Raw genomic sequence first — 67,052 nt, 5'->3', positions numbered from 1 at the left:
CTGCTGCTAGGCTATGATATCAGCCACACTTGGAACCTTCTTCCTGGGTCTGAAAAGCTGAGAGCTCCAGGGGCAAAGGATGCCTCTTTAATACTTTATCTGGACAGCCCAAGGTGTCAGCCACCTTCTCTAGGCAACTTCTTTCCATTAAAGATTTGGTCTTCTTATATTCACACAGTTTGTTTAAAATTTAAAAATTGTTGTTTTAAAATATTGGAAACGCAAGTTTGATAATTTTAGCTGTTTCACTAGTAGAGTGCAGTGGTATTAGGCAGACCCACAACATCCTTGTACAGCTACCAGTAACATTCTTCCTAGACATTTTTCATCTCTCTGTATGGAAACACTGAACCTGTATGAACATGCTGTCCTGTCGCTTCCCTGTCTGCCTCTATTTGTGTCCCTGCTGATCTGTGAGGGCCTGTTGTACAAACACCAGCATCCTGAGCATGATGCTGCCTCATGCTTCATACATGGTCGTTACTTTATTTACCAACCAGACCCTATTAGATAAGTCAGGACTATACTGAAGCCTAGAAGATGGAGACAGTGTACAAACTAGAGTGAGAGCTTGGGAGGTGGTGAGGTGATGACAGAAAAACCTACCTGATCTGGGTCACTATGAGGAATCTTCCAGGAGGGAGTTTGAGTGTATATTCTCCTCAGTACCTTATGGCAGACCACAGGGGTCTGGGTTACCACAGTTTTTAATGTTTTGGAAGAAAACCATGAGAAGCTAATTTGTTTTGTAGTGGAAATAGATGTTTTCATATTCATCTGAAAAAATTCTGTAGTCTTGCACAGCTAAGGTGATGTTCCTGCGCTGCTTGGGTTTTTCTTTTGCCTCTTGTGTATGGAAGCCACTACTGCAAACAAAATGTACATGCAGTTGAGATATTTGTTGCTGTCCTTCCAGAAACCACACTCAAAGCCTTGAGTGTCTACTGAGCTGATCACTGTGTCTGAGGCCTGTCTTCTTCCTCACTGGTTTACTTTTCTTTTTACTTGACCACCTAACTCAGCTGGAGGCTGCAATAAGAGGTCCCAACTTAAGGTAAACACCGACAAGAGAGGGTTCTGGGGAATGGACAGACTTCCAAGCACGTGAAGATGGCAGATGAAGAACTGGAGAGTGAGAGTTTGTTGTGGGGCAAGAGCTGAGTGGCCCTTAAAGGATGGTGATGTGTGCCACTAATGCCGGCTGAGGCCCATAATCTTTGTATATGCGTATTTTGAAGAAAACATCATATATATTTTGCATATGAAGATAACAAATGATGTGCAACAAAACATAAATTTATAATAAACATGAGAAAGATAATAAATTTCTGTATCATTTTGGAAAGAACTCTAAATTATATTTTTCACATGTCAACAATTCAATTTGTTCTACAATTAATGTCACAGAAAATTACTGATTATTTTTAATAATTGAATTCACTTATATATAAAATAAAAGGAATTGATATACAAAATATAAACTTTCAAATAAATTCCTATCTGAAACTCTTACAAGTAGCAATATGTACATGCATACTTATTAATTGCACATTCCATTACTGTGTTTGACTATTTGTCTGTTTTGGTCGGGTTGAATGTTAAGTGTCTGTTTATGTGATATCTGCAATATTAGAAACATGCTGCACTTCGTTTTGGCTGTTGAAGCCTGGTCAGTTGTTCAGCCTGCAGTTGTATCCCACGATTGCCTCATTAGGAATGGGCACAGAGCATGTGGTCTTGGATGGGCGGGGGAGCAGGTGTGAGGTGCCAGCCTGTGATGCTGACATCTGCAGTCCTTTCTCTTTCTTTGTCTTGACACTCTGCTTGGTCCAGGTGTGAGAATGAGCCAAATTTCAATTTGTTTTAGGCCTGGTGTGGCCAGGCCCTTGGCAGTGTAGTTCAGCTCCTCCTGAGGAAACACTGTCATGCCTCCCTACCACAGTGTGTTTGATGGGGTTACACTTTCAAGCACCACAGTATTTCAGCACACAAGTAGATCAAGGAGAGCTAACCGAAAATTTGGTAGTTACAGTCTAAGCTGCAATTCAATAGTACGGACAGTAGGGGGCTCACCAAAGAAGAGAAAAACAGGCCATGGAAATAGGATAAAGACACATTAATAGATCCAGAAACATATGGCCAATGAATCGTGGGGATACAGTCCCAGCGGATACACAGAAGAGGGGCTGAAAAGACTGTTCTAGCCAGAGCTCCAGGAAGTCTGCTGTGAAATAGTCTCTCCTAGTGACTTGGGAGCCCATTCCACATTGAGGGATACTCTCTCAGCCTAGACACACGGGCGATAGCCTAGGCCCTGTTCCAAAGGATATGACAGACTTTGAAGATCCTTCATGGAAGGCCTCACCCTCCCTGGGAAGCAGAAAGGGGATGGGAAAGGAGTCAGTGGGGGCAGGGGAGGAGGGGAGGGAGAGGGAACTGGGATTGACAAGCTTGATTCTAATTTATATTAAAAAAAGAGAAAGGAAGAAAAAAACAGTCTCTCGTAGAAATGGCTGCATAAACAAGACAGGAGCAACAATAACAAAGGTCATGTTAATAAAGGGGGGGTTGTGGGGGGCCTGACCCCTAACAAAGAACTACAAGCAGCTACTGACTACTGGGAGAAGGAGAATTAGCATCTCCCAAGGATGAGCCCCCCCCCCCCCATCAGGGATATTCGATGCTATAAGGAAAACAATATATTTATTTACCAGAGAGAGAGTCGCACAAACCAGGAGTTAGAAGTGTGGCTGGCTTCCAGGAGAAAAAGGGAGGTTCCTTTTCCTTTCACTTCCTTTTATATCTGTGTTAGTTTACATGTCCCCGCCCTCATGGGCAGATAGCTTTGTGGGGTTCACTCCTACAATTCCCCTTTTAGTCTAAATAGAAGATTGAAATTTGATACAAACTCAAACATATACAACATATATACATAGAGGGTGATAATTAAGTTATAATCTACTTATCCTAAGCTAAACATATCCATTCCACCTAAATTCTAAACTTATCTGAAAAGGATGCCTAAGTCTGAACACCTCCTTCTAACCCAACCCTAAAACAATTGTAAATTAACACTAACAGGTGTAAACTATCCTCTAATATCAATAGTAGGGAGAAGGGACTTGGAATTCTCAAATTTACTTCCTGCTGAAGTGGGACGATGACAATCATATGGATGATGTGGAAGTCCTGTGTCAATAAAGCACTGCTGGCCAATAGGAATCTAGATAGGTGGGACTAGGAGTCCAGGAGGACTCTGGGAAGGAGAAACACAGAGAATCAAGATATAACGCCATGGGGGTAGGAAGCCCGGAACTATTCTCCGAAAATGAAAAGCTGAGGATTCCTTCCAGGCTTCTGTGGTTTGATAAACCAAGACCCCCGGAAGCAGTGGACCAAGTGTTCTAACAACTGAAACAGCTAAGATGATGCAGTCTTACAGACCCTGAAACTAAGGACTTATACAGGTTTCTGAGTTTTGTCATGATCCCCATTGTATGAACAGCACCCCCTTCCAGCATGAAGCAGTTTGGAATGAGCGACGTCCTAATTCCATCTTGTTTATAAATCTTTGTTTTCATTTAAATGGGATTGTTTATAATTGGTTAATGATCACAACCAATCTCTTTTGAAAGGAAAAAGGGGATTATGTATGGAAATGAATACTTTGTATTGGTATGGTTTTCATTTATTGAGACAAATTCAAGGTCAATTTTGTGATGTGTATATTTCTCCTCTTGATTGAGTATTGTGCTTATACTGATCTTTTAAAACATAATGCATGATTAAATACAGATTATAGATAGTTACTTATAATAGTCAGAACTTATAGTTGGTAAGTTAGGTTTTCTAGATATATAGATATATATTTGAGATAGATAGGCAGTCTTCAAACCTTTCAAAGACCTTCAGAAAATGACATTTAAAATGGTTTAGGGTTTTTCTTGACAATGAGAAATGTCTGCTCCTGGCACATCAATTACGTCTGAGAGGAAGATGGGCATCGAAGAAACTCGTTATGGAGTTTGCTTTCAACATGGCAAGATTAGCCATTTGGGCAAGAAACTGCTCTTGCCTGTACTGCTTGACTGTTGTTGTATAATCTGGACATGCAGGACCCATAGGAAAGTGACTGCTGAACTCAGTCTTACAGGGTTCCTGCTTCATTGGAAGAGTCTACGAGACTTTCTGCAGGACACAGAGAAATGACTGACAGACTGCCAATGCAGATGACAGTTTGAAATTTCCTGCTTTGCTGAGAAATGTTCCAGACACATTGTGGCCTATGGGCTGAAGATGGATGCCCCTATGTTACAGAGGAACTTTGGGTGACTGTCCAGGCAGTAAGATGTCTCTGTCAATCCTAGTGTTTATATATTATCCTTCTGTGGTCTTTGATAGAGTTGAAGACAGATAGTTATAATTATAGTTTTCCTTAGTTATGATAAGAGATAAGCTACATATAGGACTTTGGACTCACAAGGATGGGATGGATGATATTTTCTTTAAATCTTGCTAAATGTTGATAGACAAAATGTTGTAACTGTGCTCTTACTTGTTAACTTCTGTTGTATATAATTTGACTATGTTATAGTTAAGACCTTTCTTTTTGTTTAGACAGAAAAGAGGAGATGATGTGGAAGTCCTGTGTCAATAAAGCACTGCTGGCCAATATGAATCTAGATAGGTGTTACTAGGAGTCCAGGAGGACTCTGGGAAGGAGAAACACAGAGAGTCGAGATGTAACACCATGGGGTAGGAAGCCCGGAACTATTCTCCGGTAAGAGAGATACTTAGATTAACAATTATGGGGTAATTACTTAACTCAGAGCTAGCCAGTAAGAAACAAGCAAGGCCAACAGCTTCATAATTAATATAGCCTCCTGTGTGTTTATTTGGGACTGATATGGCTCTAGAACCAGGCTGGCAGGAAGGCTTCTTTCAAGAAAAAAGGCTTCCCTTTACACCCCCCCTTATTGGTTGTCCAATTCAGAGTTGTCATCCTTGACAAAAATAAACAACAAAAACAGACCCAGAAGGATGTATTTATAACAATAACAGATGGTGTAGTGTGCTGGTTAATTTTACTCCAACTTGACATAAGCTAGAGTCATTTGGGAAGAGGGACTACCGTTTGAGAAAATACCTCCATAAAACCTAACAGTAGGTAAGTCTGTAAGGCATTTTCTTAGTTTTTGGTGTGCAAGGGCCCAGCCCATTGCGGGTGGTGCCACCTCTGGGCTGGTGGTCCTGGGTTCTATAAGAAAGCAGGTTGAGCAAGCCATATAAATCAAGCCAGTAAGCAGCTCTCCTTCCTGTCTGCTTCAGTTCCTGCCTCCAGGTTTCTGCTGTGAGTTCCTGTCCTGACTTCCTTCAGTGATGGAGTGGGACCTAAGAATTGTAAGATGGGCTCTCTTGGATCCCAGCAGAATTTGGAGACCACAGAATGCTGACCCAGTTCTTAGCTTTTCATGACTGTAAAGCAGAATCCCTGTAATTCCCTATGGTTGGAATTGCCTCCAAGGACCGTGATGGGGCTGTAGACACAGCCAGCAGCAGCTGGTCAACTCGGCTCTTGTGCTATTAAGAGCCATAAAGTTAAAGAGTAAGTCTAGAGTCCCCTCCGGCACCTGGCCTGTGCTTGAGGTGAGTGGGGGCTCTGCTCTGGGCCCCAACTCCCGACATTCCCCTGCTTCTATCTTCCTGGGCCTGCTCCACACCTAGAGTGGACCTGCCCTGCCAGATAGGACCACCCCGAGTCTGGCCACACCTCAGTCTTCAGTCCCCTCCAGCCTCTGCCCTGTGCTTGAGTCTTCAGTCCCCTCTGGTCTCTGCCCTGTGCTTGAGAGTGTCTTAGACTCACTTGCACCCATTGTGAAAACCCAAAGGAGTATTGGACCTATTTGAATACACTGGAAGAGATCCTTAGATCCAAACTCACCAGGAGAGGAAGAGACCCCACGAGCTCCTACTGAAAGAAGGGATGGGAAGGCAGCAATATAAAAACACAGTAAACCAAAGAAGCTAAAACTGTACAATGGAATAAAGAAAGCATCTTCAACAAATGGTGCTGGCATAACTGGGTACTGGTATGCAGAAGACTGCAGATAGATCCATGTTTATCGCCTTGTACAAAACTTAAGTCCAAATGGATCAAAGATCTCAACATAAATCCAACCACACTGAAACTTTTAGAAGAGAAAGTGGGAGATACTCTTCAACGAGTTGGTACAGGAGACCACTTCCTAAACATAACACCACTGGCACAGACACTGAGATTGACAATTAACAAATGGGACCTTCTGAAACTAAAAAGCTTCTGTAAGGCAAAGGACACAGTCAAAAAGACAAAAAGGCAGGCCACAGAATGGGAAAAGATATTCACTAACCCTACATCTGACAGAGGGCTAATCTCCAAAATTTACAAAGAACTCAAGAAACAAGTCTCCAAAACACCAAAGGATCCAATTAAAAGTTGGGGTACAGAACTAAATAGAGAATTCTCAATAGAGGAGGCTAAAATGGCCAAGAGACACTTAAGAAAGTGCTCAACATCCTTAGCCATCAGGGAAATGCAAATCAAAACAACTCTGAGATACCATCTTACTCCTGTCAGAATGGCTAAAATGAAAAACATGGAAGACAATTTATGCTGGAGAGGATGTGGAGACAGAGGAACACTCCTCCACTGCTGGTGGGAGTGCCAACTCATACAGCCTCTTTGGAAATCAGTATGGAGATTCCTCAGGAAAATGGGAATTAATCTACCACAAGACCCAGCAATTCCACTCTTAGGCATATATCCAAATGAGGCAAGTTCATACAACAAGGGCATCTGCTCCATTATGTTCATAGCAGCATATTTGTAATAGCCAGAACCTGGAAGCAACCTAGATGCCCCTCAACTGAAGAGTGGATAGAGAAAATGTGGTACATTTACACAATGGAGTATTACTCAGCAGAAAAAAAAACATTGGAATCTTGAAATTCGCAGGTAAATGGATAGCACTGGAAGAAACCATCCTGAGTGAGGTTACACAGTTGCAAAAAGACAAACATGGTATGTACTCACTAATATATGGATTTTAGACATGGATCAGGATAGTGCCAGCCTGCACTTCCACTGATAGAGAGTCTGGGAAACAGGAAAGAACCTAAAAGATATGCATATATGCATGTACCCAAGAGAAGAGGATTGAGACAAGATCCTCTGAATGGATGGGGAACACGGCGAGGGGTGGGGGGGGAGTGGGAGCTGGGAAGAAGAAAGGGGGAGAAGAGGAAGAGAGAGTAGGTCTTGGGGGAACAGGAAGTTGAGTAAGTGGGGGTAGAATAGGGGGAAGAGGGAATCATAGGTTAGACGACAGATCAGGCACCAGAGTGACCTCGAGTGATCTAAAGAGATAACACCAATTGGCAAGCTAAGCAATAGTGGAGAGATCATCTCGAATGCCCATTCCTGATAAGGAACTTGATGTCTACAACCATCCTGGAGCCTTCATCCAGTGACTGATGGAAGCAGAGGCAAACACCCACAGTTAAATACTGAACAGAACCCAAGGAACCCAGTGACAGAGAGAGGAGCGATGAGCAAATTGGCAAAGAATGGGCTGGCAAAACCAGCAGAGACAGCTGATCTGAACAGGGGAGAGCTCTTGGACCCCAGAGCGACAGCGGGAAGGCCAGCATGGGACTGATCTGGACCCCCCAAATGTGAATGACAGCGAGAAGGCCTGAGCCTTCTGCACAGCTCAGCACTGAGTGGGTGGGCGTCGGGGAGAGAGAGAGCCTGCCCTGAGGAGCGAAGTGGATTCAGAGAGTGAGATGGGGGAGAAAGGCGGGCTATGGCTTAAGGAAGGGAGGAGGCTCACCCAGGCTGTGGGTAGATGATAGGGTTTGTTTGTCATGGGGAAGAAAACTCGTTTTCTGGAGGAACTTCCCTCTATCCAGGCATATGTGGTTGGGTACTCACTGGAGAACAAGTGTTTATGCTCCTCCAACACTGACATATGGAACCCTAATCCCCATTTGAAAGGGGTTAGATGCCAGGAGATGGGTTACAAGAGGAGACCCCTTGCGAGTAGCCACCCTATGGAAGAGGCCCCATGGAATTCCCGTACTTTCTACCTTGTGAGGACGCCAGAGAAGACAGCTGTGATCTTGTAAGCAGCCCGTCACCAGACACCAAATGGTTGGTGCCCTGACTTTGGACTTCTCAGCCTCTCAAATGTGACAAAATTTTGATGTAGGAGTTCAAGCGAATTAAGACACCACTAAGTGATATTTAATAAACAAAATTTACATTATCCATATGACATTAATCAAGGCTGTGGAAATCCCCCAGAGCCGGTCTGTGCCCCAGACAGGGGGTCAGTAGGTCCCTGATGCCACGGTGAGAGCCGTCTCATTGTTCTCTTTATCCAGGGAATGAAGCTCTGGATCTTGGTGAATACAGCTGGAGGAGTGCCATCCCTGTCTCCATAGGAGACGATGCCCTGGGCCACATTGTTGCATACCAGAGGGCCACCAGAATCACCCTGTGGGCAGAGGAGAGAGAGGACATGATGCCCTATGATTCAGGCTCCCAGAGAAGACAAGGGAGGGTCCTTCAGCTGCCTGTGGGGGGGCTGGGCATTTGAAGGGCTTGCAGAAGTGAAGCCCTTGGGTCTTTCAGCTGTTGGGCTTCAGGCCTGGCTAAAGTTACTGCCTCGAGCTCACTCAATCAAGGCACTTCCGCCTTTCCCATTAAAGTAAGTTGTAGGCTTTCCTGTTATTCCCGAAGAGGAAAACCCCTTTCTACTCTGGGCTAGTCCCCCAGGCCTGAGGGCATGGAGACTGGGCCTGCTGTCCTGTCAGCCCTGAGCCCCTTGTCCCAAGAAATGCTAGTGGGCATTGATCCTCTTACCCTGAAGGCGGACTTCCTTTCTCTTGGGTTTCCCACACAGATCTGAGTCTGGCTGTTGTAGGTGCCGAAGCGATTGCTGCACTTTTGGTCCCTCTGCACTCTTAGCTGCACCTCCTGGAGTACATTGGTTCGCCTGCTCCGGCTCACCAGGCCCCAGCCAGCCACTGTGCACAAATCCCCGGGACGCAGTCGGTTAGTGGCCTCAGGCAGTTTCACAGGCCTCACGGCTTGACTCCTCCGGATTCTCCTCCTCAGCTATCGAGAGGAATGTAGGTACTTCAGCTCAGCTGTCACCCACACACAGGGCAGGAGGGGTCGGGGGGCACGACACTCTGTTCTCAACACCACCCTGGAACCCCACTTCCTTCTCAACAGTCCCCGAACACAGAAAAGCCACACAGCCAAGAGGGAGCCGGCAAGCCCGGAGAGCCAGAGGTCAGGTACCTGAAGCAGCATGATGTCATTGCTGATGGTCTCCGGGTCGTAATCAGGATGGCGGATGGCTCTGAGCACAGTGACGTGCTGCTGGCTCCTTTCTGGCCTCTGGATGTTGTGGGCCCCCAGGGTGACATTTATAGAGCTGCAAAAGAAAAGTTGAACTAGAGGTGGATATGAGATCCCGCATCTCAGTGGGGCAGTTGATGGCCCGGGGACAGGAAAACTGCAGCTAGAGAGAGTAGGGAGGGGCGTGGGAGGGCCCTGGGCTTGACCCCCGACTGCTGTTTCCCAGAAACCCTGAACTGGGGACAGCAGTTGAATAGAAATAGTTGAATAGGAGTGCCTTCTGCCTCCTCCTCCTCCTTCTGTACCTCCTGGTCACACCCTCCTTTTCTCCGTATCCACCCTGGCTCCCCCCTCCCAGTTCTGTCTTGTCTCTAGAACTAAAGCAGAACTTTTCATTATAACAAACGTAACTGTAATTGCATACATTCAGGTGGGTCTGAGGAGGAAGTTTCAGGGACTTTGGTTTCCTGGGAAGCTCCAGGGTCCTCACCTTCCCCAGCAGTGAGCTGCTGTCATGACAAAGTCTTCTCGAACCAGAAACCCTCCACAAGCAGCCATCCCTTCTGGAGTCCCAATCAGAAGGAAGGCCATGTAAGGGCGGGAGTGGGGCCTGGCTTCTCGGCCTCCAATGATCTTTCCTGCAAGGAAGCAGCGGGTGGGCTGCTTAAAAAGGCTGCAAGTGGGCATGGGGAGGAGTCGGGGTGACAGAGTAGAGCTTTGTGGACATCAGGTACAGGGAGAAGATGCCAAGCTCTGCAGGAATTACTCCTGGTGTGAAGGGAGATTCATCCCCTCCCCAGACCTTTGAGTGTTCCTTCTCCAGATGGAGAACCATGTTGGTTCCACACAAGGCTGGCCCTGGCCTCAGGCGTTGAAGAAAGAGGCTTTCCCAAGGTGTAAGTGTTCTTTGCTCCCTGGTATCTTTCTCAGAGAGCATCTCACGTCTCAGAGTCCACCTCCTGGCATCGTGGGACTAGATATGAGTCTAGACGTAAGCTGAGGGGACTTTTACAGCTGTCTTCTTGTCTCTGGCTTTGGTATATGGGCTACTGAATAAATTTATGTAGAAAATATTTATACAGCACTTCTTATATGTGCGGGCCAATGACAAGAATCTCTCATACATTAACCAATTTAACTGCCATAGCAACACTAGGAGGCAGTATTAATATTATCCACATTTTTTATACATAAGGAAATGGAGGAGATGTTGTTCAAATAACTCACTCAATGATACAGAGTTAGGATCACCGCAACAGTGCAGCTCTAATACATAGGATGAGATAGGATCTCTGAGGTGTGGTGGTCACTCACCTGCCTCATCTCCTCGGAGCAGGACAAAGATCAACACGAGTGGGAGCCACGTCATCTTTCCAGAACCACTCGCTGTTAGGCAGTTGCTGCTTGTACTTCTCTCTGCCAGACTTTTATCCCCCATGGAGAGGAAGGAAGGGGGCGCTGGGAAGTCCCACTTTCCTGCTCGTGTGACAGGTTTCATCACCCAAGGCTTCCTAGGAGGTTTGCACACCAACTGCCAGTGATCTAGGAGAAGAGGGACTCGACCAAGCCAGTGTGGTGTCCCACATAGTAACTGTGTCAGTGCTGACAGCCAAGTAGAAACCAAGAGTGGGTCTTGGAACAATGTGTCCCAAGTCCACCATAAGCTCAGTAATTCAGGGAAACCCCTTCTCTGTCTCTCCTTACGGGGCTAGAGCTTCAATTGACATTCAAGGAATGTCTATCTATCTATCTATCTATCTATCTATCTGTCTATCTATCTACACAAATACACACAACACACAAATACACACAACACACACACACACAGACAGAGAGAGACTCAGAGAGAGAGAGAGACTCAGAGAGAGTCAGAGTTGTACATAGCACAGGATGGCTTCAACATGGCTATCTGGTTGAGGCTGACCTTGAACTTCTGATGTTCCTGCCTCCACTCCCAAGTCCTGGGACTGCTGGAGTACACCACCATGTCGTGTTTATGAGGTGCTGGGGACCAAACCTAGGGTCTCAAGCGTGGTAGGCAATCACTCTACCAACTCTGGATTCTTTATTCCCATGTAGTTAGTAATGTCCAAGGACAAAGATGAATAAATGGTGGGAGGTGTGGGTGAAGACAACAGGAAAGGTCAAAGAGGGAGAAAGAGGAACGAAGCCGCCCACCCTCACTCTTTAAGACCCTTACTGCTCCCGTGTCCTTCCAGAAGTTGCCAAGGTGGAGAGAATGGCCATTCTCCTGAGGTCATGGAGGGCGCTGGAGAAGAAGGGGCAGGTCAAGCCTCTCATACTAACTTTCTTGGCTCTCCTGAGTCCTAACACACTCTTGGTGGAATCATGACTCAGTCGAAGACTTTTTGCCAATTCTGGCAAAGGTCTTTGTTCTCCAGGATCCCCTGTGTGCTGTGGAGGCCCAGCAGCTTGACTTGTGGAGAGCTGTTTGACCTTTGCCAGGAAACATTTAGGATCTCATATTATAGACAGTGGAAGAGACCAGTCAGCTAGTGTGCATTCTTAGCCTCTTGGGTAATAATTTAAAAAGGAGGCATGTTTAAGGTTGTGCTACATGTACATCTAGAAGAGCTGGGGTCAAATAATGAACGGGGTGGGGATGCACAGGAGATCACGACAGAGTCACACAATGGGCTATTAAACGCACTGAAAAATATCTAGCTGACTCACTGTACACAGCAGATGGTTTTAATCCTGCATCCCTTCTGCGAAACAACTGCTGACTGGCACACTTCCTAATCTAAGGAGCACGATAGGCTAACTCTGAAAAGGATTGGAAGTTCAGCATTCTCTCTCATCTCACACACAGTTTTCCACTTATTTTCAGAGCTGCACAGAGCTGAATCCCGTGTTAATCCATGTTCGCTGTGTGTATCGGAGAAGTAATGCGAAGGAAGAGAGAACATCCCAGCAAGGTTACCTTTGCGTCCGGGATACTTTCATTCCAGTAAGGGCTCAACATTTTGCTTTGTTTCATTAATGTTATCTGGATTAAAAAAAAAAGGACAGAAGTCTGAATACACAGAAAAAAGAGGTATGAAAGACACACACCCAGTTATGTAAGCAATGGTGTGCACCAGGCGTTTTATACCAGTGACCAAAGATTTCACATCCTCTTTCCTACTAAAAACAATGAGACACGTGGCTGTTAACAATGGAAAAGTCTGAGAAGTGCCTGTGCAGGAGTTATCTTCAGGACCAAATTGAAGGGATAGTGAGAGTCTAGACAGTAAAATACTGACATCTGATAAATCAGCATCATCACCCATCCATGGATATAAACCCAAAGGAAGCTCACCTCCAAGGAGGGCACTCTCTGCATCTGTCTGAGCAGGAGTTTGCGATAGCCTCAGTCAGGAGCACTTGGAAAGGGTGACTTGAGGGATATTCTATAATAGGACACCTACAAATATAAGTGGACATTAGTCTCCTCCACACATGTAGAAAACATTAGAAAGGACTGAAGAAAACACTCAGTGAAATCATGTTTATATAAAACTCCAAATTAGGTAAAGCATGACTTTGTGTAGAAGTTCTCATGAGATAAGTATATAAAGGAAACACACAAAAGAAAAGCATATAAAAATCCAGAAGGCTGCATCAAGCCAGAATGTCCGTACATCTAGGGCTGGAGGGAAGAATCATAGAGGGTTTCTGGAAAATGACTCCACCTACCGACCTAAAACACAACAGTTGCCTCATAAGCGTTCTTTTGATGGTATGCATAGACTCTGTGGGCTTTCCAAATAAATATATTTTGCATTATATATGTAAATACACATATATTAAAGTCTCTTTGCTACAGAGGGTGTTGGAGAGAACATTTGAGTGGAAAGGGCACTATCATAATAGATCAGAGTAGATATCTTTAAAACATTTTTATTTGAATAAAATTGTGGTTTGAACAAGAAAGACTGTTAATTTATTTCACAATGTCCATAACTGGTTGCATCTGTCAGTTACATTTTTTTCCTCTGGGGTGTTGGGACATTAATAGTGGGTATTTCCCATCTCCTTCCTGGGCTGCAGAAGCCCCACATATCTACCCTCTGGGCAGGCAGTGACCAGCTGCAGCTAGGTCAGAGATACCCCCACCCCCAATTGAGAAACCAATTTAGTTGTTCTTGACTGTGTAGGAGACAAGGGCCATATTGACCTCACCTCCTCAGGGCTCTTAGGGTGTTTTGGAAGCAGCTCAGATGTCTCCTCTGAGTGTAGATATTTTGTCAGTGTTATGCTAGGAGGAGGCAATATCACAGCCGGTCCTTTTGACAAAGTGTCTGCAAGCAGCCAGATCCCTTAACCAAGACCTGGACTGTGTGTTGCTTTCCCTGTAAGAGCAGCAGGTGATGAAGGAGAGGCTGAAGCTCCAGAGGGTCCCCAAGCACAGGACTGCAAATAGTAGGTTTGCTGGCATCTGCACAAAACCTTCCAGACTGAGAATTTAGAAAGACACACTTGGGAGTCACAGGTCCTGAGCATGTCTGCCAGAAAAGCGCATTCCCAATGCTAGGCAGGGGCCAATATGACATCCTCTTGGTAAACCTCCCAGACCATCTGAACCTTCAACAATATAGATCATGATATAGGCATGGGATGATGTGTCTAGCCAGTAAGACAGATCACCCAAATCTTCAACATATAGATCATAATATAGGCATGTCTAGCCAGTTAGAAAAGTTTATTTTAAAGTTCTACTTAGTGGCGTGTAGAAGCTTGTATTCTTTTACACTGAGTGGAGAAATTATAATAATTATATTATTATTAATGCAATTTAATTCTAATTTTGTGAGGGATAAAAGGGCAATAACCAGAAAGAAAGGCAATTTTATGTAACCCTTCCTTGCTTCTTTATATTACTTGTTTTTCTATAATAGAAATGCATATTTACCTTTTTGGGGACAGGATCTCAGGTAGCTCATGGTGGACTCTAACTCTCTCTGTTGCTAAGGATGACCTTGGATTCTTAACCATCTTCTCCATTTCTAGTTCTGGGATTGCAGACATGTGCCACCATTCGAGGCTGAGCTGAAATGTACTGGTTTTATAAGAAGAGAAAATTATGTTGTTTATAGGAAAGTGGATGGAAGTGGGGATCATAGGGAGAAATGAAATAAACCAGACTCAGAAAGACAAACGCCACATACTTTCTTCCAAGTGTGGATTTTGGACACAGGGAGACGTGGCAGTAGAGGGGACTGTCAGAACTATGGAAGGAGACATGTTTGGGGGGGTGTAGGAGGGAGAGGGTAAGAAGAGGGAGTGTATGCTCAACATGTGCTATATGTTGGTGGGGACTCCCGTGAGCTGGCCCTGGTGGAATGAATGAGGGTAGGCTGAACCCCAGGGTGGGAGAGCAGGAGAGCTGGCCCTGTCCCCTGATGCCTGCCACACTGGGTGAGCTAGCCAGGACAATGCTGGAGGCTCACCTGGGTGGTGACAATGAGGGAAAGAAGCAACTGGCCAACCCAGCTACCACCCAGGCCCAGAGCCAGGACTGTGAGTTGGCCCACCCTAACACCCACCTCATCTGTGAACTCCTGGAGCACCGGTGTAGCAGAAGCCAGAGGCCTCAGATCAGACCAATGACTCATTGCAACGAACACTTACAAGTAAAGATGTGTGGACTAACGTGTTTACTGTGTAACTTATCGGATTACACTACAGCTTCCACGCCAAGGATTTTTTGTTCATTTTGTTGTTGTTGGTTTTGTTGTTTGGTTTTACTTCTAAATTTTGTTTTTTGGGGAGGCTATAAGGGCAGAGGGCAGAAGCAAGGGCATGGGAGATGAGTGGGTTCTGGATGCATGATGTGAAATCTACAAGAAATCAATAAAAAGTTAAAAAAAAGTGTCTCTGCCTGTGCTGCCAAGTCAGAACATCTCATATATAGTATTTCTGCTGATATAATGAGTAGGACTGAACTGTCAGACACTGCTACAAGATGCCTCCCTACTTTTGATGGCAGAAGCCTTGTTTTCTGTGCCATGGGCTCTGGCTTGCACTCTGGGACTCTGGGGGGGGGGACTGGCTTTCTGGGATCTCTGTATTTCTGTTGAGTGATTGCCCCTGGTGCATCACCTACCCACCTCTGTGTAGGCACCTAACTCCTTCTCAGTGTGTTGCTGCTGCTAGTGTTCTAACCCTGGGTGACTCCGCACACAAACGTTGACACAGTTAGGTGTGAAACCTACCTAGCTCTATATGTTTTCTCCCTTTTGTTTCAATGTGCTGAATTTTGTTTGTGCACAGTCATGTGCTTGGCTAGTTATTATTTTTTCTTTTTAAAAAGTTCACTGGCAGGCCATACCATCCGGGGATGCAAGTAGGGGCCACAGCTCTTCCCTCAGTCCCTCCAAAGCCAACCCACAGGTTCATCCCCAGTGCAGACCATTCCTGTGACCTCCCTGCCCCCTCTGCCTCCATCACTAGTGGACCACACAGTCTTCCTCTTCTCATTCCACCCCCCATGCACTGCTTTATCCCAGTCCCTAAACCCATCGGGCACTCCCTGGGAGCCCACAGGACACTCCCACCAGCCAGCCCAGATCGTCCCCTCTCCCTCCACCCTCCAAGTCCAATGCCCCAGTCTCAGCTGTAGCTCTGTAGCAGGCTTGATGCAGCCTCTCCTCACTCTCTGTCCCCATGCCCAGGGGACTAAGCAGATCCTGATGGGACACCCTGCTTTCCTCCCTCCTGTGGACCCTCAGCACCCCTTTCCCAGTCAATCCCCATTCCTACATGTTAGCTCCCAATACCTAGAAACACATTTTGTCTGGAAACCCAGTCTCCACACCTATCAGGATCCTAACAGGAAACGCACAGCAACCATACACTCCTAACAACTAGAGAGGGCATCAGAAACCAAGGAACAAGACATTCACCCAACAAAGACAAGATCAAACATCAACCCCTAGAATTTCAATCTTCCCAACATTGTAACCAGTAACAACCCAAGACAATATGTTTCTACTAGAGTCCAGCAACACTACCACAGCAGACCCTCAGCATTGGAGCATGGCTGAAGCACAAGGACCTTAAAGCAGCCTTTATGAATGTGTTAGAGGTCCTGGAAAAGAAAAGGAATACATCCCTTAAATAAAATTTTGAAAACTCAAACATACAATGACTAAAACAATTCCCCTGGAAAAATCTGGAAATGAAAAATTTAGAAACTTGAACAGAAATCTCATAGATAAACCTCACCTGCAGAGTACAGGAGATGGAAGGAGAATCACAGGCATTGAAGACATGTTAGAAGAACAGACACATCAGTCAAGGAAAACGATAAATCTAAAAAGTTCACGGAACAAAACATTCAGAAAATCAGGAACACCACTAAAAGACCAAATCTAAGAATAATAGGAATAAAGGAAGGAGAAGAAACCCAAGTCAAAGGCACAGAAAATATTCTGGACAAAATAATAGAATAAAATTTCCCTAATTAAAGAAGGAGATGCCTATTAAAGTACAAGAAGCTTACAGAATACCAAATAGACTGAACCAGAAAAGAAAGTCCCCTTGATACATAATAATCAAAATACTAAGCATACAGAACAAAGAAAGAACATAAAAAGATGCAAGAGGAAAAGACCAACTAACATATAAAGGCAGACCTATTAGAATACACATGACTTCTCAATGGAGACTCTAAAATCCAGAAGGGCCTGGAAAGATGTTCTATACCCAGTAAAATGTCCAATCACAATAGATGGAGAAAACAAGATATTCCATGATAAAACTAAACTACAGAAGTCACAAGAAGGAAAACTCCAACCTAACGAGGTTAATTGCATACAAGAAAACACAGGAAATAAATAATCTTAGACAGGGGATCAAAACATGGGACACACAAAAACAAAACAAAACAAAACATGGGACACACAAACACCCACAAAATACCATTACCACCATCACCACCACCACCACAACAACAACAAAATAATAGGAATCAACAAACACTGCTCATTGATTTCTCTTAAGATCAATGGTCTCCATTTCCCAATACAAAGATGCAGACTAACAGAATGGATGTGAAAACAGAATCCATCCTTCAGCTGCATTCAAGAAACACACCTTACACATCAAGGATAGACCTCTCATCTCAGGGCAAAAGTATGAAAAAAGATATTCCAAACAAATAAATATAAGAATCAAGCTGGTGTAGCCATTTAAGTATCTGGCAAAATAGACTTCAATTCAAAACTAATAATAAAAGATAGGGAAGGACACTCTATACTCATCAAAGGAAAAAATCACCAAGAGGACATTGCAGTTCCTAACATCTATGCACCAAACACAAGAACATCCAAGATTGTAAAAGAAACACTACTATAGCTTAAATCACATATTGATATTCACATGATGGTAGTGGGAGACTTCAATACTCCACTCTCACCAATAGGTAGGTCATCCAGACAAAAACTAAACAGAGAAATGCTACAGCTAACTGGAGTTATAAACCAAATGGACCTAAAAGATATTTGCAGAACATTTCCTCCAAACACAAAAGAATATATGTTTTTCTTCACCTCATAGAACTTTCTTCAAAATTGACTACATACTTGGACACAATGTAAGTCTCAATAGAATAGGAAAGGATGACATCAACGTATCCATATTTGCATACAATATAAGGAAACTCCTTCAGCTAATAAAAACTTTCATCAAAGTAGCTGTCTACAAAACTAAAAAATAAACCAGGGAAACAATACCTTTCACAATAGCCTCAAATAACATACAATATCTTGGGGTAACTCTAACTTAGCAAGCAAAAGATTTGTAGGATAAGAACTTCAAGTCTTTGAAGGAAGAAACTGAAGAAGACATCAGAAGATGGAAAGATTCCCCCATGCTCATGGATTGGTAGGGTTAATATACTAAAAATGGCCATCCTACCAAAAGTAATCTACAGATCCAATGCAATCCCATTGAATTCCCAATACAATTCTTCACATGTCTTGAAAGGACTATTTTCAACTTCATATGGGAACAAACAAGATTAAAACAATCCCAAATAGCAAAAGAAATGTGGGAAGTATCACTATCCCAGACATCACATTGTGCTATGGAGATGTCTTAGTTGTCATGGCAGGGAAAATGGCTGCACACAGGCAGACATGGTGTTGGACAAGTTGAGAGTTCTACATCTGGATCTGCAAGAAGCAGGAAGAGGGTGACACATGGCTTGATTTAAGTCCTTGGAACCTCTAGGCACACCCTGGATAACATACTTCCTCCAACAAGACCACACCTACTCCAACAAGGCCACACCTCCTAATCTCTCCCAAGTCATACCAACCCCTGATGACTAAGCATCAAACATATCAGCCTATGGGAGCCATTCTTATTCAAACCACCACATTCCTCTCCCTGGCTCCCACAAGCTTGTAGCCACATCAGAATGCAAACATGTGTTCACACAGTTTTTCACAGTTTCAACACTTTAAAAGTCCAAAATTCAAAGTCTCTTCTGAGACTCAGGGCAATCTCTTAACTGTAACTCCTTGTAAAATCAGAACCAAAATGCAGATACTTCCAACATATAGTGGCACAAGAAATATATTACCATTCCAAAATCTAGGGAAGCAATATAGTGAGGAAATATTGGACCAAAGCAAGACCTAAAACCAGCTGGACAAACTCCTAACCCTGCATTTCCATGTCTGATATCAAAGCACTCTTCAGATCTCCAACTCCTTTTAGTTTTGTTAAAAGCAATATGCTTCTGTCTCTTGGTCTGGTTCCACAACACTCTATTAGCAGCTTTCCTCAGCAGGTAACCCACAACTCTGGCATCTCCATCTGGGGTTTCCAAGGCAATACAGTTTTCACCTTCACACAATGGCCTCTTTGGACCTCCTTACAGGGTTGCCCTGACACATGCTTGGCCTCAGTGGCTTCCCTTAGTCATGGAGGAAAATTCCATAACCTCTTTCGTGTGTCCTTAACTCTAAAGCCAGAACCATATGGCCCAAGCTCCCAAGTTCTGCTGCTTGCTGGGATTGGAACATTGCCCCTTGTTCAATTACATCTGCATCAGCTTTCTGTCATTGATCATTTTCTTCACTGCTTAAGCTTTCCTTTAATTTCTTTTCACAACTTGGAAGTTTAGTGGGATGGGGGTCTTGCCATGAAGTCACCACTCCCTTTATTCCTTTAGCATTAGGATTTTCTTTTTTTCCTTTAAAAAAATTTTAGAAACACTTTTATTTACATATCCATCCCCCCCATTCTCTCATCCTCCCATCCTCCCATGTTTCCCACCAATCCCTCAACCCACCCACCATCACTCCCCAGGGATAGTGAGACCCTCCACAGGGGATCATCAAAGTCCATCACATCATTTGGGGGAGGGCCCTCCTTTCCATATCTGGGCAACAATAGTATCCTTCCATAGGGAATGGGCTCCCAAAGTCCATTTGTGACCTAGGAATAAACACTGGCTCCACTGTTAGAGGTTCCATAGACTGCCTTGGCCTCCTAGCTGGTACCCATATTAAAAGGGCTTGGTTTGGCCAATGCTGGTTCCCTGCTTTACAATAGTTGGGTCTGCGTGCTCTCATTAGGTCAGGTCAGCTGTTTCTGCAGGTATTGCCAGTTCTGTCTTGGTTCATTTGATCATCTCCTCCCTCTCCACAACTGAATTCTGGGAGTATGGCTCAGTGCTCATCTGTGGGTGCCTGTTTCTGCTTCGCTCAGCTACTGGGTCAAGGCTCTAGCAATGGTAACCAAGGTAGTTATCAATTTCATTATAGGGGAAGGGCATCAAAGGCAGCTTCCCCAACACTGCCTAGATTCTTAGTTGGGATCATCCCTGTGGGTCCCCAAACATTTCTCTGGTGCCAGACATCTCTCCAAACCTGTACTGGCTCCCTTTATCAAGGCATCTCCTTTCTTGCCCTCTTCCATTCCTCCCCTGTCTCAGTCCTCTGATCTCCTCCCCCTTCTCCCCTTTCCATCTCCCTTCTCTCTCCCCCCATACTCCCAATTTGTTCAGGGGTTCTTGTCCCTCTCCCCTTCTTCAAGGGACCATGAGTTTTTCTCTTGGGGTCCTCCTTGTTTCCTAGCCTCTCTGGCAGTGGGGATTGTGGGCTGGTAATCCTTTTCTCTATGCCTAAAAACCATATATGAGTGAGTACATACCATGTTTGTCTTTTTGTGACTGGGTTACCTCACTCAGGATGCTTTCTTCTAGTGCCATCCATTTGACTATAAATTTCAAGATTCCATTTTTCCCCCGCTGAGTAGTACTCCATTGTGTAAATGTACCACATTTTCTCTATCCATTCTTCAGTTGAAGGGCATCTAGGTTGCTTCCAGGTTCTGGTTATTACAAACAACACTGCTATGAACATAGTTGAACATATGTCCTTGTTGTATGAATGCACATTCTTTGGGTATATGCCCAGGAGAGGAATTGCTAGATCTTGAGGTAGACACATTTGCATTTTTCTGAGAAACCACTGTACTGATTTCCAAAGTGGTCATACAAGTTTGCATTCCCACCAGCAATGGAGGAGTGTTCCTCTTTCTCCACATCCTTTCCAGGATAGACTGTCATTGGTGTTTTTGATTTTAGCCATTCTGGCCAGTATAAGATGGTATCTCAGAGTTGTTTTGATTTGCATTTCCCTGATGACTAAGGATGTTGAGCACTTTCTTCAGTCTTTTAACCATTTTAGATTCCTCTATTGAGAATTCTCTACTTAGTTCTGCACCCCACATTTTAATTGGATTGTTTGGTGTTTTGGTGGCTAGCTTCTTGAGTTCATTATCTATTTTGGAAATCAGCCCTCTGTCAGAAGTGGGGTTGGTAAAGATCTTTTCCCATTCTGTGGATGCCATTTTGTCTTACTGATTAAGTCCTTTGCCTTACAGAAGCTTCTCAGTTTCAAGAGGACCCATGTATTAATTGTCCATCTCAATGTCTATGCTACTGGTGTTATGTTCAGGAAGCATTCACCTGTACCTATTCGTTCAAGGATACCTCCCACTTTCTCTTCTAGGAGGTTCAGTGTGGCTGGATTTATGTTGAGGTACTTGATCCATTTGGATTTAAGTTTTGTGCATGATGATAGATACAGCTCTATCTGCAATCTTCTACATGTCCGCATCCAGTTATGCCAGCACCATTTGTTGAAGATGCTTTCTTTTTTCCATTGCATAAATTTAGATTCTTTGTCAAAAATCAGGTGTTCTTAGGTGTGTGGATTAATATCATGGTTTTCAATTTGATTCCGTTGGTCCACCTGTTTATTTTTGTGCCAATACCAAGCTGTTTTCAGGATTATAGCTCTATAATAGAGCTTGAAGTCAGGGATGGTGATGCCTCCGGAAGTTCTTTATTGTACAGGATTGTTGTGGCTATCCTACACTTTTTTTGTTTTTCAATATAGTTGAGTATAGAATTGTGTTGGGATTTTGATGGGGATTGCATTGAATCGATAGATTTGGCAAGATTGCCATTTTACTATTCAACAGCATGGAAGATTTTTCCATTTTCTGGTATCTTCTTTAATTTATTTCTTTAAGGACTCAAAGTTATTACTGTACAGGTCTTTCACTTGTTTGGTTAGCATTACTCCAAGATACTTTATGCTCTTTGTGGCTATTGTAAAGGGTGATGTTTCTCTGATTTCTTTCTCAGCCCATTTATCATCTGATTTTTTGGAGTTCATTTTGTATCCTACCAGTTTGCTGAAGGTATTTATCAGCTGTAGGAATTCTCTGGTAGAGTTTTTTTTTGGGGTCACTTATGTAAACTATCATATCATCTGCAAATAGTGAAAGTTTGACTTCTTCCTTTCCAACTCGTACCCCTTTAATTTCCTTTTGTTTTCTTATTTCTCTAGCTAGAACTTCAAGTACAATGTTGAAGAGATATAGAGAGAGCAGCTTTGTCTTGTTCCAGATTGTAGAGGAATCGCATTGAGTTTCTCTCCATTTAGTTTGATGTTGGCCGTTGGTTTGCTGTATATTGCTTTTATCATGTTTAAGTATGATCCTGTTAGTCCTGATCTCTCCAAGACTTTTATCATGAAGGGGTGTTGGATTTTGTCACAGGCTTTTTCAGCATCTAGTGAGATGATCATGTGGTTTTTCTTTCTCAGTTTGTTTATATGGTGGATTACATTGATGGATTTTTGTATGTTGAACCACCTCTGCATCACTGGGATGAAGCCTACTTGATCATGGTGGATGATTTTCTAATGTGTTCCTGAATTTGGTTTGCCAATATTTTGTTGAGTATTTTTGCATCGATGTTCATGAGGGATATTGGTCTGTAGTTTACTTTCTTAGTTGTGTTTTTGGTTTGGGTACCAACATAATTGTAGCCTCATAAAAAGAGTTTGGCAATGTCCCTTCTGTGTCTATTGTGTAGAACAGGTTGAAGAGAATTGGTATAAGTTGTTCTTTGAATTTCTGGTAGAATTCTACACTAAAACCATCTGGCCCTGGGATTTTTTTTTGGTTGGGAGACTTTTGATGAATGCTTCTATTTCATTAGGGATTATATATCTGTTTAAATTGCTTATCTGTTCTTGATTTAATTTTGGTAAGTGATATCTACCCAAAAAACTGTCCATTTCCTTTAGATTTTCGAATTTTGTGGAGTACAGATTTTCAAAGTATGACCCGATGATTCTTTGGATTTCCCAAGTGTCCGTTGTTATGTCCCCCTTTTCATTTCTGATTTTTGTTAATTAGTATGCTCTCTCTCTCTGCCTTTTGGTTAGGTTGGATAAAGGTTTGTCTATCTTGTTGATTTTCTCAAAGAGTCAATGTCGCACCTGCTGTGCAGCCTGCATCCGAGAATGTAGTGAGGTGGTTGGGATAGATGACACAGAGACCGGTCGGTTGCTTTAAGAAAACTTTATGCTTCCCCAGTCAGCTTAGGAGGAGACCCCAAATCTGCTTAGGAGGAGACTCCCCAAGTCCGCTTAGGAGAGAGAATTCTCTCCAAGAAAAAAACGCTTTCCTTTTTAAGGACTTCTGCCATCCATCTACATACAATTCTCCAACAACTTTCCCAGACTTCTCACCCTCCTGGCTGGTGGTTTAATCTCCAGCCCCAGAATCGGGGAGAAACAGCAGGGGGGGGCAGGAAGAAGCATCTAGCCGTAGGGGGTGTCAAAGTCATGGTGTTTCAGTGAGCGAGCCCTTATCTGAGCCTTATCAAGAGCTTTATAGCACTGAATTGTTTTAAGTAAACATTATCTCACAGCTGCCTGCTCCCAGGCCGAAGGGGAAGTGGGTTTCTGCTCAAGGTCTGGTGTCCCCACAAGTCAACTCATCGTTATGTTGATTCTTTGTATTGTTTTCCTAGTTTCAACTTTATTGATTTCAGCTCCCAATTTGATTATTTCCTGGTGTCTACTCCTCCTGGGTGAGTTTGCTTCTATTTGTTATAGAGCTTTCAGTTGTGCTGTTAACTCTCTAGTGTTACTATTTTCCAGTTTCTTCATGTGGGCACCTAGTGCTATGACCTTTCTTCTTAGCACTGCTTTCAAAGTGTCCCAAAAGTTTGGGTATGATGTGTCTTCATTCTCATTGAATTCCAGGAAGTCTTTAATTTCTTTTTTTATTTCTTCCTTGACCCAGGAATGGTGCGATTGGGCATTGTTCAATTTCCATGAGTTTGTAGGGTTTCTGTGATTTATGTTGTTGCTGAATTCTAACTTTAAAGCATGGTGATCTGATAAGATACAGGGGTTATTCCAATTTTTTTGTACCTGTGGACGTTTGCTATGTTGCTGAGTGTGTGGTTGATTTCAGAGAAGATTACATGTGCAGCTGAGAAGAAGGTATATTCTTTTGTGTTTGGATGGAATGTTTTATAAATGTCTGTTAAACCCAATTGTTCATAACTTCTGTTAGTTCTATTATTTTCTTTCTTAAGTTTCTGTCTGGAGGTCCTGTCTAGTAGTGAGAACAGAGTGTTGAAGTCTCCTACTATCAGTATGTGATTTGAGCTTTAGTAATGTTTCTTTTATGAATGTGGCTGCCTTGGCATTTGGGTCATAGATGTTCAGGATTGAGACTTAATCTTGATGGATTTTTCCTGTGATGAATATGAAATGCCATTCTTCATCTCTTTTGATTGATTTTAATTTAAAGTTCAATTTGTTAGATATTAGGATTGCTACAACAGCTTGTTTCGTGGGTCCATTTGATTGGAAAATCTTTTCCTAACCCTTTACTAGAGGTAATGTCTGTCTTTGACATTGAGATGTGTTTCTTGTATGCAGCAGAAGGATGGATTCTGTCTTTGTATCCATTCTGTTAGCCTGTGTCTTTTTATAGGTAAGTTGAGACCATTGATATTGAGAGATATTAATGACCACTGATTGTTGATTCTTGTTTGTTTTGGATTTATTGTTGGTGGTGTTATTGTGGTTGGATTCTCTCCCCTTTTTTCTTTTGGTCTTTGTTAAAGTGGGATTATGTATTGCCTGTGTTTTTGTGATTGTAACTATCTTCATTGGGTTGTAGTTTTCCTTCCAGTACTTTCTGTAGGGCTGCATTATTTAAATCTGGTTCTGTCATGGAATATATTGCTTTCTCCGTACATAGTAATTGAAAGCTTTGCTGGGTATAGTAGTATGGGCTGGCATCCTTGTTCTCTTAGCATTTACAGGACATCTATCCAGGACCTTCTGACCTTCATAGTTTCCATTGAGAAGTCGGGTGTAATTCAGATAGGTCTGCCTTTATATGTTACTTGGCCTTTTTCTTTTGCTGCTTTTAATATTTTCCCTTCATTCTGTAGGTTTGGTGTTTTGATTATTATGTAGCAAGGGACTTCTTTTTTGTGATCCAGTCTATTTGATGTTCTGTAAGCTTCTTGTACTTTCATAGGCATATCCTTCTTTAGGTTGAGGAAGTTTTCTTCTATGGTTTGTTGAATATGTTTTCTGTACTTTTGAATTGTATTTCTTCACTGTCTTCTATACCTATTATTCTTAGGTTTGGCATCTTCACAGTGTCCCATATTTCCTGGATATTTTGTGTTAGGGATTTGTTGGACTTGATATTTTCTTTGGCTGATAACTGTATATCCTTTAATGAGTCTTCAATACCTGAGATTTTTTTCTTCCATCTCTTGTATTCTATTGGTTATACTTATATCTGTTTACCCAGCTTTTCTATTTCCAGCATCCCCTCATTCTGTGATTTCTTTACTGTTTCTATTTCATCTTTCAAGCCTTGAACTGTTTGAGTTGTTTCCTTCACTTGTTTGTTTGTTTGTTTTGACTCTCTTTAGATTCTTTAAGAGATTTGTTTATTCCTTCATTTTTTTGGTTTATTTTTTCTTCTATTTCTTTAAGGGATTTTCTCATTTCCTCTTTGATTGTCTCTATTATCTTCATAAAAAATTTTAAGGTCTGTCTCTTCTGCTTCATCTGCATTGTGCTTTTCAGGTCTTGTTGATGTGGATTCTCTATATTCTGGTGGAATCATATTGGTCTTTCTATTGCTGAGTGTGTTCTTATACTGCCGTCTTCCCATCCCTTCTTCAAGTGGGTGCAGGTTGGGTCTCTCTGTCTCCACTGGTCTCTTGGTGGCATATGTGGGCCAAGATTTCAGTGTCTGCAACTCTAGTTGGTCTGGCTTCTCCTGGTATTTTTCATACTTGAGCAGAGCTCAGTGGCGAGAGGGGGAGCCAAGAGTGGGGTGTAGCAGGAATCTCATCCGTCCTGAAGTGGAGTACAGAAATATACCCTGGAAAAAAGACAGTATCTTCAACAAGTGTTGCTAATCAAACTGGTCAGTTGCTTGTAGAAAAATCCGAATAGATCCATATTTGTCTACCTGCACAAAACTCAACCCCAAGTGGATCAAAGACCTCCACATGAAACCAGATACACTGAATCCGATAGAACAGAAAGTACCTTGACCTCACTGGCACAGTAAAAGATTTTCTGAAGAGAACACCATTAGTACAGGCACTAAGATCAACAATAAATTGGAACTCATGAAACTGCAATGCTTCTTTATGGCAAATGACACTGTTGTTTGGACAAAGTGGCAGCCTACAGAATGGGAAAAGGTTTTTCCAACTTCGTATCTGATAGAGGGTTGATATCCAAAATATATAAAGAACTAATTTTTTTCAAAAGAGGAGCCAAATGGTTGAGAAACACTTAAAGAAATGTTTAACATCCTTAGTCCTGAGAGAAATGCAAATCCAAACTACTCTGAGATTTCATCTTGCACCCATCAGAATGGTTAAGATCAGTAAACAAATGACAGCTCATGCTGGAGAGAATGCAGATTTAGGGGAACACTCATCCACTGTTTGTGGGAGTGCAAACATGTATAGCCACTATGAAAACCAGTGTGGTGGTTCCTTGGGAAGATGGGAATAAATCTATGCTCAAGATCCAGCTATATCACTCCTGGGCATATACCAAAAAGATGCTCCACCCTACCACAGTGACACTGGCTCAACCAAGTTTGCTGCTGCTCTACTCCTGATATCTGGAAACCACCTAGATATAGGATCTTCCCTGCTTCCTTGCTTCTCCAGAGTTGTGAATTGTAGGCTGGTTATCCTATGCTCTATGTCTAATAACCACTTATGAGTGAGTGCATACCATGTTTTTCTTTCTGTGTCTGGGTTACCTCACTCAGTATGATTTCTTCTAGTTCTAACCATTTGTCTGAGAATTTCAAGATTTCACTGTTTTTTTTCTACCAAGTAGTCTGCCATTGTATAAATATACCACATTTTCTTTATCCATTCTTTGGTTTAGGGACATCTAGGTTGCTTTCAGATTCTGACTATTACAAACAATGCTGCTATAAACATAGTTGAACAAATGTCTTTATGGTATGAATGTGCATTTTTTAGGAATATGCCTAAGAATGGAATTGCTGGATCTTGAGGTAGACTGATACCCATTTTTCTGAGAAGCCACCATACTGATTTCCAAAGTGGCTGTGAAAGTTTTCACTCCCACCAGCAATGGAAGAGTGTTCCCCTTTCTCCACATCCTCTTTAGCATGAACTATCATTGGTGTTTTTTATTTTTGTCATTTTAATGGGTATAAGATGGTGTCTCAGAGTTGTTTTGATTTGCATTTCCTTGATGACTAAGGATATTGAAGAATTTAAGTTCCTTTCAGCCATTTTAGATTCCCTCTATTGTGAATTCCCTATTTAGTTCTGTACTCCACTTTTTATTAGATTGTTTGGTGTTTTGGTGACTAGCTTCTTAAGTTCTTTGTTAAATTTGGAGATAACCCTCTGTTAGATGTGGAGTTGGTGAATATTTTTTCCCACTCTGTGCACTGCCTTTTTGTCTTGTTGACTGTGTCCTTTGCCTTACAGAAGCCTCTCAGTTTCAGGAGGTCCCATTTATTAACTGTTGATCTCAGTGTCTGTGCTACTGGTGTTACATTCAGGAAGTGTCCCCATAGATTGCCTAGGTCTCCTCACTGACACCCACATTCAGGGGGTCTTGATCAGTCTCATCCTGGATTCCCAGCCATCAGTCTGTGATTCAAGAGCTAACCCTTGTCACGTCAGCTGTTTCTGGGGGTTAAACAAACTCAGTCTTAACCCCTTTGGTAATCAGTCCTCCCTCTCTGTCACTGGGCTCCTTGAGTTCAGCTCAGTGTTTAGCTGTGGGTGTCTGCCTCTGCTTCCATCATTCATTGGATGAAGGCTCTGTTTCCCAGACTCTCTGGCTGTGGGATTGTAGGCTGGCACTCCCCAGATCCATGTCTAAAATGCATATACGAGAGAGTACATGCCATGTTTCTCTTTTTGTGACTGGGTTACCTCACTCAGGATGGATTCTTCTAGTGCCGTCCTCATATCATCTATTTTTATCATATTCTTCCCTCTGTCAACTCTTCCCCCTCTCTCTGCCCACTAAACATCTCTCTCTCTTTCTCTCTCCCTCTCCCTTTCCCTCTCCCCCTCTCTCTTTTCCCTCTCAAAAACCAAAACCTAAACCAAAAAACTCCAGAGCACACCTCAAAATAACCTTCAGAAAATGAAAATCAAAACTGAAGAAAATTGGTCCTTCTAAAAGCACCACAGGAGAGTGATATGTGTCAGAACACTGCAATGAACACAGAGTAGCTGCATATGCAGAGTCAAGCAAAATCAACACCCAACAGTGCAGGAACTTTAAGAGTATAATTCAATAGTGGTGCTGATTGAGGGGCTGAAATAGGGTCGCAGGGGTCCTAATGAGCTGTCTTATACTCCAGCTGGAGTGGCGGCTCTGTGGTTAGAATCTGAAGTAAGGCACAGCCCCCTACTTGTCCTCCTCCTGACCATCTCTTTCAGTGAGGGCTCCACATGAGGTACAGTGGAAACCACAGTCTTGGAGGCTTTCCAACCTTCTTCCTATTCCACACACTGCTTTTCTGAACCAATGAAGACTGCACATGTCACTATTAGAATAAAGAGAATTTAATCATTCTTAAAGCATGGTTTTTGTGTGAATTCCAAATATATATCCATTTGGGCCAAATTGACCTGTCTAGTGACACTTGGCAGTGAAGGTGAAAAAGGAATCTACTGTGTGTCTTATACAAAACCAGAGATGTACGAGTATTAGTGTAAAACAGATACTTCTAGCCTAGCATCCCTTGGATCCCTCTGGTTCACAAACTGCTATACCTTATGGTGCCAGCTGGGGGAGACAGAGTTTCCAGGCTGAACCTGAGTTGTTAAGTGACTGGAGGTCATGGCTGTGCCTTTTCATGGAATACTTGGGTTGGAAAAGGGCTCAGCTAGCCTGCCCTAGGTGGCTGGAGTCAGCACCAGGTGACTGGCACCCCATTTGTAGCTGGACTAAGAGTTGAGGAGATTGCAAGTGTTTGAACCTTGTAGGTAGATGAGTGAAAGGCTGGTTTAAACCAGGGCTGGGGGAGGTGGGGCTGGATCAGAAGCTACTGGAGGCTAGGGGAAGTCAGTGGAAAACACTGGAAGCCAGCAAGGGGTTCAGAAGCTGACTGAGCTCCGAGAGATGGAACCTAGGTGAGCCTGGGACAATCAGAGGGATGTCTCAACCTGCTAGACTGCACACAGTTAAGGAGAGTCTTGTACTCTGCCCTGCTGGAGAGGGGGAGGTCCTGGAAACAGAAAACTTATCCAATGACATGGCCCATGGCCTTCTGAATTCCCAGAGTCAAATCTCCCTTCACTGGAATGCCTTGTTTGATTGTCTGCAAAAGGTTAGGACTTGATGAAGGTGGCTTGGAGATGGTAGGGATTTCCTATCCTGGGGAGATTCATTTCTATAGGACTCAGTGTGAAAAGCAGTGACAGAGTTCAGCACATATCAGTAATGCTGCAGATTCCTGCTTGTGTTGTGAGAAAGTCAGCCTTGGAGAGTTGGGTATTAAAATATGTATTTGGTTGGATATCATGGCACACACCATTAATCCCAGCACTGGGGAAGCAGAGGCAGGCAGATCTCTGTGAGTTTAAGGCCAGGCTGGACTACATAGCAAAGTCCAGGTCAGCCAGAGCTATGCAGTGAGATCCTATCTCAAAAATCAAACAAACAACCTGCTCACCGGCACCATGTATGGGCGATAAGTATGTGGGAATTGTCTAGTGTGAAGTTTAGGTAGGGGGAGGGGCAGGGGAAGAAGAAGGCAGGAATGCACAGAGCTGACATGAGAGGCTGCCTGGACCAGACAGGTGCACACGAGAGTGACTCCAACAACACAGGACTTCAGCTGCACTCACTGTGGAGATCAGTTTATTAGAATTTCCAGCCATTGCTGTGTGCTCCATGAAGGTATTGCCTGTGTCCAGACAAGCTGGTCAGACACAGCTGGGTTTTACCACTTGCTAGACGGGCTTCATGCTTCTTTTTATCCATTGCAGGAAAGACACGACTTTAGTGAAGATTCCTGGAGCAATCCTCTTGGATTTCCCATAGGACACAACTCCATAAGCTCTGTTGTCACACACGAGGGGTCCCCCAGAGTCACCCTGTGGACAGGGAAAGAAGAACTGAGCCTGGTTCCCCTGGCTCTGCTCTCCCTACCTCCTCCTGGGAAGGTTAACTGTTAGGTCACAGCAGGGACAGGTTTTCAAATTCCCTCAGTATCAGAGCTCCCTGGGTGCCCGGCTCTTCCTTCTAGCTCAGTCCCACACTTCCCCTGTAGTCCTCAGGGAAACTCTGGGGTAATTTATGCTGCTTTGGGATGGCGGATGTTTCCCATCTTCCACTCTTGCTACCCCATGGAGAAACTGAGAGCTGGCTTTGGGATGTCACTGCTGTGAGCTGAAGCTTGAGGGTTTGGCCATTGTCATAACTAGGCCTCTCCTAGGGTCCTGTATCCCTGCCTTCTGTTTGTTAAATGCTTGAACCCACCTTGAAAGCAGACTGGATTTTATTCGGGTCTCCAGCACAGATCTGTGTTGCTCTGGAGTAGTGGGAGAAGTACAATTTGCATTTCTGGTCCTCCTCAGTGATCAATACAGCCTCTTGGAGCACAGCAGTTCCTCTAGTGGCATTGAGAGATGTTGACCCCCAGCCAGGCAGGCGGCACACATGCCCTGGCTTCACCTGGGCATTGACCCTGGGCAGCTTGAGGGGCCTCACAGCTTTAGTCCTCCTGGCCTTCCTCTCTAGCTGATGGGGAAGAGGCAGGAGAGAGCAGCTCAGCCAGGAGCCTGCTGGCCTGGGACACTCTGAAAACCAGGAAGGCAGGGAGGAAAAGCAGGAAGAGAGCAGGATTGGAGGAGCATTCCCTGCAGCAAGCAGAGCACAGGCACCAGGGGTGGGGATGTGTGGATGGGGGGGGCAGGTCTCACCTTTAAGAGCATGATGTCATTGGTGTAGTCCATGGGATTATAGGCCGGGTGTGGAATGGCTTTTGCCACAGGGATGATCTGCTGGGTCTCCTCCTGTGCCTTGATATTGTGGGCTCCCAGAGTGACTTTCATGGAGCTGTAGAGGTCAGAGTGGAGACGAGAGATGTGGAGTGAGAGAGGACACTATCCTGGAGGTGTACAAGGCAGGGCAAGTAGTGTGGTGCTCTAGCTGAGGGGACTTGAGGAGACAGGAGGGTCTCGGGTTTGATGTGTTTTTCTTTGCTTCCCAATGACTTGAGACAACTGGGGGCTCCGTCTTGCTTCTAGACAATTTTCCAAAGTTTGCATTGACTCCTACTGTGTGCGTTCAACCTCAACCACTGCTTTAGCTTGGTCAGTGTCAGTGTTTTCACTAACTGTGCTGCTGGCACTGGCCTCTCATCCTTTGATCTCATAGTTTCCCTGTTTTCAGATTCCCATTTTCACAGTCCTGGCTTCTAGCCAACTCTCACAGGAGCATCCACAAGTATAGGGCAGGAGCTCTTGTTGGGGTCTCAGAAACCTGGGCCTGCTGATTTACCTCACCTTCCCAGGCAGTGGGCAGCTGTCAGCACGAAGTTGTCTCGCACCAGGAAGCCTCCACAGCGACCCTTCTTCCCATCATCACGCACGAACTGAATAAATGCCATGTAGGGGCGGGAGTGGGGCTTAACCTCATGTCCCCCGATGATCTCCTCTGAAAGACAAGGCTAGAATATGGGGTGTCTGGGAGCAGCAGATGGGGTCAGGAGGGAAGATCTTGGGAAGGATGAAGATGATAGGATCTGCAGTTCCACAATCTTGTTGTGGACAGAATTCCTTCCACACAGAATAGTCTTTGTTAAATCTTAAGCCACAGCCCTGATCTGAGAAGGGGTGGGTAGCACTTGTACAAGTACATGGATGGACAAGCTCTATCTTCATGATGGTAGAGACCAAGGGGGTTCTGCATGGCTTGCCTTGGTCATTACCTTGTTAATATCCTAACCCCGCTAATGACTTTGTTGGTGCCTCCTTTCCTCAGACCTTGCTGAGAATCTCACCAGTGACAGATACTCATATGTGGGGTTGGTGTGGGACCTGAGGTTCAGAAAGCTCCTGGCTCAGTGCAGGACAGTTCCTGACTAGAGCTGAGCAGAGCGTCCACAGAGGTATTATGGGATGGCACCCCTGAGACCGGGGTGTTCACTCACCTGCACCAGCTCCACTTGGCAGAAGAAAGGTCAGGAGAATCAGGACAGGTGACATCTTCTCAGGGAGGCTGATCAGGTTGGAGGAGGACAGAGTAGACACAGCCATTGAAGGGATGGAGGAGGTGAGTGACCAGTGCCCTCACAGGCATTTAAACCTGTGCACCTCAGCTCTGATTGGCTCTATCAGTTAAGGAAACTTTCTGGTTAGATAAAATGACACTGACACTGTACCAACCTTAGCTAAGCTGGGATGAAGACCAAGAAATAAGGGCTTGAGTCTGTGGTTGAGGGAGGTCTGAGACCAAGGAAGTCCTCACAGTGTCTGCACTGAACCAAAGTCTGTCCTTTTTTTTCTTACATCCTGTGCATTCTGGTAAGATCTCTTTTGGTTTCTTTGGTTTCTTTCTTTTTAATTTTAATTTTAAAATTTAAATTAGAAACAAGATTGCATCACATGTCAATTTCAGGTCCCCCGCTCTTTCCTTCCCCTCCTTCCATGCCCTCCCACCAACCCCCAATATCCTCTCATTTCCCCAGAGAGGGTGAGGCCCTCCATGGGGGTGTCCATAGTCTGTCATTTCATCCAGGGAAGGGGCTAGACCTTCCCCCAAGAGTCCAGGCTGAGAGTGCATCTCTCATTGTTGGATGGACACCCAAAGTCCATTTGTATACCCGGGATAAATACTCATCTACTACCCAAGGCTCAATAGATTACCTAGGCCTCCTCACTGACACCCACATTCAGGGGGTCTTGATCAGTCCCATCCTGGATTCCCAGCCCTCAGTCTGGGATTCAAGAGCTAACCCTTGTTAGGTCAGCTGTTTCTGGGGGTTAAACCAGCCCAGTCTTAATCCCTTTGATCATCTGTCCTCCCTCTCTGTCACTGGATTTCTTGAGTTCAGCTCAGTGCTTAGCCGTGGGAGTCTGCCTCTGCTTCCATCAGCCACTGAATGAAGGTTCTGTTTCCCAGACTCTCTGGCCATGAGACTGTAGGCTGGCACTTCCCAGATATAGGTCTAAAATCCATATATGAGAGAATACATGCCATGTTTCTCTTTTTGTGACTGGGTTACCTCACTCAGGATGGTTTCTTCTAGTGCCATCCATGTGCCTGCAAATCTCAGGATTCCATTGTTTTTTTCTGCTGAATAGTACTCCATTGTGTAAATGTACCACATTTTCTTTATCCACTCTTCGGTTGAGGGGCATCTAGGTTGCTTCCAAGTTCTGGCTATTACAAATAATGCTGCTATGAACATTGTGGAACAGATGTCCTTATTGTATGAATGCGAATCTTTTGGATATATGCCTAAGAGTGGAGTTGCTGGGTCTTGTGGTAGGCTTATTCCCATTTTTCTGAGGAATCTCCATACTGATTTCCAAAGTGGGTGTATGAGTTGGCACTCCCACCAGCAGTGGAGGAGTGTTCCCCTCTCTCCACATCCTCTCCAGCATAAATTGTCATTGGTATTTTGATTTTAGCCATTCTGACAGGAGTAAGATGGTATCTCAGGTTTCTGGATATCATGAATAGAGGAGCAACAAACATGGTTGAGCCAGTGTCACTGTGGTAGGTTGGAGCATCCTTTGGGTATACGCCCAAGAGTGATATAGCTGGATCTTGAGCGTAGATCTATTCCATTTCCTAGGGACCACCACACTGATTTCCATAGTGGCTATACAAATTTGCACTCCCACAAACAATGCATGGGTTTTCCCCTAAATCCGTATCCTCTCCAACATAATCTGTCATTTATTTTTTTATTTTAGCCATTCTGATTAGTGTAAGATGAAATATCAGGGTGGTTTTGATTTGCCTTTCCCTGATAATTAAGGATGTTGAGCATTTCCTTATATGTCTTTCTGCCATTTGAGATTTTCTGTTGGGAATTCTCTATTTTTTTTCAATTGGATTATTTGGTAGTTTGATTTCTAGTTTCTTGAGTTCTTTGTATATTTTGGAGATCAGCCCTCTGGCAGATGTGGTGTTGATTAAGATCTTTTCCCATTCTGCAGGGAGCCCTTTTGTCTTGTTGACCATGTTCTTTGCTTTACAGAAGCTTCTCAGTTTCAGGAGGTCCCACTTATTAATTGTTGCTCTCAGTGTCTGTGCTACTGGTATTCTATTTAGGAAGTAGTCTCCTGTGCCTATGCATTCAAATGTATTTCCTATTTTCTCTTCTATATGGTTCAGTGTGGATGGATTTATATTGAGGTCTTTGATCCATTTGGACTTGACTTTTGTGCATGGCAATAGATATGGATCTACTTGCATTCTTCTACATGTTGACAGCCAATTATACCAGCACCATTTGTTGATATGTTTTCTTTTTCCATTTTATATTTTTAGCTTCTTTGTCAAAAATTAGGTGTTCATAGTTGTGTGGGTTGATATCTGGGTCTTTGATTCAATTCCATTGGTCTATCTGTGTGTTTTTATGCCAATACCAAGCTGTTTTCATTACTATAGCTCTATAGTAGATCTTGAAGTCAGGTATGGTGATGTACCCAGATGATCCTTTATTGTTCAGGACTGTTTTGGATATCCTAGGTTTTTTGTTTTTCCGCATGAAGTTGAGAATTGTTCTTTCAAGTTCTCTGAAGAATTGTGCTGTGATTTTGATGAGAATTGTATTGAATCTATAGATTACTTTTGGTAGGATTGCCATTTTTTACTATGTTGATCCTACCTATTCAAGATCATGGGAGATCTTTCCATTTTCTGATATCTTCTTAAATTTCTTTCTTTAAAGACTTTGCCATATAGGTCTTTCACATGTCTGGTTCGAGTTACCCCAAGATATCTCATGCTATTTGTGGCTACTGTAAAGGGTGATGTTTCTCTGGTTTCCTTCTCAGGCTGTTTGCCATTAGTATATAGGAGGGCTATTGAATTTTTTGTTAATCTTGTATCCTGCTACACTGCTGAAGGTGGTTTTCATTTGTAGAAGTTCTCTGGTAGAATTTTTGGGTTCACTTATGTATACTATCATAGCATCAGCAAATAGAGTGTGACTTTTTCTTCTCCAATTTGTATCCCTTTGATCTCCTTTTGTTGTCTTATTGCTATAGCTAGAATTTCCAGTACAATGTGGAGCAGATATGGAGAGAGTGGACAGCCTTGCTGTGTTCCTGTTTTCAGTGGTATTGCTTTGAGTTTCTCTCCATTTAGTTTGATGCTGGCTGCTGGGTTACTGTCGATTGCCTTTACTATGTTTAAGTATGTTCCTTGTATCCCTATTCTCTCTATGGCTATTAAAGGGGTGCTGAATTTTGTTGAAAGCTTATACAGCATCTACTAAGATGATCATGCAGTTTTTTCTTTCAGTTTGTTTATAAGGTGGATCACATTGATGGATTTTCATTAGTTGAACCATCCCTGCACCTCTGGGATGAATGCTACTGGGTCATAGTAGTTAGTTTTTCTCATGTGTTCTAGAATTCAGTTTGCCACTATTTTATTGAGTATTTTGGAATCTGTGTTCATAAGGGAAGTTAGTCTGTAATTCTCTTTTTTAGTTGTGTCTTTGTGTGATTAGGGTATCAGGGTAACCGTATGCTCATAAAAAGAGTTTGGCAATCTTCCTTCTGTTACTATTGTGCGGAATAATTTGAGGAGTATTTGTATTAGCTCTTCTTGGAACATCTGGTATAATTCTGCTCTGGGCCTGGGCTTTTTTTTTTGGTTGGGAAACTATTGATAACTGTTTCTATTCCTTTAGGGATTATAGGTGTGTTTAAGTTGTTTAGCTATTCTTGATTTAATTTTGGTATGTGGTACTTACCTAGAAAATTGTCCTTCTCATTAAAGCTTTCCAATTTTGTGGAGTTCAGATTTTTGGACTATAACCTGATGATTCTCTGGATTTCCTCAGTGTTTGTTGTCATGTCCCCCTTTTAGTTTCTGATTTTGTTAATTTGGATATTCTCTTTGTGTCTCTTGGTTTGTTTGGAATAAGGTTTTCTCCTTTGTTGAATTTCTCAAAGAACCACCTCTTTTTCTCATTGATTCTTCCATTGTTTTCTGTGTTTCTATTTTATAGATTTCAATTTGGCTATTTCTTGCTGTCTACTCCTTCTGGGTGACTTTGCTTTCTTTGTTTCAGAGCTTTCATTGTTCTGTTAATTCACTATTGTGGGGTTTTTCCAGCTTCTTTATGTAGGCATTTAGTGTTATGAACTTTCTTCTCAGCACAGCTTTCATTGTGTCCTATAAGGTTGGGTATGTTTTGGGGTCATTTTCATTAAGTTTTATAAGTATTTTATTTCCTTCTTTACTTCTTCCTCTACCTGGTGGTGGTTCAGTTCATCATTGTTCAGTTTCCATGTGTTTGTGGGCTTTTTGAAATTAATGTTTCTGTTGAATTCTAATTTTAAGCTGTGGTTATCTGATAGGGTACAGGGGTTTTTCCAATTTTTTTATTTGTTGAGGTTTGCTTTGTTACCAAGTATGTGGTCTATTTTTCAGAAGGTTCCATGAGGTGCTGAAATAAAATATATTCTTTTGTGTTTGAATGGAATGTTCTATAGATGTCTGTTAAGTCCATTTGAATCTTAACCTCTGTTAGTTCTCTTATTTCTCAGTTAAGATTCTGTCTGGCAGATCTTTCCAGTGGTGAGAGTGGAGTGGTTAAGTCTCCCACTATTCGTGTGTGGGCCTTGATTTGTGATTTAAGCTTTAGTAATGTTTCTTTTACAAATGCAGGAGCCCCTGTGTTTGGGGCATAGATGTTCAGAATTAAGATTTCCTTTTGATGGGTTTTGCCTGTAATGAATATATAATGTCCTTCTTGATCTTTTTTGATTGATTTTAGTTTGAAGTCTATTTTGTTAGATACTATGACAGCTACACCAGCTTGTTTCTTAGGCCCATTTGATTGGAAAATCTTTTTCCCAACCCTTAGTCTGAGGTAATGTCTGTCTTTGAGTTTGAGGTGTGTTTCTTGTATGCAGCAGAAGGATGGATTCTGTTTTCATATTCAGTATGTTAGCCTGTGTCTTTTTATAGGTGAATTGAGACCATTCATATTAATGGATGTAAATGAGCAGTGATTTCTAGCTCCTGATATTTTTGCTTTTGTTGGTGGTGATGGTATTGTGTGTTCAGTTCCCTTCTTTAGGGTTTGTTGCTGTAAGCTCTTCTATTTCCTGTGTTCTTGTGAACAAGGGTGATTTCCTTGGGTTAGTTTTTTTCTTTCTAGTTCATTCCGTAAGGCAGAATTTCTGAATAGATTTTGTTTAAATTTGGTAATGTCATGGAATATATTGTTTTCACCATGTATGGCTATTAAAAGCATTGCTGGGTAAGGCAGTCTGGGCAGACATCCGTGGTCCCTTAGTTTCTACATACTCTCTGACCAGGATCTTCTGGCTTTCATTGTTTCTGTTGAGAAGTCAGGTGTAATTCTCATAGGTCTGCCTTTATATGTTACCTGGCCTTTCTCCTTTGCAGCTCTTAATATTCTTTCTTTATTCTGTATGTTTATTGTTTGGATTAATATATGGGGAGGGGACTTTATTTTTTGGTCCAGTCTATTTGGTGTTCTGTAACCCTCATGTATTTTCACTGGTATGTCCTCCTTTATGTTGGGGAAGTTTTCTTCTATGATTTTGTTGAAGCAATTTCCTGTGCATTTGAGTTGGACTTCTTCTTCTTCTATCCCTATTATTGTTAGGTTCAGTCTTTTCATGGTGTCCCAGATTTCCTGCATGTTTTGTGTTAAAGGATTTAAATTTTCTTTGACCAATGAATCTATTGCCTCCAATTATCTTCAGTGCCTGAAATTTCTTCTTCCATTCTTGTATTCTGTTGTGTATGCTTGCATTTGTGGTTTTTGATCTTTTACCCACATTTTCCATTTCCAGAACTCCCTCGGTTTGTGTTTTCTTAATTGCCTCTATTTCAGATTTCATGTCTTGAATCATTTCCTTCACTTGTCTGATTGCTTATTCTTGGTTTTCTTTAAGGATATTGTTGATAGCTTCCAATTTTTTGTTTGTCTTTTCCTCCATTTCTTTAAGAGAATTTTTCATTTTCTCTTTGAGTGCCTCAATTATCCTTATAAAGTTATTTTTAGCTCATTTTCTTCTACTTCACTGCGTTGGGATGTTCAGGTCTTGCTGTTGTAGCCCCACTAAGTTCTAGTGGTGCCGTATTGAGTGTGTTCTTACCTTGTTGTCTATGCATCTCTTCCTCTAATCAGTGTAGGCGGAGCTTGTGCTTCAGGGGGTCTTCCTTTCTCCAACTGGTATAGTTGGGATCTGTGACTCTGTTGACTGCTTCTTCAGGCACAAGCAGAGCAGAGCTTCAGGTGAATGTTCTTCCTGGTAGAAGTGGACCCAATTTTCAGGTGGCTACTCCTTGTGGTGCAGGTGGGGCTACAGCCCCGGTGGATGCTCCTCTAGTTGGATGTGTAGCTGGGGCTGATGGTCCACTGGTCAATGTAGTAGCAGGGTATCTCCCACCGAGAAATGGCAGTGGATGCTGGCTGGGACACAGGTGCTCTATCCCAGAGGAACTTTTTGCAACAGTTTCTGGAAGCTATTGCTGGAAAGCACTGTTATGCCTTCACCTAGTGATCACTCCTTGCTCCTGGACCTGAGTCTGGGAGCTCCCACTGACCTTGCTCATGGTTCTGAGGCTTGTCACTGCCTTGACACTGCTCTGGGCCTGAACCTGGAATGTATTCTGACTCGGTTCCCAGGTTTCACACAAGTCTATTTTTAGTCAGCACATGTGTTACCTGCCCATTTTCAAATGCAACGCCTGAACTGCAATCCTTCATTCAACAGGAAAATATCTGTGATCATGTCCCTTCAGAAACTTCCAGGGCTTCTATAGGTCCTTCTCAGAGAGCAGAGTTCACACTTCACAGTCACTCTGTATTTGCACCATCACTTTTTATAGCATCTACATGTGTGAGCAACTACTTTCAAGCATTGAGTACACAGGACTGGAGAGATGCCTGGAAGTCTCAACAGAACACACTGCTCTTGCAGAGGATCCAAGTACAATTCTGGGTACCCATGTTGAATAGTTCATAATCGTTTGTAACCTAAGCTCCTCTGTGCTCCAAGGGCACTTGTACTCACATGCATATACCCAAACCAAGCACAAATCCAAACACAGACATATAATACAGACATAAAATTCTTTTAGCAAATATTTCTAGACATGACAGGGGAACCACACACATGAAATATCAGCAACATGTCTGCTTAAACAAGACCTGACAATGACAACCAACACCAGTTGACCTTCCAAAGCATATGGGAAATAGCCAGGGGCCCCATCCCACGATGAAGAGCAACAGGCAACTATATACTGCTGAGAGAGGGAGAAGTAGTCTTCCCTAAGATGAGCTCCCCTAAGGGATCTCCAACCCCAAGTCGTCAGACCTAAAAGAAATATGCATTCAAGCAATAATAAACCATAATGTACATTGGATTTACACTTTATCTCCTTGCATGTTAACAGAGAGAAGGACAACAAAGGAATTAGAGGTTTTATATCTGGAGGGGATGGGGAATTGTGTGGAATTCAAGGGACAAACGGGGGATAGTATGATTACATTTTAATTTTTCTATTAATTCAAAGTGTTCAGCACACTAAGAGTAAAATTAGAGATAACATCTCAGACCCACCTTAGAAATTCACTGAGATCAGAGCTACGTCCATCAATCCTGGGACTAAAGCATTCCTACCTCAAAAGCAATGCCAAATAGCCCACCACGTTCATACAATCCTCATTAATTTTATGATAAAAGTCTACCAAAATTAATTTTGTTACTTATATGACTTCAATTTCTTTATGGCTGTCAGGAGACAGCTTCCTGAACAAAACACCAGTAGCACAGACAGTGAGGTCAACAATTAATAAATGGACCTCCTGAAAATGAGAAGAATGGATAAAAAAATGTGGTACATTTGCACAATGGAGTATTAGTGAGAAGTTAAAAAGAGTGAAATTCTCAGGTAAATGGATGGAATTAAAAAAGAAAAATCACCATGAGTGAGGTAATCCAGACACAGAAAAATAAACATGGTGTACAGTAGTGTGTATGTACATATTAGCTCTTAAGTTAGTCATAACAAAGCTATGACTATAGATACATAGAGGTTAAGTATAGAGTAAAACACAGGGTGGACTAGAGATAGATACTGAGAGGAAAAGAAAATACAATAGATACTTATGGATGGATGGGGGGGGTGCTGGAAAGAGAGTATCAAGTAGGGAGCGGAGAATGCGACCAGGGAGGGAAAGTTAAAATTATGAACCATTTGATGGGTAGTGTGGAAACCTAATATAGTAGAAGCTTCCTAAAATATATACATATACGAAGTTGATCTAAATGAAATCACCAAATAATGTGTTAGTCCTACCAGGCAAGAATAAGATCAATACCACAATTTTGAGCTAAATTTGAAGCAAGCTTGCTTTTTTATTGGTGTGTATGCAAGTACTGACTGGTGACTGCCTCCTTAATCAGGTTAAAGAGAACAGCCCATTTCTTGGGCCACTTTTTTTGTATATAATACATATAATTTATTTTTTATTTACTTTAAATTAGAAACAAGTTTGCTTCACATGTCAAACCCAGCTCCCTCTCCCTGCCCTCCTCTCCTGCCCCCTTTAACCCTACCCAAACCTCTCCTCCAGTCCCCACTACACTCTACAAGGAGGGTGAGGCCGTTCATGGGGGATCTCGAAAGTCTGTCATATGATCCGTCAGGGTCTAGTCCCTCCCCTTTGTGTCCATGCAGAGACAGCATCCCTCCATGTGGAATGGGCTCCCAAAGTCCATCTGGATGACAGGACTAAATGCTGATATATTGCCTGAGGCCCCAAAGGATGCTGAGGCCTCCTCACTGACACCCACATTCAGGGGGTCTGGATCAGTCCCACGCCGGCCTCTCAGCTATCAGTCTGGGGTCCATGAGATCCCCTTGTTCAGGTCAGCTGTTTCTGTGGGCTTCACCAGCCAAGTCATAGCCCCTTTGCTCATCACTCCTCCCTCTATGCAGCTGGGTTCCAGGAGTTCAGTTCAGTGTTTAGCTGTAGGTATCTGCCTCTGCTTCCTTTAGCCACTGGATGAAGGCTTTAGGATGGCATACAAGGAAGTCATCAATTACATTATCAGGGAGGAGCATCTAAAGTAGCCTCTCCAGTACTGGTTAGATTGCCAGCTGCTGTCATCCGTGTAGGCCTCTGGACATCTCTCTATTTCCAGATCTCTCTTCAAACCTATAACGACTCCTTCTATTATGGCATCTTTCATCATGCATCCCTCTATTCTTCCCCCTACTCAACTATCCTGCTCCTCCATGTCTTCCTCTCACCTCCTCTTCACTCCCTCTCTTTCAGCTTCCAACCCCCCCACCCCCGTGCTCCCAATCCTCTCAGAAGATTCTTTCCTGTTCCCCTTCTCTAGGTTACAATGCATATCTCTCTTAGGGTCCTCCCTGCTTCTCAGACTCTGGCTGGGTATTGAAGGCTGGCACTCCCCTATTTCAGACCTAAAATCCATATATGAGTGAGTACATACCATGCTTGTCTTTTTGTGACTGGGTTACCTCACTCAGGATGGTTTCTTCTAGTGCTATCCATTTGCCAATAAATTTCAAGATTACACTGTTTTTTTTTCGACTGAGTAGTACTCCATTGTGTAAATGTACCACATTTTCTCTATCCACTCTGCAGTTGATGGGCATCTAGGTTGTTTCCAGATTCGAGCTATTACAAATAATGCTGCTATGAACATAGTGGAACAGATGCCCTTGTTGTATGAATGTGCATCTTTTGGGTTTATGCCTGAGAGTGGAATTGCTGGATCTTGTGGTAGACTGATTCCTATTTTTCTGAGGAATTTTCATACTGGTTTCCAACATGGCTGTACAAGTTGGCACTCCCACCAGCAGTGGAGGAGTGTTCCCCTCTCTCCACATCCTCTCCAGCATAAATTGTCATTGGTATTTTGATTTTAGCCATTCTGACAGGAGTAAGATGGTATCTCAGAGTTGTTTTGATTTTCATTTCCCTGATGGCTAAGGATGTTGAGCACTTTCTTAAGTGTCTCTCAGCCATTTTAGACTTCTCTATTGAGAATTCTTTATTTAGTTCTGTAGCCCACTATTTAATTGGAACCTTTAATGTTTTGGAGACTTGCTTCTTGCATTCTTTGTAAATTTTGGAGATCAGCCCTCTGTCAGATGTGGAGTTAGTGAGTATCTTTTCCCATTCTGTGGGATGACTTTTTGCCTTGCTGACTGTGTCCTTTGCCTTACAGATTCTCAGCTTTAGGAGGTCCCATTTATTAATTGTTGATCTCAGTGTCTGTGCTACTGGTGTTATGTTCAGGAAGTGGTCTCCTGTACCAATTCATTCAAGAGTACCTCCCACTTTATCCTCTAAGGGTTTCAGTGTGGCTGGATTTATTTTGAGGTCTTTGATCCATTTAGACTTACGTTTTGTGCATGGCAATAGACATGTCTTCTAATGCCAGCATCCAGTTATGCTAACACCATTTGTTGAAGATGCTGTCTTTTTTCCAATGTATAATTTTAGCTTCTTTGTCAAAAATCAAGTGTTCATAGGTGTGTGGGTTAGTATCAGGGTTTTCAATTCTATTCCATTGATCTACCTGTCTATTTTTGTGCCAATACCAATCTGTTTTCAGGACTATAGCTCTATAACAGAGCTTGAAGTCAGGGATGGTGATGCCACTGGAAGTTCCTTTACTGTGCAAGGTTGTTTTGGCTATTCTGGGTATTTTGTTTTTCCATATAAAGTTGATTATTGTTCTTTCAAGGTCTGTGAAGGATTGTGTTGGTATTTTGATAGGGATTCCATTGAATCTGTAGATTGCTTTTGGCACGATTGCCATTTTTATTATGTTGACCGATCCAAGAGCATGGGAGATCTTTCCATTTTATGGTATCCTCTTTGATTTCTTTATTTACAGATTCAAAGTTCTTGATATACAAGATTTTCACTTCTTTGGTTAATGTTATCCGCAGATATTTGATGCTGTTTATGGCTATTGGAAAGGGTGATGTTTCTCTGATTTCTTTCTCAGCCCATTTTTTGCCTCTATATAATAGGGCTACTGACTTTTTTGAGTTAACCTTGTATCCTGACACTTCGCAGAAGGTGTTTATCAGCTGTAGGAGTTCCCTTGTAGAGTGTTTCAGGTCACTTATGTAAACTATCATATCATCTGCAAATAGTGAAATTTTGACCTCTTCCTTTCCAGTTTGTATCCCCCTTGATCTCCTTTTCTTGTCTTATTGCTCTAGCTAGAACTTCAAGTACAATATTGAAGAGATATGGAAAGAGAGTACAGCCTTGTCTTGTTCCTGATTTTAGAGGAATTGCATTGGGTTTCTCTCCGTTTAGTTTGATGTTAGCTGTTGGTTCATTTTATTGCTTTTATTATGTTCAGGTATGTTCCTGTTATCCATTATATCTCCAGGACATTTATCATGAAGGGGTGCTGGAATTTGTCAAAGGCTTTTTCAGGGTCTAGTGAGATGATCATGTGGTTTTTCTTTTGCAGTTTGTTTATATGGTGAATTATATTGATAGTTTTTCGTATGTTGAACCATCCCTGCATCCCTGGGATGAAGCCCACTTGATCATGGTGGATGATTTTTCTGATGTGCTCTTGTATTCGATTTGCTAATATTTTATTGAGTATTTTTTGCATCAATGTTCATGAGGGAGATTGGTCTGTAGTTGTCTTTCTTAGTTGTGTCTTTGTGTAGCTTGGGTATCAAGGTAATTGTTAACTTTGTAAAAAAAAGAGTTCGGCAACGAATCTCCTGCTTCTATTGTATGGAACACTTTGAGGAGTATTGCAATTAGCTCTTCTTTAAATTTCTGGTAGAATTCTGCAGTGAAGCCATCTGGACCTGGGCTTTTTTTGGTTGGGAGACTTTTGATGACTGCTTCTATTTCATTGGGTGTTATAGGTCTGTTTGGATTGTTTATCTGCTCTTGATTTAATTTTGTTAACTGATATCTATCCAGAAAATTGTCGATTTCCTTTAAATTTTCGAATTTTTTGGAGTACAGCTTTCAAAGTATGACCTGAAGATTCTCTGGATTTCCTTAGTGTCCATTGTTATGTCCCCCGTTTCATTCCTGATTTTGTTAATTTGCATGTTCTCACTCTGCCTTTTAGTTAGTTTGGACAGAGGTTTGTCTATCTTGTTGATTGTCTAGAAGAACCAAGTCTTTGTTACATTGATTCTTTGTATTGTTTTCTTTGTTTCGGCTTTATTGTTTTCAGCCCTCAATTTGATTATTTACTGGCATCTACTCCTCCGGGGTGAGTTTGCTTCTTTTTGCTCTAGAGCTTCCAGTTGCGCTGTTAATTCTCTAGTGTGACTATTCTCCAGTTTTTTCATAGGTGCACTTAGTGCTATGAACTTTCCTCGTAGTACTGCCTTCAGAGTGTCCCGTAAGTTTGGGTATGTTGTACCTTCATTTTCATTGAAATTTAGGAAGTTTTTAATTTCTTTCTTTATTTCTTCCTTGACTCAGGAATGGTGCAATTGGGCATTGTTCAATTTCCATGAGTTTGTAGGTTTTCTGCAATTTGTGTTGTTGTTGAATTCTAACTTTAAAGCATGGTGGTCCGATAAGAAACAGGGGGTTATTCCAATTTTTTTGTTCCTGTTGAAGTTTGCTATGTCACCATGTATGTTGTCAATTTTAGAGACGGTCCCATGTGTGATGGGGGAAGTCCTATGTATATGTCAATAAAGCACTGTTGGCCAATAGGGAATCAAGATAGGTGGAACTAGGAGTCCAGGAGGACTCTGGGAAGGAGAAACATAGAGAGTCAAGATGTAACGCCATGGATTAGGAAGCCCAGAACTATTTTCCAGTAAGAGAAATACTTAGATTAACAATTATGGGGTAATCACTTAAGTCAGAGCTAGCCAGTAAGAAACAAGCAAGGCCAACAGCTTCATAATTAATATAGCTTCCTGTGTGTTTATTTGGGACTGATGCAGCTCTAGAACCAGGCTGGTGGGAAGGCTTCTCTCAAGGAAAAGGCTTCCCTTTACACCCAGCTGAGAAGAAGGTATATTCTCTTGTGTTTGGGTGGAATGTTCTATAGATGTCTGTCAAATCCAATTGGGTCATAACTTCTGTTAGCTCCTTTGTTTCTTTGTTGAGTTTCTGTCTGGTGGTCCTTTCTTGTGGTGAGAGTGGGGTGTTGACTGTGTGAAGCCTTATGTGTGATTTGAGTTTTAGTAATGTTTCTTTTACAAACATGTGTGCCCTTGTATTTGAGGCATAGATGTTCAGAATTGAGACTTCATCCTGATGGATTTTTCCTGTGATGAATGTGAAATGACCTTCTTCATCTCTTTTGATTGATTTTAGTTTGAAGTCTAATTTGTTTGATACTAGGATAGCTACACCAGCTTGTTTCTTGGATTCATTTGATTGGAAAATCTTATCCCAACCCTTTACTCTGAGGTAATGTCTGTCTTTGAAGTTGAGGTGTGCTTCTTTTTTTCCATATTTTTTATTTAACTTTTTATGCATGTCACTTTCAGTTCCCTCTCCCTCCCTTCCTCCCCCACCTCCCAATCCTCCCAACCCCTCATCTCCACTCCCCAGGGAGGACAAGGACCTCCATAAGGGATTTCCAGAGTCCTTCACATCATCCCAGGAATGGCCCAGGTTCTTCCACATGTGTCCAGGCTGAGAGAGTATCCCTCCTCCACGTGGCATGGGCTCCCAGAGTCCCTCTGTATGCCAGGAATAAATACTGCTCCATTCTCCAAGGTCCCACAGATTGCCAAGGCCTCCTCTCTGTCACCCAGGTTTGGTGGGAGGATGTCTGGGCCACTCCCATGCTGGTCCCCCAATCATCAATCTGGGGTCCATGTGATGCCCCTTGTTTAGGTCAGCTGCCCCTGTGGGCCTCGCCAGCCCGATCCCGATTCCCTTGGTCATCACTCCTCTTTGCAAGTGGGTTCCAGGAGTTCAATTCAGTTTACAGCTGTGGGTGTCTGCCTCCATCTCCAGCAGCCACTGGATGAGAGTTCTAAGATGGCATAAAAGGCAGTCATCATTCTCATCATCATGGCAGGGCATTTAAGGTAGGCTTAATGCCAGTTGGTGTCATTCCTGTAGACCTGTGAAGATCTCACTTGTGCCAGATCTCTCCTCCAACTTATAATGGCTCCCTTTTTATGGTATCTCCCATCCATTTCTCCTCTATTCTTACCCTGGCTCAACCTTCCTGCTCTCCTGTGTTGTCCTCTCTTCTCTTCTCTCCCTCTCTTTCTCCCATCTCCTTCTGCCCTCCCCTTCTCCCCTTATCCAATCTAATTAGGAGACTGCATCCCATAACCTTTCTCTGTGTTATCATGCATATCTCTCTTAGGGTCCTCCCTGCACCCCAGACTCTCTGGCAGTGGGATTGTGGGCTGGCAATGCCCTGCTCCATGTCTAAAAGAGGTGTGTTTCTGGTATGCAGCAGAAGGATGGATTCTCTCTTTGTATCCATTCTGTTAGCCTGTGTCTTTTTATAGGTAAATTAACACCATTAATATTGAGGGAAATTAAGGACCATTGAGTGTTAATTCTTGTTTGTTTTTGATTTGTTTTGGTCATGTAATTGTGGATTTACCCCCCTTTTTATGTTGCCTTTTGATAAAGTTGGATTATCTATTGTGTATGTTTTTGTGAGTGTAGTTACCTTCCTTAGATTGAAGTTTTCTTTCCAGTACTTTCTGTATGGCTGAATTTGTGGATTTCTTACTTATCATTCTCTTTCTCTCTCTCTCAACATACAAGGAGATAAAGTATAAATCCAATGTACATTTATGGTTTATTATTGCTTGAACGCATATTTCTTTAGCTCTGACGACTTGGGGTTGGATATCCCTTAGGGGAGCTCATCTTAGGGGAGACTGCTTCTCCCTCTCTCAGCAGTGTGTAGTTGCCTGTTGCTCTTCATAGTGGGATGGGACCCCTGGCTATTTCCCATTTGCTTTGGAAGGAGAAGTGGTGTTGCCATTGTTCAGGGTTTGTCTATGTAGGCATATTGTTGACATTTCACAGGTGTAGTATCTTGTCATATCTAGAAACAATTGTCTAAAATACTTTTCTTCTGGATTGTGTGTCTGTGTTTGGGTTTGTGCTTGGTTTGGATACATGCATTTGAGTCCAGAGGAGCTTATGTTACAAATGATTATGAGCTATTCAACATGGGTACCCAGAACTGAACTTGGATCCTCTGCAAGAGCAGTGTTCTCTGCTAAGGCTTCCAGGCATCTCTCCAGTCCTGTGTGCTCACTTCTTGAAAGCAGTTGCTCACACACGTAGGTGATACTAAAAAGTGATGGTGCGAATACAGTATGATTGTGACGTGTGAACACTGCTCTCTGAGAAGGACCTGTAAAAGCCCTGGAAAGTTGGTGAAGGGACATGATCAAAGATATTTTCAGCTTGAATGAAGGATTGCAGTCACGCCATTCCTTTTGAATGTGGGCAGGTAACACATATGCTGATTAAAAATAGACTTGTGAATATATCAGAATAGTGACATTATCTCTGTAAATCTTGAAATTCGTTTCCAAATTCTCACGTCAAATGTAATATCACTGTTCACAAAACTATTCAGCTGTGTTGAAATGCAAACAAATATTTGACTTTATTTGAGCTTCCCACCAATTCCATGTTCACCTGGACCGTGACAGGTTGGTTTTCCCTTGCAGATGAAGTCAACAGTTAAATCCACTGAAAGTACACCCTCCAAGTCAGTTTTCACTTTCAAGCTCTAACAAAATTTTGTCTATGACAGAAGAAGTAACATAATAATATTTTGGTAATGTCCTTAGCTTGACCATCTTACTTCTGAAATGTAAATGATATCACCACAGTTAGCATGAATTTTTATGAACTACTGGTATTGTAGATGACTTTATCCCTTGACCCTTTTGAAATTCAGTCCTGGTGATGATTTATACCATGTTACCCTTTTTAGTGCTTTAAATTTAATGCAATAAATTTCCTTTTAAAACAGTTTTTCTCCTCTGAGAACTTCATTCATGTATTCTCTGTATTTTGGTCATTTCTTAGACGTTACTGTTCCCTGTCATCCCCTCCAATTCCCACTTAGGCCTCTGTACATAAATGTTCTTGATGTCCTATGCAAGGACACGTCATTAAATGTGAGTTGAGTGTGGGAATCACACTGGCTTCTCTCAATTTAATGAGGTTCTCAAATTTTTCTTTTCACCTTCTTCTTGTTTTGTTTTGTTTTTCTGAGACAGGATTTCTCTGTGTAGCCTTAGCTGTCCTGAAATTTGCTGTGTAGACCAGGCTGGGCTTCAAATCAGAGATGCTCCTGTCTCTGTTATCCAGGAGTGGGATTTAAGGCATATGTCATCAGCTTATTCTCTCTGTTTTGAGTTCTGTTTTCTTCTATGATATTATAGAAGTCATGCTGTGATGAAAGTAATAACACATAAGGAACTGTATTTACCATTATTATGAGGATTGACAAGAGAATAGAGAGTAAGGTTTGAGTATCGCAACATCTCTGCTGCTGACACAGTGCAAAGATACAGCTGAGTATAGGAATGTTGGCTGGCTGGTGTTCGGTAAGGTGTGGCTGAGGTGTATGCTGTTAATGAAGAAAAAGTAATGTGTACTTGATATCCAAATAGCATTAAACACCCATTGTCTGCAATGATAGGATACAACATCATTGGTAATTTCTGCACTTCATTTACTATGTCACTAGGAGCACATGTAAATTTTATGTTGCCAATTTTGACTGTGCAGTTGCAAGATAAAATACCTGCAGCCTCATTCTACCATCGACCTAAGTCATGCATGTGTAGCCATAGCAAGAACACACATATATTCACTTTACATGACATTGGAACATGTCATCTACAAACTTTATCCTTAAGAGTCACACAATATAGTTAGTCAATCACACACACAAAAATCTCATAATGTTTTCAGTGAGCTTATGATTATATGTTAGGCTGTATTTATACCAACTCTGTGTCACATGTAGACATCAGGTCACCGGTTGACTCTCTGAATTAGTCTGTAAAAATTGAGTGGCTTATTTCCTTTGCCTCTTTTCTTTTCTAAATTTTTAAAAATTGAAAATAAATTTGCTTTTCAGACAAAATATTTTAATCATGGTTTTCTCTCCCAATCACTCCTAGAGTCACTCACTTCTCCACCCATAAACATTATTAAAAGAAAACCTTGTAAATAAATAAAACATACACCAAAATTAACCAGACCCAAAGTTTGTACTACTCAATGAACTTCTATACAGTTAGAATTGTCAATCAGAATTCAAACTGAGAGACTTCACTTAAATGTTACACTTTCAGTACTGAATACATTCTATGTGCTTATCCACCCACAACCAAGACAAAAAATCCATGACAGAATTTGACTCACAAACATTTAGTATAATCTTACAGAAGTCATGTCCATCACCTGTGTTAATTCCATCCTCATCGACTTATATTTATCATATCTTGTTAACTTTCTTCACATTATACTGTACACATATGTGCAGTTGTTTACATATATGCTATAGTACTGGTTATATTCTGCACATGGGAAAGAACATAGGGGTTATTTCTTTCTGAAAGTGGAAGATATTACAAAAGGAAATTACAAGTCAGACGCTAAATTGTGGAAATATATTCCCTGTTCCTACATAGCCTGAACCAACATTGTGAAAAATATCTATACTGCCAAAATTAATATACAGACTTATGACTGTAGTAACTTTTAAAATTCCCAAGTCATATTTGACAGGGCTAGGAAAAATAACAAAAGAATTCATATGGAACCACAAGCAACCCCAAATACCAAAGCAGTCCTAAGGAATAAGAACACTGCTGGAAATGTCTCAATACTACACCTGAAATTACACTGCAGAGCCATAGTGATACAGACAGCCTGATCCTGGTACAAAAATAGACAGGAGGACCAAAGTTTCTATGCATGAAATGGCAAAGCAATGACCACTTAATTTTTGACAAGTGGACAAAAAACAGAAGATAAACCAAAAAATTGATTCCACAAATGGTGCTGACAAAACTGGATACATAAGAGTGAAATTAGGTTCTTTTCCTTCACTGTCTATGAAAATCATTTAAAAATGGAAAAAAGGCCTTAGTTTAAAAGCAGTAAAACAAACATCTAGAAGAAAATTCAGGGAGAACACTTCAAGATTGGGAAAGGCTAGAACTTTTTTAGCAGAACACTGAAGACACAGAAACTAGTCAAAATATTAACAGGTGGCACTCCAGAGAAATGCAGTTTGTGCACAACAAATGAAATAGCAATGGCTGTCCCCTGACAGGATGACCAAGGAGCCAGTTGTTCTGTCCACAAGAACTGAATGTCTCAGGAATCCCAATCCAGTGCCAGAGTTCCAGAGGATTCCTAGAGAGCTGCTGGTCTCATCTGGGATGGAATCCTGAAGAATTAGGTTCTATTACCAAGTATGGAAACCTCAGCAACAAGGTAGATATATTTTCCAGAAAGCATGAGGAGTAACAGTTAAAAGCAAACCATTTCTACTTCCATGTCCCTTTATGTGGGCTGCCACCAGAAGGTGGGGCCAGATTTGGGATTGATCTACCACCTCAAATAATCCAATAAAGAAAATCCTTCACTCTTTGGGATCTCCTGGCCTGGGGACTGCAGGGAGGTTGACTCACCCCTGGCAAACCAAGAACCTATACTCTGCTTACATATATGTGCTGGTCCTGCCCCCAGTAGGGGAGAGCCCTGACCCCACTCAGGGGAGAGGTCAAGTTGCCACAGGTGGATCAAGCCATCCAGAGACTTCTGGCATTGCTATGCTAGTCCCTTCTCCACCCACCGGGAAAGGGGTTGTCTCAGACCCCCCTGCACCCATCGTGAGACCCATCCGAGTATTGGATATGCTTGCACTCACTGGATGAGAACCTTGGACCCATACCTACTAGGAGAGGAAGAGCACCCACCTGTACCCACTGGAGGAAGGGATGGGAAGATGTCAATATGAGAACACATTCAACAACAGAAAAGCCAATATGATGCCACCAGTGTCTAGATGAAGCAGAAGAGAACAATCTTAAAAACAACTTCATGAAGATTATAGAGACACTAAAAGAGGAAATGAGAAAATCCTTTAAGGAAATGGAAGAAAAAACAAAAAATTTCAAGAAATGGAGGAAAAAACAAACAAAAAATTGCAAGAAATAATTCAAATAGTGCAAGGTTTGAAAACTGAAATAGAGACAATAAAAAAACACAGTCTGAGGAAATGCTGGAACTTGAAAATCTAGGTAAATGATCAGGAACTACAGATGCAAGTATAACCAACAGAATACAAGAGATGGAAGGGAGAATCTCAGGCATCGGAGATACACTAGGAGAAATAGATTCATCGACCAAAGAAACTCTTAAGTCCAACACATCGCTAACACAAATATCCAGGAAATATGGGGTACCGTGAAAAGATCAAACCTAAGAATAATAGGGATAAAAGAAGGTGAAGAAGCCCAAATCAAAGGTGCAGAAAACATATTCAACAAAATCATTGAAGACAACTTTCCCAACCTAAAGAATGACATGCCAATGGAACTACAAGAAGCCTACAGAACACCAAATAGAGTGGACCACAAAAAAGTTCCCTTATCACATAATAATCAAAACACCAAACATACAGAATAAAGAAAGAATATTGAGAGCAGCAAAGGAAAAGGCCAAGTAGCATATAAAGGCAAACCTGTCAGAATGACAGCTGACTTCTCCTTGGAAACTCTGAAAGCCAGAAGGTCCTGGATAGATATTCTACAAACACTAAGAGACCACGGATGCCAGCTCAGACTACTATACTCAGCAAAGCTTTCAATCACTAGAGATGGAGAAAACAAGATATTCCATGACAAAATCAGATTTAAACAATACATATCCACAAATCCAGCCCTACAGAAAGTACTGGAAGGAAAACTCCAACCTAAGGAAGTTAACAGCACTCATAAAAACATAGGCAAAAGAAACCACTTTCAACAAATGGTGATAGAATAACTGGATTTTGGAGTGTAGAAGACTCCAGAGAGATCTATCGCCATGCACCTAGGTAGACACCCTCACTAAAACCATCATAGATAGGTAGAATGGGACACAAAGACAGAGCAGAAGTTCTATATTCTCTAAGTCTACAGAAAATGGTGCTGGCAGAAGCATGATGTTGGACAGGACATGGATGTATACCAACATGTATTCCCCAGAGAAAAACAAGAAGACCTTGTGTTCTCGTGTCTGGTCTGTGTCCTTCACGGTGTCTCATGGCTCTCTCTGCTTGCTGGGATGGACTACAAAGGCCTTATGGAGCAGGGAAGTTGGGTCTTGATGATTTGAAGTATTTCCTTTCCAGGGGCTGATGATCAGTACAGAGGTTAGGGGAGCAGAGGAATGTGAAACATCTGTGTTTAAGACATTTCCTGCCTCTGAATCTACTGAAATATGTGCTCAAGGGAGCAAAGGCAGGTAACTTTGAACACCTTTACCATGCCGCTATGGGAGGAGCCCAGGGGTTTTCTGTCCAGGGGAAGTCTGAGCATGGGCTCATCTTTTGTGTGGATGTCATAAAGTTATTGACAAGAGATGAGATGACATTGGGGTCACTTGTGCCTTGGGTCTGGGAATCCTAGGCTCAGTTCAGGCTCTATCCTAACATGGCTGATGCTGTTTTTTGGATCAGTTACTATCTTTGATAGAAGTTTATTTATGTCCTCTGTAAGGATACACAATAATGGTTTTCAAAGATATTTTAAGCCATAGAATCATCTCCTCAAAGTAAATGTAACACCTAAACTAAATACATATGTAACTATGACTTCTAACATACATGTTTCTTTGTTTCTCCATTCTTCTTTGTTTATGTTGTCTTCAAAGTCTCCTGATCCTTAGTGTGACTCCAGTACCCGGTCAGAAACTGTGTGCCACCTACATTTCTTCCCATATAAAAGCATGTCTTTGAAAGTTTCCTGATCCAAAGAGAGATTGTACTTCATCTCCCAGAAGATTGTGATGCTGTGTCTATTTGGGACAGTGAGGTATTAAACTGTAGCTACCAGTCATATTATCTGTTAAGTGTGTGAAAGGACAGAACCTTGTGCCAAGGCTGCTTGGATTTTAAGTTTTTTGTTTCAGTTAAATGAAGCATATTTTAGTTTGTTTGCTTTGAAACAGAGTCTCTTTATATCCTTGGCTGGCCTTGGGCTCAGAGATTTACCAGCCTCTACCTCCTAATCCCTGGATTAAGGAATGAGCAACCCTGTCTGGCAGCTTTGATTTTTCTTTAATAAAGTTACCCCAATACAGGAAGATTTTTATTTAACATAAAAACCACACATTCTGGCAACAGTCTCATGCCAATGCCACCTAACAATGAGAAGACAATAGTCTTAGGAACTATAGAGACAACAGTAACCAAAAATCTCTAATTATCACTGGTACTTCACACCATTTTTTCATTTTTCTTTATTTCACATCTTCCTAACACACATTTAACTCTGCTTCTGAATTATACTCCTGAATGTATTCATATCTTATGATTTAAAACTGTGTAATGGCTCTGTATCTGTTAGCATTAAAATAAATACAAGACAGTCTTAGTTCTGCTGTTCTTTCCCCTAAGTGAAAGTGATACTTTCTGAATAGTTTCCCACTAGAAGCTAAAGTCATTTCCAAACCTCATATACTTCACTGCTGACTGATGAAAAAGTAGAAATTTCTAGTTTTTGTTTGTTTGTTTTTCTTTTGTTCCACTGAAGATGTCAAAGACTGACATAGGCCAGGTGACCAGCAGGGCATCTCATCCTAGAGGCCAGCAGTGACTAAGCTGAGCATGCTCAGAGCAGCTCATGCTGCTGAGTGACCCTGTGCTGTGGATGCTGAGCACACAGGGACTGAGCTGACTGGGAGGAGCTTCTTAGAGCTGAGCCTGTGGGAGGTGTGCAGGTTCTGGAGAGACACTGAGTGCCCTGGCCTCCATGGACACTCTGTGATGCCGCATTTGGTCTGGTCCTTTGTGAGGCTCTCCTTGCCAGGTTGAGATTTAGGCTGGCACCACAGGACCTACTGAATGGAGCCACATGTGGATTTGGGTGTCCTAGGCAGGCAGATAAGAAGTAGGAACATGCTCAGATCGACTGGACTGTACAGCACAGAAGTTGATAGACTCATCTCAGCAGGCGTGAAGAGAAGGGGGTGGAGCTAGGAGGCCCAAGGAAGCTAGCCCTGTGTCCAGAGGAGGACAGGGAAACTCGTCCTAGATGTGGAACAGCCCTTACTGAAAGAGCTGTCACTTAATGGGGAAGCTGTGGGACAGAGATGCTGTGCCCATGGAGTCCCATCTACAGTGACCCCAGCTCTGTCTCCCGTGTCTCAGACCAACGGTGATTTTCCTCTCCTTTCCTCCACATGACACAGAGGAGGAAAAGTTCACCCTGGACACCAAGACTAGAGATGCACAAATCTTCTCTTGAAGGTGCTTGGCTTTGGCCTGTCACAAAGTCAGGGTCTACAGAGTGGGGCAAGTAAAACGTATCTGGGCAATGGCCTTGCCTGAGCCTTGGGGTGTGGGGTGTGTTGGGAGACCAGAAAGCAGAAGAGTGCCATTGGCCTGCTTGACACAGAGTTGATCCCCGTGAATGCACAGAGAGCCAGGCTTTCCATTCAGCAAGAGACTTTATTGAGTTGCTGGTTTCTGTACTAGGACAGCCCTGGACTCAGATAGGGAAGACAGTGAGTCAGGGAAGGGTCTGGTTTGCTCTGTATTTATCTGTGTTTTACCGTTTCCTTTACCCATGATTGGAGAAAACTGTTAGTTTGCCGTCAGTACCTCCAAAGGCTACGATGCCTGTAATCACTTGGTTAAACTCGAGAGGACCCCCAGAATCTGCCTGTGAATGGAGAATTGCCACAAGGGACACAGCTTTCTAAAGTCTCCTGGTGTCAGGAGGACTGTGCAAATTCTCCTTCTATACCTGCTGCCTTCACAGCAGCCCTGGTCAGCTCTGAGACCCTAGTTAGTTACTAGTGTCTGCTATTCCCACGGAGAAAGGTCACAGCAAAGTATTCCCTTGATGCCTGACTCTAGGTCCCAGATAGCTTTTCCCCTCCCACAAAGCCCATATATGATGAAAATCCAACTTACCATGAAGGCAGCATGCTTAATCTTCAGGTTCCCCGCACATATATTAGTGGTTTTGTTGTAATAACCTGGATAGCAGGACTCACACTCCTGATCCCTCTGCACCGTCAGCTCTGCCTCTTGAAGTGTGTTTGGGGATTCGCCCTCAAGAGCCACTATTCCCCAACCCGTTACGGAGCACAAGTCCCTGGACTTCACATGGTCCTTGGGCATGAACAGGTGGAGTGGCCTCACAGCTTTAGTTCTCTGGGCTTGCCTCTGCAGCTGTGGGGAAGAGGCAAGAGTCCATCTCATTGACAGCTGGGCTGAGACCGCATGCAGGCCAGGGTGACAGGGAGGAAAGGAGGAGGGGCGATCCCTGGTCCAGGGTGAGGACAGGTCTCACCTTCAAGAGCATGATGTCACTGGAGAGGTCCTTAGGATTATAGTCAGGGTGTGGAATGGCTTTTGCCACAGGGATGATGTGCTGGTCTCCTCCTGTGCTGTGACACCATGGGCTCCCAGAGTGACTTTCATAGAGCTGGGAAGAGAGCAGAGTTGAGACGAGACATGTGGTGTGAGAGAGGACACCATCCAGGAGGTGTAAGAGGCAGGGTGCGGATCTAGCTGAGGCGACTGGAGACAGGAGCACCTCGGGGTTTGAATTATTATTCTCTTTTAGACCCCTGGAGGCTCCCTCTTGCTCTAGAAAGTATTGTAAAGTTTGCGTTGACTCTTACGCAAGGAGGTGTACTTTCTACCTCAAGCACTGCCTTAGTTTGACCAATGTAAATGCTTTAGTCTCAAATGTGCTTGCGGCGCTAGCGCCACAAGCAACTCCAAGGTATCAGGAAAAGAGAGACCAGACGTACAAACTGTTTGTACTAAGAGAATGAATGTATTGTCTTTACTGCCAGGAGAGAGAGAGTGTGTGAGTGTTCATTGCAAGTGCTAAGAGGTCCCCCTCTTGTAAGAGGGAGGAGCTTTATATACACGTTTACAACACAGTGGAAAAAAACCCAGGTAGAAGAGATCATTGTTTTCCTCCTGTTAGATGTTGATGTCAGAGGGTCAAGGCCAGGGCAGTAAGCCAGGACTAGAAAACAGGAAGCACTTGGACTGGAAAACAAGTTTCACTTGTAGGCTGACCAGCAACTCACAGAGACCCCCATGGGGCTGGGGCCCAACATCTCCCCCCTTCTTTATATATAAATTAGCACCTGTCTCAGGTGACTAGGATGTTAATGTCAATCTTAGTATACAAAAACAAACATTTATAAACAATATTTGGGGATGTGGGTGTCATTCTTTTTAAACTACTTTTTGCTGTTAAGGGGCGCTGAAATACCATGGGGATCAGGACAAAAAAACAAAACAAAACCCAGAAACCTGTTGACGTTCTTGTTTTTGTGGTCTGTAAGTCTGTATCATCTCAGATGTTTAAATGTCGGATCACCTGGGCCACTGCTTCAGGTGGTCTTGTTTCATCAAACCATACTAGTCTGGAAGGAACCCACAGTTTTTTTTGTTCTGTGGAAACAAAGTAGAAATTCTTTTTCCAAGTAACCTGTCCTTATATTTAAATTTAGAAGTCAAAGCATTTTTAAAACATGTAAGTTGGATTAATTTAGTAACATTAATAATCAATTGTCTTTTGGCAGTTTTTGTTTTTTTCTCAGCAATTAAACAATTTAAAGATACCACAACTGTACACAGTATCTAGACTCTCTGTGTATTTTTTATTCTATATATTTTTATCTTTTTCTTTTCTTTTACTTAATACCAGTACCTCCTTTATTAACCGTTACCAATTTTTAATTTACCCACTTTTAATCCACCCTCCAACTGAGGGCAATCTCTTAGGGTCCCCTTACTTTCCCAACCTTTATCGGGCGAAGACCTGGAGATTTAGTCCAATCCACCCTCCAACTGAGGGCCATCTCTCAGGGTCCCCTTACTTTCCCAGCCTTTATCGGGTGAAGGCCTGGAGATTTAATCCAATCTACCCCCCAACCTAGGGTGATCTCTCAGGTTCCCCTTTCTTTCCTGACCTTGGTGTCAGGCGAAGGCCTGGAGATTTAATCCAATCCACCCTCCAACCTAGGGTGATCTCTCAGGGTCCCCTTACTTTTTTGACCTTGGTGTCAGGCGAAGGCCTGGAGATTTAATCTAATCCACCCTCCAACCTAGGGTGATCTCTCAAGTAAAGTCTGGAGGTTTGACCATTTAATTTTACTATTAAAAGTTGAGGTACCTGTCTTTAATTCTTTTTTTTTGAGTCTCTCCTCCCCTGAGTCTTCTTTTTGGCCGATCTTTTTTAGTCTTTCCAAGTCTCTCTGGATCTCAGTGGGACCTCCAATTGTGGCGCCAGCGCCACAAGCAACTCCAAGGTATCAGGAAAAGAGAGACCAGACGTACAAACTGTGTGTACTAAGAGAATGTATGTGTTGTCTTTACTGCCAGGAGAGAGAGAGTGTGTGAGTGTTCATTGCAAGTGCTAAGAGGTCCCCCTCTTGTAAGAGGGAGGAGCTTTATATACACGTTTACAACACAGTGGAAAAAAACCCAGGTAGAAGAGATCATTGTTTTCCTCCTGTTAGATGTTGATGTCAAAGGGTCAAGGCCAGAGCAGTAAGCCAGGACTAGAAAACAGGAAACACTTGGACTAGAAAACAAGTTACACTTGTAGGCTGACCAACAACTCACAGAGACCCCATGGGGCTGGGGCCCAACAGTGCTGCTGGCTTTGACTTCTCACCCTGTGACCTCAGGGTTTCCCTGTTTTCAGACTTCCATTTTCCCAATCCTGGCTTCTAGTGAGCTCTCACGGGGGGCATCCACAAGTACAGGACAGGAGCTCCTGTTGGGGTCTCAGAAAACCTGGGCCTGCTGATTTACCTCACCTTCCCAGGCAGTGAGCAGCTGTCAGCACGAAGTTGTCTCGCACCAGGAAGCCTCCACAGTGACTCTCATTCCCGTAGATATCCACAAACTCAATAAACGCCATGTAGAGGCGAGAGTGGGGCTTGACCTCATGTCAATGATCTTCTCTGAAAGAAAAGGCTAGAATATGGGGTGTCTGGGAGCAGCAGATGAGATCAGGAGGGAAGGTCTAGGGAGGGTGCAGGCGATGGGATCTGCAGTTCCCAAGCCTGTTATGGACAGAATTCCTTGCAAACAGAATAATCTTTGTTGAATCTTAAGCCGCAGCCCTGCTCTGAGAAGGTGTGGGGAGCACTTGTCCTTGAGATCCTGCTTTACAAATACACGGAGGGACAAGCTCTAACTTAATGAGGAATGGAGCCAAGGGAATTGCTTTGATTCTTTCTTGGTTAGTGAGTCTCCAAAATACTGCTAACGTCTAAGTTGGTATCATTTTCTCACCTTTTCCCCCAAGCTTTATGTGGTGAATTTTCTAAAATTCTCCTATTCTGGTGTCCAACTCATCTTAGGTTTTCAGTAATAATTTGTCAGCATGAATGAATGGCTTCTTGTTAGCTGGAGGACTTGTAGGTCTGAGTTCATGGAATGCAGAGCCTGGGGACTATGGAGTGTGTGATGGCAAAGACGGGAATAGCTGGGGACCTCTGAGGGAAGTGGAGGGGCCATGAACGTTAGACTTCAGAGCTCATGCAGTGTGCAGTGCGGGCCTCTCTCTTCAGCAGGCTGAGGTGGAGTTTAATAACCGATGCTACTCTCCTAGAGCTTTTGGCCTTACTCCATTGCAGGCTGGTTAGTAAAGATCCCTTATCCTGTGCTTGATTAAAGTTAAAGATGTACTTTTTTGTAGGTTTTAATTCTATGTAACATCTCTGTCTTAGCATGATCTATTCTCCTAGTGACAAAAAGAAGTTGAGAGAATCTAGTGCCTACCATGACTTCCAGGAAATCCTCCCTTCTTCAGATATTATTCAGGACCTATACAATGACAGACTAGGTCTGGTGTTTGTATAGGGCCTGGGTTCAGAAAGTGCTAGAACTGGGTAGAGAGTCCCCAGAGGCATTGTAGGATGGCACCTCTGAGACAAGGGTGTTCACTCACCTGCACCAGCTCCAAGTGGCAGAAGAAAGGTCAGGAGAATCAGGACAGGTGACATCTTCCCAGGGAGGCTGCTCAGATTGGAGGAGGACAGTAGACACAGCCCTGGAAGGGACGGAGAATGTGAGTGTTCAGTGCCCTCACAGGCATTTTAACCTGTGCACCACTGTTTGATTGGCTCTATTAGTTAAGGACGTTTCCTGGTTTGGGTAAATACACTGTCAACACACTGACATCTTATGAGCGAAGCCAGGATAAAGGTCAGGAAAAGAGGGCTGGGGGATGTGTTTGTGGGGGGGCTGAGACCCCAGGAAGTCCTCAGTGACTGCCCTAACTAGTCTGTCCTTTTTACCTCTTACATTCTGGGCATTCTGGTAAGATCTCTTTTGGTTTCTTTCTTTCTTTCCAATTTAAATAATACTGGCAACCAATTAATCATGTAACAGTTATATCATTACAAATACACAGACAAACTTATAGGGTAATTAGCGAGACTTGACACAGAGCCATATTTGGCTAAGCAGAGTTTCAGCGCAGCATCTAGTTAACCTCTGGGACTTCTGACTATACAGTGGAATAATCTGTTGGAATAGTCTGGTGAATTCACCTAGGATTTTATATAATAAACAAAGAACTTGATTAGATCCTGAGTGATTATTTAGAGGACCAGAACCAGGTGTGAGACACACAGGGATCCAGCTCTTGAAAAGTCTGCTATTGACCCCACAGAGCCACCCAGAGAGGCTTTCTTGTCTTAATCATGAACTGCAGTACTGATATTAATTGGATCAGAACTAATCATCCAGTCCAGGCATGTGTGACCTTTGGCCTTTCTGGGCCACAGGAAAGGGATAACTGTTTTGGGCTACACGTTACTCATACAAGCTGTGAGGAAAGAAATAAACTTTTCCCTGAAAGAGAACCACATACAAGTGACACAATATCTGCACATATAGAAAGACAACAAAACTCTTAGAGAATACAATAATATTAGTTGCTTGGTGACGTTTATACAGAATCTTTCCAAACCGTGGGTCAGGCTCCATGTTTGTGATGTCTAGAAAAGGGTTCCACATGAGGTACATTGAAAACGAAGACTTGCAGGGTTTCCAACTTTCTTCCCTTTCCACACACTACTTTCCTGAACAAAGGAGATTATGCACAGGGCACTCTCAGAATACAGAGGATTTAATCATTTTTAAATGCCACTGCTTTGTGAATTCCCATTATAGATCCATTTGTGCCGCATTGCCCTGTCTAGTGGCACGGGAGAACAAGGTGAAGTAGGAGTCTACAGTGCACATGAAAGAAAACCAGGGATCTACAAGTATTAGTTGAAGAAGTCAAAAAGGTACTTCTAGCCTAGCATCTCTTGGATCCCTCTAGATCAGAAACTGCTACACCCTATGGGGCCATCTGGGGGTTGGCACAGGCTCAGCCAGCCTGGCCTAGGTGGCTGGAGTCAGCACCAGGTGACTGGAAGCCCATGTGTAGCTGGACTAAGAGTTGAGGAGATTGCAAGTGTTTGAGCCTTGTAAGAAGATGAGTGAAAGGCTGGTTTAAACCAGGGCTGGGGGAGGTGGGGCTGGATCAGAAGCTACTGGAGGCTAGAGGAAGTCAGTGGAAAACACTGGAAGCCAGCAAGGGGCTCAGAAGCTGACTGAGCTCTGAGATGGGACATGGGCCCTAGCTGAACCCGGGACCATCAGAGGGATGTCTCAACCTGCTAGACTGCACACAGTTAAGGAGGAGCTTTTACCCAGTCCTCTGGAGACGGCAAGGTCCTGGAAACAGGAAAAACCCAAGGCTCTCTAAGTTTCCAGATTGTAATTTCCACCTACCCCAATACTTAGATTCTCTGCAAAATGTTGGGACTTGATGGTGGGTTAGACATAGTAGGGATTTCCTAGTCCCGGGGAGATTCATTTCTATAGGACTCAGTATGAAAAGAAGTAACTTAGTGTACGACACCTCAGTAGTATTGTAGACTCCTACTTGTGTTGTGAGGAAGTTAACCTTGGGGGTTGTATATGGTTGGATACTGTTTCACACACCTTTGAGCCCAGCACTGGAGAAGCAGAGGCAGGTGGATCTCTGTGACTTTAAGGCCAGGTTGGACTACATAGTAAAATCCAGGTCAGATGGACTACATAGTGAGATCCTAGCTCAAAAATCAAACAAATAAACGACTCACTAATCCTAAACATATACAGCTGATACATGTGTAGGAATTGTGTAGCCTGAAGTTCCAGTAGTAGGAGGGGCTGGGGAAGAAGAAGGAAAGCTCTGACCAGGAAGGTTAGCACGAGAGTGGCTCCAACAACACAGGACATCAGTGTATTCACTGTGGAGATCAATTTACTATGAATTTCCAGGCTTTCCTGCCCACTCCATGTGGGCATTGCCTGTGACCAGACAAACTGGTCAGACACAGCTGGGTTTTACCACCTGTTAGATGGGCTTCATGCTTTTCTTTATCCATTGCAGGAAAGACACGACTTTAGTGAAGATTCCTGGAGCAATCCTCTTGGATTTTCCATAGGACACAACTCCATAAGCTCTGTTGTCACACATGAGGGGTCCCCCAGAGTCACCCTGTGGACAGGGAAAGAAGAACTGAACCTGGTTCCCCTGGCTCTGCTCTCCCTACATCCTCCTGGGAAGGTTAACTGTTAACTGTTAGGTCACAGCAGGGACAGGTTTTCAAATTCCCTCAGTATCAGAGCACCCTGGGTGCCCGGCTCTTCCTTCTAGCTCAGTCCCACACTTCCCCTGTAGCCCTCAGGGAAACTCTGGGGTAATTTATGCTGCTTTGGGATGGGATGTTTCCCATCTTCCACTCTTGCTACCCCATGGAGAAACTGAGAGCTGGCTTTGGGATGTCACTTCTGTGAGCTGAGGCTCCATGATGAGTTTCTTCGATGCCCTGTGTGTTAGGCGTTGGCATTTATCTCTAAGCAAGAGCTTCAGGGTTGAATTTGATGCAAATAAGATTGGATCAGCACTGACTTCCCTGCTAAGGACTGCTGTGGTGTTTTCACAGTGGTGTCTGTGATTTTCTATAATGAATAAGGACCATGATTAGATCTAGAATGATTATTTAGAGGACTAGATCCAGGAGTGAGACACACAGGGATCCAGCCCATGAAAAGGCTGATATTGACTGGAGTGAGCTGAGAATTGAGCTTAGAGAATGAGAGTTAGAGCTGTGCGAGATCAGCTCCAGGATGTGAGAGGCAGGCTGGCCTTGCCCTAAGAACTGGTGTGTGTGTGTGTGTGTGTGTGTGTGTGTGTGTGTGTGTGTGTGTGTGTGTGTGTGTGTGTTGATATCCAGATACCGACAGAGAGAGCAACCTGGTTTCCAACTTTACCACCACAGTTTTATGTTTTTCGTATTTTTTTATTTTCCTCCTTTCATACTTTATGACTGAGAGAGAGGCTGATGTGTGTTACTCTGATCTCAGGTAATTTCTAAGGTGGGGCTGAGATGTTTTAGTTCTAATTTTACTGTTAGTGAGCTTAACACTTTGAAATAATAGAAAAATAAAATATAATCATACTATCTCCTCTTCATCTCTCAACGTGCACACAATTCCCCAGCCCCTTCAGATTCAAGGCCTCTCATTCCTTTGTTGTCATTCTCTTTTTCTCTCTCTCAACATGCAAGGAGATAAAGTATAAATCCAATGTACAGTTACGGTTTATTATTGCTTGAACACATATTTCTTTTAGGTCTGACGACTTGGGGTTGGATATCCCTTAGGGGAGCTCATCTTAGGGAAGACTACTTCTCCCTCTCTCAGTAGTATATATTTACCTGTTGCTCTTCATCGTGGGATGGGGCCCCTGGCTATTTCCCATACACTTTGGAAGGTCAACTGGTGTTGTCATTGTTCAGGGTTTGTTTAAGCAGACATGTTGCTGATATTTCATGGGTGTGGTTCCCTTGTCATATCTAGAAACATTTATTAATAGATATTTACCTCTGGATTACATGTCTGTATTTGGATTTGTGCTTGGTTTGGGTATATGCATGTGAGTGCAGGTGCCCTTGGAGGTCATAGGAGCTTAGGTTACAAATGATTATGAACTATTCAACATAGGTTCCCAGAACTGAACTTGGATCCTCTGTGAGAGCAGTGTGTTCTGTTGAGACTTCCAGGCATCTCTCCAGTCCTGTGTACTCAATGCTTGAAAGTAGTTGCTCACACATGTAGGTGCTATAAAAATTGGTGATGCAAATACAGAGTGACTGTGAAGTGTGAACTCTGCTCTCTGAGAAGGACCTATAGAAGCCCTGCAAGTTTGTGAAGAGACATGATCACAGACATTTTCCTGTTGAATGAAGGATTGCAGTCCAGGCAACCATTTGAAAATGGGCAGGTACATTTGCAGGTAACACATGTACTGACTAAAAATGGACTTGGGAGAGACTTGGGGACAGAGTCAGGGGTGGGCTGGAGCTTCAGGCTCAGAGCAGCATCAGAGGGTGCCTGGAACTTCAGGCCCAGAGCAGTGTCAAGGCAATCACGAGCCTCAGAACCAGGAGCAGAGTCCATGGGAGCCCCAGCCTCAGTCCCGGGAGTGAGGAGTGATCACTGGGTGAAGCAACAGCAGCTCTTTCCAGCACTAGCTTCCAAAAACTGTTGAAAAAAGTTCCTCTGGGTAAGAGCATCTGTGTCCCAGCCAGAAGCCACTGCCATTTCTCGGTGGGAGACCCTCTGCTACTATATCTGCCAGTGGACCCTCATCCCCATCTGGGGAGCATCCACCAGAGCTGTAGCCTCGACTTCATCTCAAGGAGTGACCACCTGAGCATTGTGCCCACTTCTACCAGGAGGAACGCTCACCTGAATGATGTTTTGCTCTACATGTGTCTGAAGGAGCAGTCAAAGGAACCACAGCCCCTAATTAAACCAACTGGAGAAAGGGAGACCCCTGAAGCACAAGCTCCACCTATACCAGTTAGAGGAAGAGATGCGTAGACAACAAGGTAAGAACACACTCAACTACATAAAGAGCAAGGTGGTGGTGCTCTAGCTGAGGGGACTTGAGGAGACAGGAGGGTCTCGGGTTTGATGTGTTTTTCTTTGCTTCCCAATGACTTGAGACAACTGGGGGCTCCGTCTTGCTTCTAGGCAACTTTCCAAAGTTAGCATTGACTCCTACTGTGTGCGTTCAACCTCAACTACTGCTTTAGCTTGGTCAGTGTCAGTGTTTTCAACTAACTGTGCTGCTGGCACTGACCTCTCACCGTTTGACCTTAAAGTTTCCCTGTTTTCAGACTCCCATTTTCACAGTCCTGCCTTCTAGCGAGCTCTCACAGGAGCATCCAGAAGTACAGGACAGGAGCTCCTGTTGGGGTCTCAGAAAACCTGGGTCTGCTGCTTCTCCTCACCTTCTGAGGCAGTGGGCAGCTGTCAGCACGAAGTTGTCTTGGAGTAGTGGTCGAAGCATGATTTGCATTTTTGGTCCTCTTCAATAATCAATACAGCCTCTTGGAGCACAGCAGTTCCTCTAGTGTCGTTGAGAGATGTTGACCCCCAGCCAGGCAGGCGGCACACACGCCCTAGCTTCACCTGGGCATTGACCCTGGGCAGCTTGAGGGGCCTCACAGCTTTAGTCCTCCTGGCCTTCCTCTCTAGCTGATGGGGAAGAGGCAGGAGAGAGCAGCTCAGCCAGGAGCCTGCTGGCCTGGGACACTCTGAAAACCAGGAAGGCAGGGAGAAAAAGCAGGAACCAAGCAGGAGGGGAGGGGCAATCCCTGCAGCAAGCAGAGCACAGGCACCAGGGGTGGGGATGTGTGGATGGGGGTGGCAGGTCTCACCTTTAAGAGCATGATGTCATTGGAGAGGTCCTTGGGATTATAGGCCGGGTGTGGAATGGCTTTTGCCACAGGGATGATCTGCTGGGTCTCCTCCTGTGCTGTGACATCATGGGCTCCCAGAGTGACTTTCATTGAGCTGTGAAGAAATCAGAGTGGAGATGAGAGGTGTGGAATGAGAGAGGACACCATCCCTGAGGTTTAAAAGGCAGGGTGGGGTCTACCTTTGGGGACTTGAGGGGACAGGAGGGTCTCAGGGATTGAGGTGCTTTTCTTTACTTCTCAATGACTTAAGATGCCTGGGAGGCTCTCTTGCTCTTAGTCAATATTCCAAAGTTTGCACTGACTCCTACTGTGTGCGCTCAAGCTCAACCACTGCTGTAGTTTGGTGACTGTAGTTGCTTTCAACTCACGTGTGGTGGTGGCACTGATCTCTCTAACACTTTGACCGCAAAGTTTCCCTGTTTTCAGACTTCCATTTTCACAGTCCTGCCTTCTAGCGAGCTCTCACAGGAGCATCCACAAGTATAGGGCAGGATCTCCTGTTGGGGTCTCAGAAAACCTGGGCCTGCTGCTTCTCCTCACCTTCCCAGGCAGTGAGCAGCTGTCAGCACGAAGTTGTCTCGCACCAGGAAGCCTCCACAGCGACTCTTCTTCCCATCATCACCCACAGACTGAATAAATGCCATGTAGGGGCGGGAGTGGGACTTGAACTCATGGCCCCCGATGATCTCCTCTGAAAGACAAGGCTAGAATATGGGGTGTCTGGGAGCAACAGATGGGGTCAGGAGGGAAGATCTAAGGAGGGTGCAGGCGATGGGATCTGCAGTTCCCCAAGCCTGTTGTGGACAGAATTCCTTGTACACATAATAAGCTTTGTTAAGTATTAAGCTGCCCCTGCTCTGAGAAGGGGTGGCGAGCACTTGTACTTGAGTGCCTCTTTACAAATATGGAGAGACAAGTTCTGTCTTCATGATGGTAGAGACGAAGGGGGTCCTGCATGACTTTCCTCGGTCCTTTCCTTGTTAGTCTCCCCAAATCCACTTGTGTCTTCATTGGTGTCATTTCCTCATCTTTTACCCTGAAGCCCTGTGAAAGGGGGTCTTCTAAAATTCTCCCATTCTGGTACCAACATATCTTGTATCTCCGTAAACGCTTTTGGCTACACAAATGAGTGACTTCTTGATAGCTTCAGGCCTGGAGATGTAGAGTGTATGTGACATTGGAGAGTGTGATGGTAAAAATGGGAATAGCTGGGGACCTGCAGAAAGCAGTGGAGGGCAGACAGCTAGTGAGTGTGCAGTGCAGGCACCTGGTGACCCTGGGCCTCTCTCCTCAGCAGGCTGAGCGTGGAGGGTGCTAAATGATGTTACTATTCTAGAGTGGTGGTTTTACCACATTGCAAGCTGGTAAGTAAACATGTCCTTGTCTTGGGCTCAAGTAAAGTTAATGATGTAGATTTCAGTATCTTTGCATGTTCTGTAACATCCTTCTTTAATGGATGATCCCCTCTCCACGTGCA

At 43.2% G+C, this 67,052-nt stretch overlaps 2 protein-coding genes, 1 non-coding gene and 2 pseudogenes across 5 annotated transcripts; 1 reads left to right on the top strand and 4 right to left on the bottom strand.

Moving 5' to 3' along the window:
* Positions 1-8,262: 8,262 nt before the first annotated feature.
* LOC101822759 (cathepsin G) lies at positions 8,263-10,828 on the bottom strand. Its single transcript, XM_005075353.3, has 5 exons — positions 10,724-10,828; positions 9,900-10,047; positions 9,350-9,485; positions 8,906-9,160; positions 8,263-8,537 (listed from the first exon to the last, which is right to left on the bottom strand). Exons 1-5 carry the CDS (start codon positions 10,776-10,778, stop codon positions 8,322-8,324), a joined length of 810 nt encoding a protein of 269 aa, XP_005075410.1. The 5' UTR covers positions 10,779-10,828; the 3' UTR covers positions 8,263-8,321.
* Positions 10,829-29,729: 18,901 nt separating this feature from the next.
* Positions 29,730-29,803, top strand: LOC121137895. Its single transcript, XR_005875161.1, has one exon. It is a non-coding gene; the product is annotated as a small nucleolar RNA SNORD55/SNORD39 (small nucleolar RNA).
* Positions 29,804-30,137: 334 nt separating this feature from the next.
* LOC121137857 (granzyme F-like) lies at positions 30,138-32,516 on the bottom strand. Of its 3 annotated transcripts, none has more exons than XM_040740679.1 (5): positions 32,462-32,516; positions 31,815-31,965; positions 31,230-31,365; positions 30,787-31,047; positions 30,138-30,401 (listed from the first exon to the last, which is right to left on the bottom strand). In XM_040740679.1, exons 1-5 carry the CDS (start codon positions 32,514-32,516, stop codon positions 30,258-30,260), a joined length of 747 nt encoding a protein of 248 aa, XP_040596613.1. In that variant the 3' UTR covers positions 30,138-30,257. The 3 variants fall into 3 exon arrangements, with proteins under 3 accessions (XP_040596613.1, XP_040596614.1, XP_040596615.1); XM_040740680.1 differs by having other exon boundaries at positions 30,982-31,047; XM_040740681.1 differs by lacking the exon at positions 30,787-31,047.
* A 22,819-nt stretch (positions 32,517-55,335) lies between these two features.
* On the bottom strand, positions 55,336-59,764 carry LOC101822485 (annotated as a pseudogene).
* A 2,393-nt stretch (positions 59,765-62,157) lies between these two features.
* LOC121137858 overlaps positions 62,158-67,052 on the bottom strand; it is a 5,204-nt pseudogene continuing 309 nt past the window's right edge.

Source organism: Mesocricetus auratus, unplaced genomic scaffold (assembly GCF_017639785.1).
Source record: "Mesocricetus auratus isolate SY011 unplaced genomic scaffold, BCM_Maur_2.0 Super-Scaffold_100707, whole genome shotgun sequence".
NCBI classification, from domain to species: domain Eukaryota; kingdom Metazoa; phylum Chordata; class Mammalia; order Rodentia; family Cricetidae; genus Mesocricetus; species Mesocricetus auratus.
The sequence above is the reverse complement of the archived record's forward strand: the minus strand, read 5'-3'. Positions and strand labels throughout refer to the sequence as shown.

Bases quoted from the DNA above. Each gene is read 5' to 3' on its own strand.
- LOC101822759 (XM_005075353.3), bottom strand. From the start codon at position 10,778: ATGACGTGGCTCCCACTCGTGTTGATCTTTGTCCTGCTCCGAGGAGAT. The intron at 9,486-9,899 runs GTGAGGACCCTG...TTTCTTTTGCAG, and splicing joins GCAGCTCACTGCTGGGGAAG to CTCTATAAATGTCACCCTGG. The intron at 8,538-8,905 runs GTAAGAGGATCA...CTCTGCCCACAG, and splicing joins AAAGGAAGTCCGCCTTCAGG to GGTGATTCTGGTGGCCCTCT.
- LOC121137857 (XM_040740679.1), bottom strand. From the start codon at position 32,516: ATGTCACCTGTCCTGATTCTCCTGACCTTTCTTCTGCCAAGTGGAGCT. The intron at 31,366-31,814 runs GTGAGGTAAATC...TGACCTCTACAG, and splicing joins GCTGCCCACTGCCTGGGAAG to CTCCATGAAAGTCACTCTGG. The intron at 30,402-30,786 runs GTGGGTTCAAGC...CCCTGTCCACAG, and splicing joins AAATCCAGTCTGCTTTCAAG to GGTGACTCTGGGGGACCCCT.